Genomic DNA, 72,089 nt, shown 5'->3' with positions numbered 1-72,089 from the left:
ATGGCATGGCTGACCGTGTCGAACGCGGCCGACATGCAGAGCAGCACTAGAAAGGCTGCTCGACCAAGGTCGACACGCGAACAAAGGTCATCCAAAGCGGTCACCAGTGCAGACTCAGTGCCGTGGGCTGGTCTGAAACCAAACTGAGCCTCGTCCAAGCAGATGTTAGTCTCTAAGAAGCTGGACAGATGTTTTGCCGCCAATTTCTCCAAGATCTTAATTGACAGAGGAAGCAATGAAATAGGCCTGTAATTTGCTGAGCAGGTAGGGTCCAGTGTGTCCTTTTTCAGCAGTGGTGATACCACAGCCAACTTCCAGCAGTCCGGGACCTGAGCCGTACTGAAAGACTGACAGCAGATGGCGTGAAGAGGGGGGAAAAGCTCTTCTTGAAACAGTTTCCAGTATTTATATGGCAGCGGGTCAAGGGGGGAGCCCGACGAGATCCCGTTCACCACAGTGCAAAAATCCTCAAAGGACGGGAGGGGAAAGCTGTTTAACCGAGCTTGCCTAGCATCCGACTCCAAGATCTCAGGGGTGGTCCCTCTTGCCAGGTTAGAAATAGCATGAGGGGTAGCCGAGGCCAGGGGCCCAAGATTGCTCAGAATAAGTGTGTTCTTGTCCTCAAAGGCCTTTGCCAGAGAGTCACAGAGCAGTTGGGAGGCCGATATGTCGTTGGAGGCACATGCGGGGCGGGATAAATCCCTAACTATCTTAAACAGGGCCTGAGATTTATTTGCCGCTGTCAGTATATGTGTTAGTATATGTTTGAATAACTAATGTGTTATGTGTATAACTGTATAGTTGATGAAATGGAAATGTGATTGATTCTTTGCATGACTGACTAGATGTGTGAGTAACTCTATGGATGAGTGGCAGAGTGTGATGTCTGTATAGGTGTTTGAGTGCAGATGATCGTGTTCTATTGATGAGAGACTGTATGTATGAGTGATTCTATGGGTAAATGAGTGGATGTGTGTATAGACCTAGGAATCAGTGTGTGCATATGTAGTAACTGGTATTGGTGTCTCAATGGTTTCAAGAATGGTATGTGTGTGTTTAACACTGGGTGTATCAAAGGTTATATTAGAGTGTGAAGACGTGCATTGTATTATCACATGAATGATATCATCAGTGATGTGATCAGTGATGTCAATTGAGATGTCACCAGTGATGTCATCAGTGATGCCACTCACCATGTCATGAATGATGTAATATGTGACATCATCAGCAATGGATTGCGGGTGCGCAAAATATAGTTAGTCCAACTAACTATATAGGTGCAATTTCAAAGGTTTTTTAAATGCTAATTCCTAACTATATATGACCTGAAACCTATGTTTTTTTCAGTGAATTTGCAAGTTTTTTTAAATACTAATACCTAACTATATATGACCTGAAACCTCTGGTTTTTTCAGTGAATTTGCAAGGTTTTTTAAATGCTAATTCCTAACAATGTAAGGCTTGAAATCTATGGTTTTTTCAGTGAATATATATATTTAATATAATATATATATAATTTTTATTTTCAAGTTTTTTTAATATGATAACAGGGTCCGCGCACCGTGAGCGCTCCGTAAGCACGCTGTAAACGCTCTGTGCTCTTACCCCGACAAATTTTTAAACATTTTTAAAACATAATTTCTACGTTTTTAACGTAGATTTTAAAGGTAGACAATATCTGCTTTAATGTAGACATTTTAAAAAAAAAACTTTTAACAACAATATATTACTTTTTTATGTAGTAACAAGTCTCGCGAGGGTACGTCGCACATGCACGCAACGTAGGAGCTCCGTCCGCGCACCGTAAAAACTTCGAGCTCTTACCCCCGAAAGTTTTATAAACTTGAAATTGTTATATCTACATATTCATTGTACAATGTAAAGGTACACATTATCTGGGATAATAAAGAACATGTTTATTTTAAACTTTTAAAGACCATATATAACTTTATTTGAGCAATTATAAATCTCACGATGGTGCCTACCACGTAAACGCATCGTAAGATGACGTAAGCGCTCCGTAAATAAAACGTAAACGCAACGTAAGCTTACGTAAGCGCTCCGTAAATGCTCCGTAAGCTTACGTCCAACCATGTGACCTCATAACAAAAGATTTATTTGGTTTATAATACTTCCTACTCCAATTCTTGAAAGACCCCTCTCATCTTCATCATTCTTCTTTGGCTTTCGAGGAAGCAACACCTTTTTTCATCAGCACTTTGCTCTTGAAAAATCTACTGAAATGGCTGAACAGCAGGAACCTGAGCATTTTGAACACCAGGAACCTGAGCATTCTGAACACCAGGAACTTAATGATTCTTCTACTTCATCTTCAGAAGAGTTTGTTCCTGAAACCCCTAGATCACCAAAAGAGGCCATAGTTTGGTATTTTTTTTAATTCCCAGAAGGACAGAAAAAGGTAAATGCGCCTTTTGTCACATGTAAAATCTGTGACACAATATTTTCCAGAGGAGATCCACAGAAAAGTACAGCTTTGAAACTTTTAGCATGGAACGCCATGTCCGGAATATACATTGGAGTAAAGCTGTAATGAAAAGATCATCAGAGGAGCAGGGCTCTGCTCCCAGCACTTCTTCTCAAGCAACTGCACCACCAATGCAAGCATCAATGGTTGCAAATATCCAACCTGAACTTAAGAATTTGATGATATAATGCATTTGTTGCCAGAAACTAATAGCCTTTGGACAAGAGTCCATTCAAGTTATCCTGCAAAAATACAGGAAGCACAGATGCACCCCATAATTCTTTTCTTATTTTTCATAGTTTGTTCCGGTAGAACAATTATCTGCTCAAAAAGTTTATTTCTTTACATCGTTTCTCCAGCAAAAACAAAAACAAAACAAAAAAACAGTTCTTTTCAGAACTACCTCTACTGGTTAAAGAAAGAACTAGGGGCCCGATGTAGGTAAACGCGATTTTCCGATTTCAAAATACCGAGGCGGGCCGATTCGGTATTCTGAAATCGGAAAACGAGATGTAGGGAAAAAAAACCGAATGAATACCGAATCGGTCGGCATCGGTAATGAGAATCGGTACGTTCCGATTCGGCTCGGTCCGAATCGGAAAGTACCGAATCGGCCAACAACGAATCGGAAATCACCGAATCGGCTACCACCGAATCGGATATTCCCGATTCGGCGAATACCGATTCGGTAGAAGCCGATTCGGTAAAATCCGATTCGGCAATCATAGATTCGTAGCCATGAAAACACACCCATGGCGAAAAAGCCCATAGGAATGCATTGAATGAACCGATTCGGCTTTTACCGATTCGGATAATACCGATTCGGTTTTCACCGAATCGGATATTACCGAATCGGTAAAAGCCGATTCGGCAATAGGCGATTCAGCCAATGAGGTGGCTCCCCCTCCCCCACCCAAACAGGGAGTGGCAACCCTGGCAGGTGCAGCTAATTAAGAAGTTTCTGGAAAGCCAGCCTGAGCTCAACACTCACAGTTAGCAGCAGTGGGAGAAGGAGGTTGCCAACTGAACTGGAGAACATGGCAGAGCAGTCAGAAAGCCAGAAGTCCTCCCAGAAGAGGAAGCCCAAGTTCACCACCACCGAACTTCAGGTGCTGGTCGAGGAGGTGGTGAGGGTGCACCGCCAGCTGTTTGGCAAGCTGTCCCTCAACGTGCCAGACAGCACCAAGAGGAGAATCTGGGCCGACATCGCCCAGAAGGTGAATGCTGCGGGTGTCACCCCCAGGTCCATAGAAGAACTGAAAAAGAGGTTTTATGACATCCGCAGCCTCACTAAAAGGAAGATGGGTGAGTTCCAGAGGCAGGCTGGACACACTGGAGGAGGCACGAACCCGGCGCCACCCCTCACCGAGCTGGAGGAACTGGTCTCCAGCACCATTGAGAGGGAGAGTGTCGTTGGTATCGGGACCCTGGACAGCTCTGCGAGAGCTACAGCTACAGGTAAGAAGCATGCGCATCATGACACACCCTACCAGACACCTCCCCATTAGACACAATGCATAGGCAAACCCCAGCACTGTACTGTCACCAACATACAAGAGACAAGCATCATGGTACATGTAGTCAGCAGAAGTTAGCTAAATATGTCAGTGCAGAATCACAAGACAGGAAACAGTGTGACACAGTGTAAGGAGATGCAAGGACATGTGGAATGCCATAATTGTACTGACTGTAATACATCGGCACTCAGTTTACAAATGCTTCTTTGTACCTAGGGGCCCCATCAGGCGGAACAACTGTGACAGCAGAGGGAGCAGCACCGTCCAACACTGCAGTCGCAGGGCCGAGCACCAGCCAGGCTGGCCAGGAGGAGGATGAGGAAGGAGACACCCCAGGGCTAGGTATGGAGGGAGTCCTGGTCATTGACTTCCATGCAGTGCACTCCCCAGTACTGCCCAGCACACCCCCCTTGCAATTCTCCCCAGAAAACTCCCCTACAAGGCACACCATTCCGCCTACACCAGCTCCTGCCACAACCGTGGCCTTGCCACCTGTTCAACCTGTCCTGGGAGCAGGGGCTCAGGGACCGGCCAGCTTCACACCCCCACCAGTGGCACCCCAGCCCACTCAGCAGGCCGGAAGCAGCAGTGCCCGGCGCCGTGCCATCACCACCACTGCTGCACCAGCACGGGAGGGCAGTGTATTCCTGGGCCTGGAGGGACAGATGGTTAAAATCCAGAGGCAACAGGCAAGATCCACCATGGCCTGCCAACGCCAGCTCCTGCAGCACAACATGCAGATGGGAGAGTTGGTCAAGGGATTCCAGGCCGTCGTGGAATCCAACAAGGAGGTGGCAGCAGGGTTAGGCAGGCTGACCACTGCCATCACCCACTCATCTGCCAGACAGGAGGAGCATGAGCTGGTGCGCAGGCGGGATGCCCGGGTGCTGAACCGGGCCATGGGCCGCCTTGCAGCGGCGACGGCACAACTGTGCCATCGCAGCTCCAACCAGGAATCTGTCCTTAGTCAGCATACGGCTGAGCTCACTAGGGGGATGGCCAGGATCACCACGGCTATGGAGGCCATGATAATTTCAAACACCGCCTCCAATCCTGCCCTGGACCTGGGTGATGCTGGAGACAGCAGCAGCCGCAGCAGCCCGGCCAGCGCTGCGTCTGAGCCACGGAGGAGCACCAGGCGATCAGAGGGGGCTGAGGGACACCCCAGTGGGTCTGGCAAGCGGGCAAAAAAATAGCCTGGCAAGGGCGGATGAGGCAACCAGAACCCTGGACTTTATTTGATTTTACATACTCCATTTTTTGATGCACATCAGTGCTGTAACTGTGGTGCAACACTATTAAAATTTGTTTTTTGCAAGCAACATTTAGCTGTCTTTGCATCTGTACTCAGTCAGAAATAGTTCTCAGTGATCTCCTCACGTCTGTATCTGCCATCACTTGGCGTACACACCCCAGCTGGCTGTGTCAGTGGCACAGCTTCGTCGTCGTCATGGTCCTCGTAGTCAGACAACTCCACCTCAGTGCCCTTCTTGACCGCAAGGTTGTGTAACATTGCACATACAGCTATGATCTTGCAGCAGGTGATGGGGGTATACTGCCTTGCACCTCCACTCTTGTGCAGGCATCTGAATCTACTTTTCCAGATGCCAAAGGTCCGTTCAACAACATTCCTTGTGCGTATGTGGGCCCGGTTATACCTCCTTTGGCTGGGTGTGGAGGGGTTGAGGTAGGGGGTGAGTATGAATGAGCGGAGGGCATATGCACTGTCGCCTGGAAGAGAAAGGGGTCACATTAGACACATGCATACATGTATTCCACCTACCTACTATGTGTTATGGGGGTCTGATGATGCGTCTCACCTAGGAGGTATCCTTCTCCAAATTCGCCAGCCATCAGCAGTGCATATATGCCGCTCTGTTGGAATATATAGGAGTCATGGGTACTCCCTGGAAATTTTGCTACCAGGTCTGTGATGGTGCACTTGGCATTGCAGATCACCTGCACGTTGATGGTGTGTGTAGATTTCCGATTGCGGTATATGTATTCGGTGTCCGCTGGTGGGCAAATCAGAATGTGCGTGCCATCTATGCAACCGATGATTTGGGGAAATTGTGCCATCTGGTAGAAGTCAGCTTTAGTTTGTAGCAGTTCTGCGTGGGTTGCAGGGAAAGAGATGTATTGGTCCATCCTGTCTATCATGGCGTCAAGGAATATGTGGAAGAACCTTGACAGGCTGCTCTGGCTCACTCCTCCTGCTACTGCTACTCCACTTTGATAGCTGCCAGACGCTAGCAGGTGTAGGCTGCATAGCACCTGGACGTGCGCAGGGATGGCGTGTGCCCTTGGGGTGTGGTGGTCCAAGAATGGCTTAAGGTCCCTGATGAGCTCAAGTATGGTGTCAGAGTCCAGCCTGTATCTCTGTAGGATCTCAGCCTCAGTGAGCATGAACAGGGTTATCCTCTGTCTGTAGACCTGTTCATTTCTTAGCCATTCCCTCTGTCCTTCCTGCTGTAGCCGTAGCCGCCTCGCAATGACATAGAAAGCTGCCATCCTGCAAGTTGCAATGCATTTTGGGACTGTTTATATGGGTTGGAGTTGGTTACAACCTGATTGCAATCCATGGTAAATACCGAGTGAATTCTACCGATTTTGAGCCGATTTCGGTGTTTCTGTGCCTCCCTACATCTCCCCAACTGTCGGAATCGGGGAATTTCCCGATCGGAGATTCATACGAATCGGCATGTTTTCCGATTCGGCTCATGTCCGAATCGGTATTTGTACCGATTCGGTACATGGACCGAATCGGTGATTTTCCGAATCGGTGTCACTAACGATTCGGTACATGGACCGAATCGGTGATTTTCCGATTCGGTGTCACTAACGAATCGGTACATGGACCGAATCGGTGATTTTCCGAATCGGTGTCACTAACGAATCGGTACATGGACCGAATCGGTGATTTTCCGATTCGGTGTCACTAACGATTCGGTACATGGACCGATTCGGTCTTTGCATCCGAATCGGTGTTTTTCCGATTCGTTACATATCCGATTTTCGGTATGTACGTATCGGATTCTTTCCCATTCGGTACTCATTCCGAATCGGTTTTCTATCCGATTCTTTCTGTTTTTGGTTCCCTACATCTCGATGGCTGTTTACCGATCGGTAAGGGCCAAAAATCGGTATTTTCGGCCGTTACCGATCGGTAACGCTCTACCTACATCGGGCCCTAGGGGCCCGATGTAGGTAAACGCGATTTTCCGATTTCAAAATACCGAGGCGGGCCGATTCGGTATTCTGAAATCGGAAAACGAGATGTAGGGAAAAAAAACCGAATGAATACCGAATCGGTCGGCATCGGTAATGAGAATCGGTACGTTCCGATTCAGCTCGGTCCGAATCGGAAAGTACCGAATCGGCCAACAACGAATCGGAAATCACCGAATCGGCTACCACCGAATCGGATATTCCCGATTCGGCGAATACCGATTCGGTAAAAGCCGATTCGGTAAAATCCGATTCGGCAATCATAGATTCGTAGCCATGAAAACACACCCATGGCGAAAAAGCCCATAGGAATGCATTGAATGAACCGATTCGGCTTTTACCGATTCGGATAATACCGATTCGGTTTTCACCGAATCGGATATTACCGAATCGGTAAAAGCCGATTCGGCAATAGGCGATTCAGCCAATGAGGTGGCTCCCCCTCCCCCACCCAAACAGGGAGTGGCAACCCTGGCAGGTGCAGCTAATTAAGAAGTTTCTGGAAAGCCAGCCTGAGCTCAACACTCACAGTTAGCAGCAGTGGGAGAAGGAGGTTGCCAACTGAACTGGAGAACATGGCAGAGCAGTCAGAAAGCCAGAAGTCCTCCCAGAAGAGGAAGCCCAAGTTCACCACCACCGAACTTCAGGTGCTGGTCGAGGAGGTGGTGAGGGTGCACCGCCAGCTGTTTGGCAAGCTGTCCCTCAACGTGCCAGACAGCACCAAGAGGAGAATCTGGGCCGACATCGCCCAGAAGGTGAATGCTGCGGGTGTCACCCCCAGGTCCATAGAAGAACTGAAAAAGAGGTTTTATGACATCCGCAGCCTCACTAAAAGGAAGATGGGTGAGTTCCAGAGGCAGGCTGGACACACTGGAGGAGGCACGAACCCGGCGCCACCCCTCACCGAGCTGGAGGAACTGGTCTCCAGCACCATTGAGAGGGAGAGTGTCGTTGGTATCGGGACCCTGGACAGCTCTGCGAGAGCTACAGCTACAGGTAAGAAGCATGCGCATCATGACACCTCCCCATTAGACACAATGCATAGGCAAACCCCAGCACTGTACTGTCACCAACATACAAGAGACAAGCATCATGGTACATGTAGTCAGCAGAAGTTAGCTAAATATGTCAGTGCAGAATCACAAGACAGGAAACAGTGTGACACAGTGTAAGGAGATGCAAGGACATGTGGAATGCCATAATTGTACTGACTGTAATACATCGGCACTCAGTTTACAAATGCTTCTTTGTACCTAGGGGCCCCATCAGGCGGAACAACTGTGACAGCAGAGGGAGCAGCACCGTCCAACACTGCAGTCGCAGGGCCGAGCACCAGCCAGGCTGGCCAGGAGGAGGATGAGGAAGGAGACACCCCAGGGCTAGGTATGGAGGGAGTCCTGGTCATTGACTTCCATGCAGTGCACTCCCCAGTACTGCCCAGCACACCCCCCTTGCAATTCTCCCCAGAAAACTCCCCTACAAGGCACACCATTCCGCCTACACCAGCTCCTGCCACAACCGTGGCCTTGCCACCTGTTCAACCTGTCCTGGGAGCAGGGGCTCAGGGACCGGCCAGCTTCACACCCCCACCAGTGGCACCCCAGCCCACTCAGCAGGCCGGAAGCAGCAGTGCCCGGCACCGTGCCATCACCACCACTGCTGCACCAGCACGGGAGGGCAGTGTATTCCTGGGCCTGGAGGGACAGATGGTTAAAATCCAGAGGCAACAGGCAAGATCCACCATGGCCTGCCAACGCCAGCTCCTGCAGCACAACATGCAGATGGGAGAGTTGGTCAAGGGATTCCAGGCCGTCGTGGAATCCAACAAGGAGGTGGCAGCAGGGTTAGGCAGGCTGACCACTGCCATCACCCACTCATCTGCCAGACAGGAGGAGCATGAGCTGGTGCGCAGGCGGGATGCCCGGGTGCTGAACCGGGCCATGGGCCGCCTTGCAGCGGCGACGGCACAACTGTGCCATCGCAGCTCCAACCAGGAATCTGTCCTTAGTCAGCATACGGCTAAGCTCACTAGGGGGATGGCCAGGATCACCACGGCTATGGAGGCCATGATAATTTCAAACACCGCCTCCAATCCTGCCCTGGACCTGGGTGATGCTGGAGACAGCAGCAGCCGCAGCAGCCCGGCCAGCGCTGCGTCTGAGCCACGGAGGAGCACCAGGCGATCAGAGGGGGCTGAGGGACACCCCAGTGGGTCTGGCAAGCGGGCAAAAAAATAGCCTGGCAAGGGCGGATGAGGCAACCAGAAACCTGGACTTTATTTGATTTTACATACTCCATTTTTTGATGCACATCAGTGCTGTAACTGTGGTGCAACACTATTAAAATTTGTTTTTTGCAAGCAACATTTAGCTGTCTTTGCATCTGTACTCAGTCAGAAATAGTTCTCAGTGATCTCCTCACGTCTGTATCTGCCATCACTTGGCGTACACACCCCAGCTGGCTGTGTCAGTGGCACAGCTTCGTCGTCGTCATGGTCCTCGTAGTCAGACAACTCCACCTCAGTGCCCTTCTTGACCGCAAGGTTGTGTAACATTGCACATACAGCTATGATCTTGCAGCAGGTGATGGGGGTATACTGCCTTGCACCTCCACTCTTGTGCAGGCATCTGAATCTACTTTTCCAGATGCCAAAGGTCCGTTCAACAACATTCCTTGTTCGTATGTGGGCCCGGTTATACCTCCTTTGGCTGGGTGTGGAGGGGTTGAGGTAGGGGGTAAGTATGAATGAGCGGAGGGCATATGCACTGTCGCCTGGAAGAGAAAGGGGTCACATTAGACACATGCATACATGTATTCCACCTACCTACTATGTGTTATGGGGGTCTGATGATGCGTCTCACCTAGGAGGTATCCTTCTCCAAATTCGCCAGCCATCAGCCGTGCATATATGCCGCTCTGTTGGAATATATAGGAGTCATGGGTACTCCCTGGAAATTTTGCTACCAGGTCTGTGATGGTGCACTTGGCATTGCAGATCACCTGCACGTTGATGGTGTGTGTAGATTTCCGATTGCGGTATATGTATTCGGTGTCCGCTGGTGGGCAAATCAGAATGTGCGTGCCATCTATGCAACCGATGATTTGGGGAAATTGTGCCATCTGGTAGAAGTCAGCTTTAGTTTGTAGCAGTTCTGCGTGGGTTGCAGGGAAAGAGATGTATTGGTCCATCCTGTCTATCATGGCGTCAAGGAATATGTGGAAGAACCTTGACAGGCTGCTCTGGCTCACCCCTCCTGCTGCTGCTACTCCACTTTGATAGCTGCCAGACGCTAGCAGGTGTAGGCTGCATAGCACCTGGACGTGCGCAGGGATGGCGTGTGCCCTTGGGGTGTGGTGGTCCAAGAATGGCTTAAGGTCCCTGATGAGCTCAAGTATGGTGTCAGAGTCCAGCCTGTATCTCTGTAGGATCTCAGCCTCAGTGAGCATGAACAGGGTTATCCTCTGTCTGTAGACCTGTTCATTTCTTAGCCATTCCCTCTGTCCTTCCTGCTGTAGCCGTAGCCGCCTCGCAATGACATAGAAAGCTGCCATCCTGCAAGTTGCAATGCATTTTGGGACTGTTTATATGGGTTGGAGTTGGTTACCACCTGATTGCAATCCATGGTAAATACCGAGTGAATTCTACCGATTTTGAGCCGATTTCGGTGTTTCTGTGCCTCCCTACATCTCCCCAACTGTCGGAATCGGGGAATTTCCCGATCGGAGATTCATACGAATCGGCATGTTTTCCGATTCGGCTCATGTCCGAATCGGTATTTGTACCGATTCGGTACATGGACCGAATCGGTGATTTTCCGAATCGGTGTCACTAACGATTCGGTACATGGACCGAGTCGGTGATTTTCCGATTCGGTGTCACTAACGAATCGGTACATGGACCGAATCGGTGATTTTCCGAATCGGTGTCACTAACGAATCGGTACATGGTCCGAATCGGTGATTTTCCGATTCGGTGTCACTAACGATTCGGTACATGGACCGATTCGGTCTTTGCATCCGAATCGGTGTTTTTCCGATTCGTTACATATCCGATTTTCGGTATGTACGTATCGGATTCTTTCCCATTCGGTACTCATTCCGAATCGGTTTTCTATCCGATTCTTTCTGTTTTTGGTTCCCTACATCTCGATGGCTGTTTACCGATCGGTAACGGCCAAAAATCGGTATTTTCGGCCGTTACCGATCGGTAACGCCCTACCTACATCGGGCCCTAGGGGCCCGATGTAGGTAAACGCGATTTTCCGATTTCAAAATACCGAGGCGGGCCGATTCGGTATTCTGAAATCGGAAAACGAGATGTAGGGAAAAAAAACCGAATGAATACCGAATCGGTCGGCATCGGTAATGAGAATCGGTACGTTCCGATTCAGCTCGGTCCGAATCGGAAAGTACCGAATCGGCCAACAACGAATCGGAAATCACCGAATCGGCTACCACCGAATCGGATATTCCCGATTCGGCGAATACCGATTCGGTAAAATCCGATTCGGCAATCATAGATTCGTAGCCATGAAAACACACCCATGGCGAAAAAGCCCATAGGAATGCATTGAATGAACCGATTCGGCTTTTACCGATTCGGATAATACCGATTCGGTTTTCACCGAATCGGATATTACCGAATCGGTAAAAGCCGATTCGGCAATAGGCGATTCAGCCAATGAGGTGGCTCCCCCTCCCCCACCCAAACAGGGAGTGGCAACCCTGGCAGGTGCAGCTAATTAAGAAGTTTCTGGAAAGCCAGCCTGAGCTCAACACTCACAGTTAGCAGCAGTGGGAGAAGGAGGTTGCCAACTGAACTGGAGAACATGGCAGAGCAGTCAGAAAGCCAGAAGTCCTCCCAGAAGAGGAAGCCCAAGTTCACCACCACCGAACTTCAGGTGCTGGTCGAGGAGGTGGTGAGGGTGCACCGCCAGCTGTTTGGCAAGCTGTCCCTCAACGTGCCAGACAGCACCAAGAGGAGAATCTGGGCCGACATCGCCCAGAAGGTGAATGCTGCGGGTGTCACCCCCAGGTCCATAGAAGAACTGAAAAAGAGGTTTTATGACATCCGCAGCCTCACTAAAAGGAAGATGGGTGAGTTCCAGAGGCAGGCTGGACACACTGGAGGAGGCACGAACCCGGCGCCACCCCTCACCGAGCTGGAGGAACTGGTCTCCAGCACCATTGAGAGGGAGAGTGTCGTTGGTATCGGGACCCTGGACAGCTCTGCGAGAGCTACAGCTACAGGTAAGAAGCATGCGCATCATGACACACCCTACCAGACACCTCCCCATTAGACACAATGCATAGGCAAACCCCAGCACTGTACTGTCACCAACATACAAGAGACAAGCATCATGGTACATGTAGTCAGCAGAAGTTAGCTAAATATGTCAGTGCAGAATCACAAGACAGGAAACAGTGTGACACAGTGTAAGGAGATGCAAGGACATGTGGAATGCCATAATTGTACTGACTGTAATACATCGGCACTCAGTTTACAAATGCTTCTTTGTACCTAGGGGCCCCATCAGGCAGAACAACTGTGACAGCAGAGGGAGCAGCACCGTCCAACACTGCAGTCGCAGGGCCGAGCACCAGCCAGGCTGGCCAGGAGGAGGATGAGGAAGGAGACACCCCAAGGCTAGGTATGGAGGGAGTCCTGGTCATTGACTTCCATGCAGTGCACTCCCCAGTACTGCCCAGCACACCCCCCTTGCAATTCTCCCCAGAAAACTCCCCTACAAGGCACACCATTCCGCCTACACCAGCTCCTGCCACAACCGTGGCCTTGCCACCTGTTCAACCTGTCCTGGGAGCAGGGGCTCAGGGACCGGCCAGCTTCACACCCCCACCAGTGGCACCCCAGCCCACTCAGCAGGCCGGAAGCAGCAGTGCCCGGCGCCGTGCCATCACCACCACTGCTGCACCAGCACGGGAGGGCAGTGTATTCCTGGGCCTGGAGGGACAGATGGTTAAAATCCAGAGGCAACAGGCAAGATCCACCATGGCCTGCCAACGCCAGCTCCTGCAGCACAACATGCAGATGGGAGAGTTGGTCAAGGGATTCCAGGCCGTCGTGGAATCCAACAAGGAGGTGGCAGCAGGGTTAGGCAGGCTGACCACTGCCATCACCCACTCATCTGCCAGACAGGAGGAGCATGAGCTGGTGCGCAGGCGGGATGCCCGGGTGCTGAACCGGGCCATGGGCCGCCTTGCAGCGGCGACGGCACAACTGTGCCATCGCAGCTCCAACCAGGAATCTGTCCTTAGTCAGCATACGGCTGAGCTCACTAGGGGGATGGCCAGGATCACCACGGCTATGGAGGCCATGATAATTTCAAACACCGCCTCCAATCCTGCCCTGGACCTGGGTGATGCTGGAGACAGCAGCAGCCGCAGCAGCCCGGCCAGCGCTGCGTCTGAGCCACGGAGGAGCACCAGGCGATCCGCTGATGCTGCTGGGCATTCAGAGGGGGCTGAGGGACACCCCAGTGGGTCTGGCAAGCGGGCAAAAAAATAGCCTGGCAAGGGCGGATGAGGCAACCAGAACCCTGGACTTTATTTGATTTTACATACTCCATTTTTTGATGCACATCAGTGCTGTAACTGTGGTGCAACACTATTAAAATTTGTTTTTTGCAAGCAACATTTAGCTGTCTTTGCATCTGTACTCAGTCAGAAATAGTTCTCAGTGATCTCCTCACGTCTGTATCTGCCATCACTTGGCGTACACACCCCAGCTGGCTGTGTCAGTGGCACAGCTTCGTCGTCGTCATGGTCCTCGTAGTCAGACAACTCCACCTCAGTGCCCTTCTTGACCGCAAGGTTGTGTAACATTGCACATACAGCTATGATCTTGCAGCAGGTGATGGGGGTATACTGCCTTGCACCTCGACTCTTGTGCAGGCATCTGAATCTACTTTTCCAGATGCCAAAGGTCCGTTCAACAACATTCCTTGTGCGTATGTGGGCCCGGTTATACCTCCTTTGGCTGGGTGTGGAGGGGTTGAGGTAGGGGGTGAGTATGAATGAGCGGAGGGCATATGCACTGTCGCCTGGAAGAGAAAGGGGTCACATTAGACACATGCATACATGTATTCCACCTACCTACTATGTGTTATGGGGGTCTGATGATGTGTCTCACCTAGGAGGTATCCTTCTCCAAATTCGCCAGCCATCAGCCGTGCATATATGCCGCTCTGTTGGAATATATAGGAGTCATGGGTACTCCCTGGAAATTTTGCTACCAGGTCTGTGATGGTGCACTTGGCATTGCAGATCACCTGCCGTTGATGGTGTGTGTAGATTTCCGATTGCGGTATATGTATTCGGTGTCCGCTGGTGGGCAAATCGGAATGTGCGTGCCATCTATGCAACCGATGATTTGGGGAAATTGTGCCATCTGGTAGAAGTCAGCTTTAGTTTGTAGCAGTTCTGCGTGGGTTGCAGGGAAAGAGATGTATTGGTCCATCATGGCGTCAAGGAATATGTGGAAGAACCTTGACAGGCTGCTCTGGCTCACCCCTCCTGCTGCTGCTACTCCACTTTGATAGCTGCCAGACGCTAGCAGGTGTAGGCTGCATAGCACCTGGACGTGCGCAGGGATGGCGTGTGCCCTTGGGGTGTGGTGGTCCAAGAATGGCTTAAGGTCCCTGATGAGCTCAAGTATGGTGTCAGAGTCCAGCCTGTATCTCTGTAGGATCTCAGCCTCAGTGAGCATGAACAGGGTTATCCTCTGTCTGTAGACCTGTTCATTTCTTAGCCATTCCCTCTGTCCTTCCTGCTGTAGCCGTAGCCGCCTCGCAATGACATAGAAAGCTGCCATCCTGCAAGTTGCAATGCATTTTGGGACTGTTTATATGGGTTGGAGTTGGTTACCACCTGATTGCAATCCATGGTAAATACCGAGTGAATTCTACCGATTTTGAGCCGATTTCGGTGTTTCTGTGCCTCCCTACATCTCCCCAACTGTCGGAATTAGGGAATTTCCCGATCGGAGATTCATACGAATCGGCATGTTTTCCGATTCGGCTCATGTCCGAATCGGTATTTGTACCGATTCGGTACATGGACCGAATCGGTGATTTTCCGAATCGGTGTCACTAACGATTCGGTACATGGACCGAATCGGTGATTTTCCGATTCGGTGTCACTAACGAATCGGTACATGGACCGAATCGGTGATTTTCCGAATCGGTGTCACTAACGAATCGGTACATGGACCGAATCGGTGATTTTCCGATTCGGTGTCACTAACGATTCGGTACATGGACCAATTCGGTCTTTGCATCCGAATCGGTGTTTTTCCGATTCGTTACATATCCGATTTTCGGTATGTACGTATCGGATTCTTTCCCATTCGGTACTCATTCCGAATCGGTTTTCTATCCGATTCTTTCTGTTTTTGGTTCCCTACATCTCGATGGCTGTTTACCGATCGGTAAGGGCCAAAAATCGGTATTTTCGGCCGTTACCGATCGGTAACGCCCTACCTACATCGGGCCCTAGATTTCTATGTTTGTATGTAAAAGTTTGTCATAGTGAATGTCAAAGTGCAAACTATAAGGATGTGGTGCAGTATAAACCTATAAGGTGTTCACCTATAGTATACTGTAGTACTTCCAAAGCACTGAAATGTAACATATGTATATAAATATGTTACAACTCAATGGGCCAGATGTACGTAATCTCGATTTACCTACTCATAAATACCAAATCATACCACTTCAATATTTAAGAGTAGGTAAATGGGATGTAGGTAATTTCTCTTTTGAAATTACCGAATCTGTATAATTCAGTCATTTTACCGAATCGGTATTTACCGATTCGGTAATTGCCATTGATTCCTGTGGGTCTTAAGGCCAATAGGAATCAATGGCAATTACCGAATTAGTAAATACCGATTCGGTAAAATGACCGAATTGTCAAGGGGGACAGGTTGTCACTTTGACACCCTGTTGCACCCGTGATTCGGATTTGTGTGCCATGTCACACACATACATGGTCTTAGGGCATGTATGTGTGCCACATGGCACAAATGCATGTACACAGGAATTCATTATTTACCGCCGAATAGTATTTGGTGGTAACTAACAAATATTTAAGGGCCTGTGGCACTGTTTTCAACACAAAGAAGTGTAAACAAAAGTGAACACAAAAGGGAAGAGGTGTGAGAAACAGAGAGAAGGAAGTGCACTGGAGGAAGTGGAGTGCCAATAAATGAAGGTTTACTAACAGGTAAGAAATGGATAACAGAGTGAAGGCTGGCTGCCATTATGACAGGAAAGAGTACCGTAACTCGGAAAGACTATTGCGGTCAAAAGACGGGCGGAAGCGGAAGGAAGTGCGGGCAGAAGCCGTAGATCAGGGCACTGACACCACGGAGGTTAAGGCCAACCAGAACGTCAGTCCAGCCCAGGTTTTGCGGAGTGCGGAGAGTGTCTGAGCGCGCAAAAGGAAAAAGAACCTGCAGCGGGACGGTATCGGACGGCGAAGCTCACGCCGCGGACCACGAGGAAAAAAAGGGAGACCTGCAGCCACTAGCAGATTTACGAGCCGAATTCTAAACTCAATCCCGCCGTAGTGATCCGCGGGTGGTCCGTGGTGGGCCGCAGAGAGCCGCAGAGCCGAGGGAGCTGAGAGAGAGGCGGAGAGCACCCGCAGAGAGCACACAAGGACTCACGGAGAAGTGTGGAAAGAAGTGTGCGGTGAGCGGAGAGAGTGGGTGGGGCCACAGGGGGGTGCTAAAAAGTAGTCTGTTTGGTGCAGGCTGCAGACCCCTGTGTGCTGCAGTGCGCCCCCACTTGTGCCCCACTCCTGCCTTACACTTCCCCTGCTCCACATAGACGCATGCTCTGCCTAATCCGGGCTTCACCCCGGCAGCTACACAAATTGCCACACAAACTAGGATCTTAGGAATTAGAACAGAGCGCAGATCAGAGAGCAGCGAACAGCCCACAGTAAGCTGCAAGTAGTGAGCCGAGGTTCCAAGGACAGTACAAACATCAGCGGCACTGCTCAGGCATTGAAATACAAGCTGTGTAGTGGTGTAGTGGTACTTTTGTCAAGGACTGTGGCTCTAGGCACAAAACCACGAAGAGACAAAAGCGGAAAGCGGAAGAGGAGGGCAGAACCAGAGCCTTGCCAGAACCTGGTAAGTGGGAAATGACTAAGGGAAATTCAATTAAACAAAGGAGGCCGGGCTCTGATGAAGATACACCCAAAAATTATACAACTAGGGTTACAGGAAGCGCAGCCCAGCACTCTAGACAACCCCCCCCCATCAAGGGCTCATTACTCACTATTTCCAGACGCCGGGCGATTCACCACTGCCACTGCCAGGAATGCCAGTGAGGGGGGGGGCAGTAGAGTACCCTGAGACCACGGAGTGCACTCCTCGAACACCGTGGCATGATCAAGGGACAATATCAAAAACGGAGGGAGTAGAGTCCACGGGAATATTTAAAGACCAAATACACAGTTATAACCCCTTATAGCATCCTGTATCAACAAATAATAACTGTGGGTCTATGTGAAACTAAGGTCTCTGTACGCAATCAGTGTCAGTCTTGTTTTAATAAAACATAGGGACTAATCACTTTGATATATGTACCCATCTGTTACTCACTCTGAACCGCCCTGTTGTCATCATTTGGGCGATCTCACAAGGTGGTATGTCCACACTGTACACACCACTAGTAGACACACAGTGGTAACTGGAAGCAGTGCTCAAAATAATAAGTGTAAGTGAAAAGGTGAAGATAAAACTGTATAGTGGATACACAAATAATTTTAATGAGAAGTAACCACTTCCAGGATTAAGACCAAATAGGTGCAAAGTATCAGTAGTTTTAACAAATATCTACTGCATGATGCCAGGGGGTCAGGGAGGCCCCCCAAGCGGGTGCGAAGTGGGGGATGCTGGGGTGCACAGCAAAACACAAAATGAATGGATCAGCGACATCGACTCAAGGTGGGATTCTGCAGACAAACTAGAGCAGCACAGTGGAGTGGTGTGGCTCACTGGTTAGAGGCGGCAGACCCAGAAGCAGAGGATGGCCCAGGACCAGGGTTCAATTCCCGACGGGCAGGGTCGTGGACCAGGGTCAGGGGACTCGATAATTCTCGCCTCGGTGCCTACCCTAACCAGGGATCACACTCGGCAACTCTGGGCATTAACTTGCCTCATCTCCACAACGGCCCCTTACATACGCTGGGGATGCCTAGTTTCACCTTAGAGATACCCAGTTGGGACCATCTCACAGGGGAAGCCAGGACGGGTTCCCCAGCGGTCTACAGCGCGGAGATACCCCATGTGGGGTGATTCATACGCTTTACAAGACATTACATTACATTACATTACATTACATTACACAGCAGCGGTAGGGATCTTAAGGACGCCCGCTGCAGAGACACAAAGCCCACCTTCAACGAAAGCCCTGATCCACTGGCACCAGGAGGAGGAAACACCTGTCAAGCCAGAAGTCATCGAGGATAAATATGCGCACTGCACCAGCCAGCAACCCCTTCTAGGAACAAGTTTAACGGTCACTGCAAATGAGCGTCAGAAACTTGAGTCGCCAGAGACAGGAGACCTCACCGACTCATTCCTAGAAAAACTAGAGCGAACAATCGAAAGGACCTTGGACCTCACCCCCAATCTCATCGGCAGAGGGGTTGCGGCAAACACCTATGCCATAGATCGACCAGGAATACTCTCACCATCAGGCCAGAAGGACCTAGTTGAACAAGAAGACACCCCCCATTTGATAACCATCAGAGAAGCGCAAAAGTCAATCGCCAAGGCCCTGATATAGCAGGCAACTAAAATTGAGGTCCAAGTTGACCTACTTCAAACAATAGCCCAATGCTTGGTAAATCAGGGCCGCAAGTTGGAAGAACTGGAGGCAACCATCAAGCATAATCAGGCCATCACAGCTCGCACAAGCACATGTGCTGAGATAATAGAGAAGTGGGTAGAACTGCTGGTAATACTGGGGGACATAGTGGCCCTAACCAAAAGCAGAGGCACATCACCAAAGATTAAAAAAATGATTGAACCAACAGCAGAGGGTAATCATAAAGTGGAGACCAATGGAGAACGCAGCCAAAAGCGGGAATTGGAAATCAAAACCAGAGAAAATGAATCCAATAACCCAGAGTTTCCAGCCGCCCCGGCAAACAGGGAGGTAAAAGAAATCTCAGCAAGTCCAGCCACGAAGGGAATCGAAAAGCCGAAAGCGCCCATGGAAGGGAAAACTGGAGCTAGAACAGAAGCCCCATTAACACGAAGGGAGAAGAAAAAACTGAAGAAACAGCAGAAGAGAGCAAAGCTGATAAGCAGATCCATTCTGCCAATAATGCAGAATAGTCATAGAGCTAATGAGACAAGAAACTCATTGCCATCCTATCCGATTTTTTATTTCAAACGGAAGCCTAAGAATAAATGCTCATTGATAGGAAAAGAAATGGACAAAGAAAGGGTAAGGGACGGCGCGCCACAACAAGACTCCGTTCAAGAGGATCAGGAGAACCAGGCGGCTCAGGAGCTACCATCATACCCAGTAGGGCTACCATCAACCGCCGCACAGGTGATACCCAACAAGGTTGGAAGGGGCAAGGAGGACGCATCCACACAAATAAGGCCCGACGACCTTTTGGAGCAAGAGGACCACAAAGGCACCACGGAACAAATCACATCACGGCCATTGGAGCAAAAACGCCCAGCGAGCAGGCTTGGAACCAACAACAGGGCAGAAAACGAACAACATTGGCGATCACCGATTAACCCCCCCACAGCTTGAGAGCATGCAACCAGTGCAACGAAGGGCCCACACAAATGAAAAATCCAGAGGAAACACCCACATTGTATGAGGTCTTGCTAACTCCCAGGTACCACATGGAAGGCCCCCATGACATCCTAAACAGAAATAACATTCTCCGGCTTTTTGCCCACATCAATTCCTTGTGCCAGAAAACATAGAGTGGGTAAAGTTCAAAAGATCACCAGGTGACAGCCAGGGTGACTCAACGCTACTGGGCTTCAAGGATCAAGCACTCCAACGAGCTGTTCTGGGAGAAGCGCAACAACTCGCAAGTTGGGGTATTGATGCATCAGAACCTAAACAACCAAACTATCCCTTTGTGCTTAAACCTCAAAATGGGGGCCAGGGAGTTACATCAATTCTGAAAGGTACCAGCAATAATAGAAAACATGGTGAACACATCAATGAACGCCTTATTACTCCCACAAACATTTCTGTCCTTCAAAGCAACAATCTGCGTCGAGTACTAATTGGTCAACCAAAACAGGCCGCAAGTGGGGCCAATTGACTTCAGCAATCCTAGCCAAACTCTAGTACTCAACAACGAAGGAAGGGTAAAGTTGGTGCGGGCAGACCAATACAAAGGGCAAAAACCTAACTCCCCTCAAGAATTAACCCTCATATCAAGGAACATAGCAGGGTTAAACAAAAAAAGCAGGGAACAAGGAAGTACAAGACTACCTCGCTAAAGGGGATATAATATGCTGCCAAGAAACCTGGTCAATGACATCAGCCCCCCTAGAGGGCTTCCACGAACATCGGTAACATGCAATAAAAAAAAACATCTTTGGACTCCCATCTGGGGGCCTTTCCATCTTCATAAGTCATGCGCATAAACTTAGAACGACAGAAATAAGCGTAAATTCCTCAGACATGCAAGCAATGACGATCACTGGTTTAAGGGAAGGCCATCGACCGCTCAACTTTCTGCTCATAAACTGTTATATCAACCCAGCAATGACAGCCGCCAGCATTGAATCTTTCTCCAACATGCTGGAAGATATAATCCTCAGATATGAACATTTCCATTTAATCGTCGCAGGGGATTTCAATCTGAGAAGTCTGACAGGAGCTTCCAGTACACCAAAGAAAGGGCACAAGGCGTGCCCACTGCTCTGCCTTCTCAAAAATGTTAAATCTAAATCAACTCACCTCACAATGAAATCACGCTCACCCTCTTGGTGCCCAAAACCATCATTTCAAAACATATCTACCATTGACTACATCTTTACCAACGAGAAATTGGCTGACAAATTGAAAGAATTTCAGGTCGATGATAGAGGAGAAAGCGATCATAGGCCTTTACGTGCCACAATCGACATAGGAATGGAAACAGCAGAGCTCCAGAAATTAATGCGAGAAACCATATGGGAGGAACAATATAGAGCCATCAAAAGAATAAAATGGACAGTCAAACTTGAGGGGAAAATGCAGGAGTGGGCAGCAATGCAGGAAGTCAGAGGACCATGGGAGATTAACTACGACACTCTTGGGCACTGGGAAGCACTAACGGACGACCTGTGGCAGAAGCTGGGTAAAGAACAAGGCAGAAAAAGACCTTCCTGCAAGGAAAAACAGATACCAAAAAGCATAAGACATTGCAAAGGCGCCGTAAAGAAGGCACTAAGGAAAAATAAAAATAAAGGCTCACCGGAAGAGGGGGCCAACATTAGCACACTGAGAGCTGCCTACAGGAGGGAAGTAGGCGAACACAAGAGGATAGAAATGGAACAAAAATGGCTCACAGTATTTGCCCTGTTAAAGGAAAAGAACAACGCCAAATCATGGAGGTACATAAACCACCTGAGCTCTCAGCCCAGAGGCAAGGCGAACAACATTGGAAGCTATGAATGGGAAGTGTATGTAAGGGGCTTATATAACAAAGAAACACCAAATTCAGAGCAAGCCCCTCCTGAGAACACCTGGGAAACTAAGATCGACACAGATACTCTCCCTGAGAACATGGACGAAGCAGGAACAACGACACCTGGGGGCAAAGGCTTCACAGAATCTGAAATAACAAGGGAAATAAAGAATATGAGGAATGATGGGGCGCCAGGCCCAAACGGAATACCAGCCTTGGTATTTAAAACAGCTCAATCATTCTTTTCCTCAATTCTCACCCCTCTTTATAATTACACATACTTAACAGCATTAATCCCACAAACATGGAAAGGTTCAATCCTTTTTCCCATCCACAAGAAAGGTGACCACTCCAATCCTGCCAACTATAGGTTAGTGGCCCTGCTAGATGTTGAAGCCAAAGCCATTGCTAAACTATTATTGAGGGAATTAGAGGACTGGGTTAACAACAACGAAATACTACCATTCTATCAGACCGGCTTCAGGGCTAACAGTGCAACCATTGACAACATCATGACCCTGTCCTACCTTTCAAAACTTGCAGTGAAAGACAGGCATATGCCACTGTTTTGCTGTTTCATCGACTACAGCACAGCTTTTGATAGAGTGGACAGGGGTAAACTTTGGGGAAAACTGTCAGGTTGGGGAGTTCCATCAAAACTACTGAAAGCCATCATATCCCTTTATGAGGGGACCTGGGTACAAGTTAAGTTAAGCCCCACAGCGTTATCTGCAAGAGTGCAAACCAACAACGGTCTGAAGCAGGGCTGGGTTTTGGGCCTTCTACTATTCAATCTTTACACAGCCGACATGGGGGATCCCTGAAAGAGTCAAGTCTAGTTCCACCTAAAGTGGGAACGGTAACACTTGCAATTCTTCAGTACGCAGATGACACTGTAGTGATGGATCACACAAGGGTGGGCCTCCAAAGAGCACTAAAAGAGCTGGGGAAGTGCAACAAGGAAAATCATTTAACAGTCAACCAGAGCAAAACAAAGATAATGGTATTCAGCAGATATCCTCACAAAAAACAAGCGCGCTGGACCTTGGGTGATCTTTAAATTGGCACTACCACAGCTTATAACTATCTTGGGGTTTGGCTGCATGAGAGGGCAACGTCGGCAACTCAAGCAAAACATCTAACTGCCAAAACCAAGAGCGTACTCTTATCAATGAGACACCTCAGCCAACGCTTAACTAGCCCCACAGCGGAACCCATGCTGAAGGTCCTCAAGGCTAAACTAATCCCGGCCATCAATTACGGGCATCTGGCATTTCCAGGAGACCTTGACAAACTCATATCAGCAGCGCAGGTCAAAGCACACAAAATCGTGCTGCAAACACCTAGGTATGCAAGGAACATCAGGTTACGACTGGAACTAGGGCTCAGGAGAACAGAACTCGCACTTCAGGGGGATCTAATCAAATACTACATCAGAGTCCTGAAAGCACCCCAAGACTCTCTCAAACATCATCTGGTAACAATCTTTCGAGAAAAGGAATCCCCTGGCACATCAAGCTGGGTATAGCAATAGAGACCCTTAACATTGAACCACAAAGCCTGTGCCTAACAGAAATCCTGCACAAGACCCGGTCAAACATCATGAGACGGCAGGTCCGCTCAATTTCATTTGCACTGGATCTAAACGCTCTTCGCCAGAATACCCTTACCAAGGCACTGAATGAATCTTACATCATGGGGAAAGCCCAACCATATCTAAATGAAGCACTTGGGGCCCAGGCACGACGGAAAATTCTGTTTATGAGACTAGTGGCCTTAAGAACAGCGGACCTCAATCCTGAATGGGCACGCGCAGTTGGTGCTTCCTCTTGTCACCTTTGCAATCACCAAAAGGAATCCTGGCTCCACTTACTATGTTGCTGCCCAAAACTAATCAATGAGCGACAAAGGATGCTTCGCTCCATCTTTAGAAACCTTGGCATTAGAACATGCAGGGAGGCATCAGACTGGTGCTTCTCGGAAACAACAACCCACTCCTTCGCCAGAGCAGCAAAATGTATCCATCACATCAGACTGGCCCTAGGTGCAAGTGCTTTACCATAAGTATGCACAACATAGAGGCAGAAACAGGCAAACGATGTGCTTCAGTAACAATCCAAGGTCACTGAGGAGCCAGCCCGATTGATCTTCTGCCGAAGCAAAATCAAGTTCCAAGAGCTGACGGCAAAAAAGGTCCTGGCAACACAGGACTGGACTGGCCGAAATAGGGCTAGAAAGACACGCAGTTCGGCGGGGGTGGGGGGCTGCAGGGGAGGGTAATACATTTGGGGGGGCGGGTGTGATCCAACTTTTAGATTATTTTTATTGCTTTATTTATTATTTTTTTTTACTGTAATGATTTTAAATAATTCAACAGTCAACAATAAAAACTCAAACAGTGAAGGAAGGAGAATAAGATCAAACCTAAAAAAATAAAGAAAGATGGAAACTGACTGAGGTAAAGAGGAGGAGTGGTAGAAAGAGAGAACAAAGAAAATTAACAGTAAGGGAGAGACATGTAGAGGGAGGGGGAGCAAGGGACCGAGAAAGAGTGAGGCAGTTATTCTGTCACAATAAGAGAGTGATAACAAACTTATTTTTGATTCTCAAACTTACCTTATAAATAATGAAAACTAGACACTGAAAATACTTCCAGTGACTGTGTGTTTCTGTAAACTTTAAATATGTTTTACATATTGAAGAATGAGTGGATGTATACGTGTCTGGATGAAAGATTTAGTAGGTACATGACTGAATGTACGAGTGAGTGATTAAATGTGTCTTACTGAATGCATGGGTTAGAATATTAAAAAAAGAGGTGCATATTTACAAGCCCCTTGCGCAGACAAGAATATGAAATGGTGTGAGAGATGGGTAAATGATTTTATATTCTATCTCAAGTGATGCCATTTCATTTTCTTGTCTGTGTGCCAATTTTATCATTCTGCATGCATTAACTGCTTGCACCCATGTCAAACATTGCACAAGGGGCTTGTAAATATGCCCCTCTTTTTGTATATTCTATCTCAATTGATGTCATTAGTAAAATCCTTTACGCATCTCTCACACCATTTCATTTTCTTGTCTGTGTGCCATTTTTATTTATTTATTTACGAGTTTATATAACGCTGGAATCGACTCCAACTGGAGTATCTCTGCGCTTTTGGGCCGGTTTACATACACAGGGGAGTAAATAATGCTGGAGTTAGATCTCGTTTTTAAACAACAGGGTTTTAAGGTGATTTCTGAATTTAAGATGTTCAGTGCATAGTCTTAGAGTCAGAGGGAGTCTGTTCCACAATGTGGGTCCTACTACAGACAATGCTTTGCCTCCGTGCCTGGCTTTTTTGGCACGAGGTACTACCAGTAGGTGGCTTTTACTGGATCTAAGCGATCTGGAGGGGATGTAGGGAGTGAATTTCTGTTCCAGGTAGGTAGGGCCTTGTCCGTTTACGCTCTTGTGAATAATACAGCATATTTTGAATTTTGCCCTTTGTCGTATGGAAAGCCAATGTAGTTTGGTTAAGAGTGGTTTAGATGCTGTTCTTGAGGGGCATTAAGGACTAGGCGGGCCGCCGTGTTTTGGGCTACCTGGAGTCTAGCCAATACTCCCTCGTTAGCGGAGAGAAGCAAGCCATTACAGTAGTCGATTCGACTCAAAATAAGGGCCTGCACTAGAGTTTTCCTGAAGGAGTCCGGCAGCAAGGGAAAAATTTTGCGTAGCATGCTAATGATGTGAAAGCACAAGCCTGCAACGAAGTTACTATGTTGTTTGAGTGACAATTCCTGATCGAGGCGGATCCCTAGGTTTTTTACGACCTGTTTGGGTTCTGGGACCGTACCAAGATCAGATGGCCACCAATCCGGGGTCCATAGTAGTTTGGCCTCTCCGAATAGCATAACTTCAGTCTTGCTGATGTTGCACTGTGGATAGTTGGTAGACATCCACTGTGCAACCGCCTTCATGCCTGCGGAGAAGGAGCTCTTTAGTTCAGCGGTGAGAGCTTGCACCCATGTTAAACATTGCGCAAGTGGCTTGTAAATATGCCCATCTTTATCTTATATTCCATCTCAATTGATGCCATTAGTGAAATCTTTTGCGCATGTCTCACACCATTTGATATTGTTTTCTATCTGCTATTCCTAAGCCTCTCCATACATTCACTGCTTGCACCCATGTTAAAGGTTGCGCAAAGCGCTTGTAAAAAAAGAGCATATTTACAAGTCCAATGAAACCATTACTCTATCTCTATACCAGCATTGAATCCAAGCATGAAAAATACTTTAAAAAGAAGTCCACCCTATAAGCTAAAAGATACAAACAGAACTCTCTCTCTATTAAATGAACCATTACTCACCTTTAAAATCGCTTTTGAAAATATAGAATAGTGTCAAACACACAGCAGATTTTCTTAAGCAGAATCTCTGAAATGCAGCTCAGACACTAGAACCAGAAATGGCACAGTTTTCCATTCAGTCTTCCCACACTATTTCAAAACTAAACTAACATTTCAATTGGTTCTACATTTCCACACTTTCAAACTCACATAATATTCACCCATCCCCCTACTGCTCATTCAACCTGTTACCATGGTAACTCCCCCCTAAGGAAGAACACAGGTAAAAAGTTCATCATACTATGTTGTAAATGAATCCAGCAAGGGTGTTTGAGCTTTAAAAAAAACAGCTAATCATGTACAATGTTCCTTTCAATGACCTTTTCTGAACCCTTAGAATTGCTTCTTTTAAAAAACAAAACTATGCACCCTCATATGCTGTGTTGCATTTTCAGAAAGCACCAATCATTTCTTAAGTTTCAAGTGCAGTGAATGTCATCCTCTTTTTTTTCTAAACTGCAAGCTTTCCAACTACCATTTCATTTACATCCCTCATCTGAGTACAACCAGATCTGCCTTGAACATGACTTCAGTATGGATTGCAGGACACAGCTTCATTTTCTGGTCTGAAAGGTACGATACAAACGGAGGAATACACAACCTTGATTTACCAAATGTTGATATTTTATGGATTGGCCAGAGAGGATTGAGATGTCACCAATTGATACCATTGGTGAAATCCTTCATGCATCTCCCACACCCTGACCTCATAATTGTGCACCGTGGTGGAAATGACTTATGCACTTTGACTGGGGTTGGTCTGGAAATGCTATTGAAGGACATCTTTGGACAATTGATGTCACTTTTTCCTCAAACTATCTTTGCCTATTCCAATATATGCCAAAGGAAAAAATGGAATTGGTCCAAAAATGTTGTCCGCAGATTGAGAAAGCAAGGAAACATGTAAATAAATCTGTTTCTGCATACATGAGAGACTATGGAATGGGTTATATATACCACAACAACTTGCGTTACAACATGCAAGGCATCTATAGGAGAGATGGTGTACATTTCACTGATGAAGGGAACAGAGTCTTTCCTTGTAACATCAGACTCTACATTGGTACTTACTTGTAGGTCCCAAAAAAACCACAATGAACACAACGGCTCTTTTTAGAGTCAACTAACATGTAAACACTCAAATATGATTTCTACCTTTATTTTTCTTATTAATTTTTACTGAGGTCTGCGCACCAAGCACTCACCAGGCACTCCCCGTGCATGGACCTATGATATTTTTTGTTATTTTTTTTAAGATAAACATTATTTTTAACATTTGAAGTCCTTGAAGGACCCCCTGAGAAGGCATAAGGGGTCAGGGACACTCTACCCTACCCCCTTTCAACGTTTTCAACTTATATTTTTCACTCTCTTCTGAAACCACAAAATGGCGGCGATAGCGTTCGCTCACCGTGCTTTTACCGAGCACTCACTGTGCATGCACCGGACACTCATGGTGCGCGGATCTACAAGAATTTAAAAAAAAACAAAAAAAAAAAAACTCAATCTTCAGAATTTTCAAAATTTAAAAGAACATCTAACATTACCTGATCCGGAAAATTGTATCACTTTGCTACTACCTCATAAATTACATTTAAATAAGCATAATTTTCAAAACAATTTTTCTTTACTAAAATAAAATTTAAAAGAACTTGTAGCATTTCTTCGTCAGGAATTTCATCCGTCAAAGTGTCTGAAAAAGATTTGTCAAACTCAACAATGTCTACACATTCCATTAATTCCATATCTAGTGTTTCGTCGAAAAAATGTACCATGGTATCTCCTTCATGTTCTTCGTGATTTGTTTAATCTATAGGAACATTATAGACCACAGAATAAGTTGCCTCAGTAAACGTTGCTGTTATTTCAAAGAAGATGTTGTAGGCTCCTCATTTTCATTCATCATTTTATGTTAGTGTACTATTAAAAGAAAGAGAAACAGCGCTTACTGCATGGTTTCCTGCTCTGGTGAGACACACTGGCTGTTCTTTAAACTTACTTATGTTGCAATCTTGTGCATCAGAGACAGACAGTGAGAGAAAGGATGCAGGACATGAAGAAGAGATGTCAAATACACATTTAACCGCATCCGCGCTCAGAGAATTCTCCTCCTGTGCTCAGATTTTCAAAATCCCATGCTTCATGACGAGCTGGGCTCGGCATCAGCGTGCGAGGAGGCTACGCCATGACGAGCCCAAGGATTCATCATAGAAATCATCCATGCCATCTCCTTCATCATAAAGCTCTCCTTCAGGATTACTCTCATCAACAGGAACATCCTCAATAACAGTCACAAAAATTTCTATAACGATGTCAAATGACTATTCATTTTCAACCATTATTGATGTTAGTGTACTATTAAAAGAAAGAGACAGGCAGTGAGATGGTGCAGGGTAAGAGTGAGATAGGGCAGAGAAAAACTATTAAATTCTATAAGAAGAGTTACTACTGTGTAAATCTCACACCAGAAATTAAACACCAAAATTTCCTCACAAAAGTACCTCAGACACTATAGTCACAAAATGGCCGTGTTTCCCTGGACAGTGTATAGTATCAAGCAAGAATTAGAAATATAAAACACTGCATCTGATGTTGCCCTATTCAATCCATAAGTATAACAGAAAAACATTAAATAACTAACAGAAAACACTTTTCCTATAAACTTAAAGTGAACAACAGAACTCACCTTCTAGAAAACTGTTGAACAGTAAATTCTGTGTCAATCTCACACCTCAGAAGTATACCTCAAACACTAAAATCTCAAAATGGCTGTGTTTCCCTCTCATTTCTCATACATATTCAGATACTTAGCCAATCAAATTTTATCACACACAAAATCAAAACCAAAGTAACATTTTAATTGGTTCAAATTTTCAACACTTTCAAACTCACATAATCTTCAACCTACCCCAATGCTCTCTACCAATTACCATACTTACTCTCCACAAAACACCTACCTAAACCCAAAGATGAAAGAGTAATCACTCAATGTTGCACTCAACCAACATCTAAACACTGAAACTTATTATTTTAATGTATTTCTTTTTTGTCTTTTTGAGCCGAAGTCCGCGCATGGTGCGTGGACCCCGCGGTTTAAACATTTTTTTTCCATTTTTTTCAACCTTCAGGGTCCTTTACAGACCCCATGACAAAACCTAGGGGGCTCAGGAATATCTACCCTCCCTCCTTTTCAACTATTACAATTCTGTTTACAACTACTATCATCTGCCACAAAAACAAGATGGCGGACAACACTTCCTCATTTTGACTGACTGGAATGTTGACAGACGTCCAACAGCGAATCAGAATTCCGCGCATGCACGCTAAGGTCCGCGCACGTGCAAGGAACGTGCAAGGACCGTGCATAGACCGTGTTCGCACGGTGTCCCGCCTATAGATATATAATTTGAATAAATTCGATTTTCTCAACAATTACTAGAGGGATTTTCACCAAATATACAAAAGGCACTTCTGCATACCAGGATGTACCATTTTGCCAAGTTTGGAGTAATTCCATTCAGCCGTTCGGGCTGTAGCTGTGTCTAAAGGTCCTATTGAAAATTGCATTGGACTCAAATTGAAATTCAATTTTTCTCAAAAACTACTGGAGGGATTTACACCAAACTTACAAAAGGCACTTCTGCATACCAGTCCCTACCATTTTGCCAAATCTGGTGTGATTCCGTTCAGCCGTTCGAGCTGTAGCCGTGTGAGAATGTCCCTATGGAAATTAACATGGGGAAAACAGGTTTTGGGACCCCCCTTTTTTCTTGGCCCCCGCTTGACGAATCCCCCCGAAACTTTCTGGGAAGGAGCAGAGAGCAGCAAGGCAAATTTAAGGAAAATTACAGGCAGATCCCTCAATTGGTGCCAAAGTTATTCCCAATAGAATGTTCGGGATTTCCTATGGTAACTAGGTCCTAACTATATATACCTACTGGCGACCGCCAGTAGGTAATATGTATATATATATATATATATATATATATATATATATATATATATATATATCCAGCCAAACAAGTCGCTTAGAACCCTGCCGCTTTGAAAGGCGGGCCTCGGATGGGATCGCGAATCCCAATATATCAATCCAACATCTTCTCCATTCAAGAAAAGCAATCCCGGCCACTTTGAAGTGCAAAGGTGTTTATTTAATGGCTTTCTCGACGCGTTTCGCAGGTGAAACCTGCTTTCTCATGAGACAGAAACCAAACAAAAGTGCTCATTATATACAGTCACATGGTTTTCTCAATCATAATCATAATTTTTTGGTTTACATAGTCTGTTGGTGATCTTATTTGGGAATCTGTCCGACTTTTGGGAGCACCAGATCACATAAGAACTGTATGAAAAGACCAATAATTTGGGAATACTTGATGATTTATGCCCACTGGGGCTTTATCGAATTGCAGGGCGAAGCTTACCATGAGCTTTGAGTGCACTTTTGCAATACGCAATATTGAGTGACGCGCAACCATTACGGAAATAGGTGCCCACTTGGGCTTCATTTAGGTTTTGACTAACATTTAAACTTTTTGAATATAACCTATGGTTTAGCTATCATTAATGCAATTTAATTAATGATTGAATTTGTAAATATTTATGTTTATCACAGTAAATATTAGTGAGCACTGAATCGCCCCTGCATTATTTATTATTCACAAATTATCTCTCAAAACAAATTCAATTTTGGTTCTAGGTTAATTGCATTTTGCGTGTTATTTAACGTTTTTGCAATCTTTAAATTTGTGGCCTGGTAAGATCTAAAATGTTTCGTACTCAGCCCGTAGATATACCTATCAGTCTGTCTTCCATGATTATGATTGAGAAAACCATGTGACTGTATATAATGAGCACTTTTGTTTGGTTTCGGTCTCGTGAGAAAGCAGGTTTCACCTGCGAAACGCGTCGAGAAAGCCATTAAATAAACACCTTTGCACTTCAAAGTGGCCCGGATTGCTTTTCTTGAATGGAGAAGATGTTGGATTGATATATATATATATATATATATATATATATATATATATATATATATATATATATATATATATATATATATATATATATATATATATATATATATATATATATATATATATATATATATATATATATATATATATATATACGCAACCCAGCTCCGGTATGGAAGAAGCCGTCTGTCGGGCGGTCCGTGGTCAGGGCACCGGAAGCCCTGTAAACTAGCACACCAACACTTCCTCCCTCGAGAAAGATCACCACGGACACCTCACATGGATTGCAGAAAGTTTAATCATGATTAAACTTTCTGCAATCCATGTGAGGTGTCCGTGGTGATCTTTCTCGAGGGTGGAAGTGTTGGTGTGATATATATATATATATATATATATATATATATATATATATTACCTACTGGCGACCGCCAGTAGGTAATGTATATGTATATGTATATATATATTGATTGAAAAAAGCTTTATTCGAGTTATAGACTCATAAAAGCACAACCATACATTTTAAAATACATACATTTTAAAATACATTGTAATTAAAATTCATATTTCATACATAAAAATACATTTTGAGCAGTTGTGCAAGCTTTAACAAGCAGGATGATAAAAATTACTATAAAATTTCAATTCATATTGGGAGATAAAGCCCTCCGCCTAATGGACCATGCCCACCCCAAGTACTTTGCTGTTCCGAGCACAATGGGCATGTCAGTGGAGGTACAAATAATTCTCAACCCCTCAACACCACTAGATACCCCAAGGTTTCTACAAACTGGAGCCAACCATACTCTCCTTGGGTTTGCATAGGCCTCACACAAAAATAAGAAGTGGGCTATACTTTCGTTAGGAGCACCACACACCGGGCAGCATGAGGTATTCGAACTCCTCCACCTACCCGTCAATGACCTCAGGGGGAGGGAACCTGACCTTAGCTGGAAAAATAACTTCCTGTCTATCGGGACAGTAATACTGTCCCAATATTGTTCTAATACAGGTCTCGTTTTAATTTCCAGAAATCAACCCCCCATTGTTTCGGATTGTGTACTCCTCCAGAGCCTTTCTTCTACGTGATCCCAATAGATGGCCTTGATGGTATTTAATATATATATATACATATATATATATATATATATATATATATATATATATATATATATATATATATATTACCTACTGGCGGTCGCCAGTTGGTAGTTATAGTTAGGATTTTTTTCAATGCAAAATCTCAAAATTCTATTTGGAATAACTTTGGCGCCGGTTGACGAATCTGCCTGAAAACGTCCTCAAATTTGCCTCGTGGAACTCCGGTTCTTCCTTCAATGATGCGTACAAAAGAGCCAACTCCACACACAGGGAAGATCTGTTCAAAAGCAAAGATAAGAAAACATCAGTCAAGAGTGGGTTATAACCACTTTCTCCCAGGATGCCGCTTTTTTGAATAAAACCTTGAAGAAAAGCTGGCATATCTTACAGACAGATCACCTACTCAGGGACGACCTACCTACCAATCCCCTGATTACATATCGGAAGGCACGTTCTATCAAGAATGATTTGGTGCAGAGCCATTTGATTGAGTCCCCTAAGACTAACGCCTTTGGTGAAATCTGTGGTTTTTCCCCTTGTGGTAAGTGCAAAGCGTGCAAGTTCAGCAAAAGAGTACGATCTTACACAATCCCCAATACAGGGATACAACGTAGGATCAACAAATTTATAACCTGCTCAACACCATACTGCGTGTACTGCCTTACATGCCCTTGTGGGCTGCAGTACATCGGAAGCACTGTAAATCCACTGAAGATGCGTGTCTTAGAGCACATGCGCACTATTGCAAATTTCGATGAAGCGTACCCGGTGGCGCGCCATTTCGATTTGGCACATAAGCGCAATCGGGATCAATTGAGCTTCTTTGGCCTGGACCATGTACCACTGAACCCGAGAGGAGGGGACAGGCTTGTCCGACTCCGTAGACTTGAGTCCAGGTACATAATAGATCTGCAAACCAAGATGCCATTGGGTATGAATATACATGAAGAATTGTCATCGCATCTGGGGGAGTAGATGTCATCTGTCCACCTTAGTATGAATTTTGATATGTACCTATTTCATCTATCTATTTGTAGCTACATGGGTTTCGGACACAGAACTCTCTTAATTGTACATAGGTGATGATCTGGATTGTTGTTTTGTTGATATGCTCTGTATTCATCCATTTGCTTTTGTTACATTGTTTATTTTGGTTTTGCCGTATTTTCATTATTTATGAATCTAGGCAATTTACCATCTTGATGTGATTTATCTCAACGTAGAGGAGTTTGAATTGGATAGTAATTCTTCTTGCTGCATATGCCATTGATTATGATGCTAGGTATTGTGATTGTTGCTTTTGTTTTTGTTTTGATCTATTTATTCATTGTTTAGTATGCACAGAGTTACCGTATTTGGGTACTAGATGCATAGGAGTTAGGGTCCTCCTTAGCTCAAAGTTTGAACTATTAGCTTTTTTAGCCCATTCAGGGCTGGATGGCTTCATGAGTACTATTTTTCTGTAATTATATTTTTTCCGTGATTTTTTGGGGGGTTAAGGATACAGTACATGTAATTGTACCTTTTTGCACTTCGACCATATATAATGTTTTGGAGATGCATAGAACATTTATGTTTCATTATATATATGATGCTTTGTTCGATGGAATAGCCCATCCAGGGCTTAATCATTGTGTTCCAACTGAGTCATTGACTGTGATTTTATACACTCCAATATGGCGCTTTTGTTCCTTTCCCCTCCCCTGAGGCATGTCCTATGTTTATTTTTATGACCCTGTTTCATTTAAATGTCAACGCCTCTGCCGGTTCGGTAAACTTAGAGAAAGGTTCCGACCGAAACGCGTCAGTTTGCTGTGTAAATACATTCTGAAAACGTTCCTCCGTGAGTGCCTCCTTTCTTCCTGCGGGAGATTTCGCTTTTGGGGAGGTGGAGCAGTATTTGATTTGCGAGTGCACCCTCGCAATGGAGGCACCCGCCTGGGAGTGCGGCGCTTTGGTGCTTTTTGAACTGCAATATATATATAGACACTTTAAAGCAATCCACCAAAACAATCTAGCGGATTTAAAGTATTTTGTCATCGGAGCTGTGAAGGACAATCCGCGAGGTGGTGACCAATTTAGATCTATGAGGTTAGCCAGATATAAAATCAGGAATTTATTCCGTGATATATTTCTATTTTTATATTGTATTCTGTATATATGAAATGCTTATTTATTTGTCATTTTCTTATAAGAAGAATGATAGGTATATATTTTCAAAAAAATATATTTTTGTATGGCATATTTTATCAATGTATATATTTATTTATTTATACTCATTGAAAAAATATATACTGAAACTGGCAACCTATTTAAACAAAATGTGCATTTGAAATAATGTCACCATAACTGTGCATTACGCCATCTTCATTCTTACATGAAACTGCATTTATGCTGTAATGTCGTGCAAACTTAAAATGCTAAGTAATCAAATGAGTTTTTTTTTAAAACAGCTACAAGTCCCAGCATGCATACTTGTTTAGTATTTCCTCTATTTCTATATATCACATAGAGGAGGTGAAAGCATCACACAAAAAACTGTATAAAAACTAAAAGTGGACTACATGTTTGTTAATTGAGAAAGAATACAAAGGTATTCGAAACGCGTCTGACAAACTTGAATTAAAGACCTGCATTTTCCACAATATTTGGAGTCTGTATTTCGCCCTTTGGTTGTGTTCCGGCTGGGCACTGCAGAGAGGTTCGGATATATATATATATATATATATATATATATATATATATATATATATATATATATATATTACCTACTGGCGGTCGCCAGTAGGTAGTTATAGTTAGGATTTTTTTCAATGCGAAATCTCAAAATTCTATTTGGAATAACTTTAGCGCCGGTTGACGAATCTGCCTGAAAACTTCCTCAAATTTGCCTCGCGGAGCTCCGGTCCTTCCTTGAAAGTTTCGTGGGGATTCATCAAGCGGGGGTTGAGATAAAAGGGGGGTCCCAAAACGTGTTTTCCCCATGTTAATTTCCATAGGGTGGTCAAACTCATTTTTAGCCCGAACGGCTAAATGGATTTGCACCAAACTTGGCAAAATTGTAGGGACTGGTAGCCCGATGTGCCTTTGCTATGTCTCAAGATATGTGCTCCAGTGGTTTTTGAGTAATTTAGGTTCAAAAAAATATATATATCTATGGCAGCGCCCCGGTACGCGCACCGGGGAGCGCTCTGGGCGCGCCACGCAACGTGGGCACAGAAAGCTGATTGGCTCTCAGGTGTCTGTAAACATTCGAAACAGTCCGGAGCGTCCGCCATCTTGTGTCTCGGTAGGATCGAGACACAAGAGGTGGCCAAAACAAAGGGGGAAATGACCATAAGGGGGCAGGGTAGACCCACCCTGACCCCCTAGGTTTGATGTGGGGGCTATAAAAGGGCCCCGCGGGTCAAATTTTTTTTTTCCGATTTTCGCGGAAGGAGCGCCTGGTACGCGCACAAAAGAGGAAAAAGAATGCCAGAGTTTAAAAATGTTAGCAATATTTTATAAATGGGAGGTAGTTCTGAAAAGAACTTTGTTTTTAATTCTTTTTGTTGTTTTATATTTTTTTTATTATTTTTCTGAACATTTTTTTTTGTATTTTTGAACAATTTTATATATTTTTGTGTTTTTTAAGGGAACAAACAAAAAACAGGGAATTGGAAATGGCTCAACAGGACAAAAAAACGAAACGAATTACTGCTTCCTTTTCTTGCTGCATTGGTGGTTGTTCACAGCATTATTTATTAAGGTGACACTAAGTTCACCATAACATAATGTTTTGCCACAGAAAATGCAAACAATTTTGATGGTGCCAAATTTTTGTTGAATATTTGGCACCATTTGGCGTCCTTCAGGACCAGAAAGTGAGTGTTCAGTAGAGGAGGTGCTGGCCACAGTGGGTGGGTTGTTTCGAAGTTCCTGTACTTCAGCCTGGGCTAAGTTATTGGGATGCCACCTCTCCATGTGGCGGATCATGGTAAAATTACCAAAAGAATATTTCATTTTGGGATTGCCCCTGGAGAGGACTTTGCCACAAATAAGACCGGTGACTTTGGGGGCATTCACCTTTTTCTGGTCTTCAGGAAAAGAAAATAATTGCCAAATAAAGTGCACTTTAACGTGCCTTTGCCTTGGTACTTCAGGCAGGAAGTGCCTTGGTTGTTCCTACTCCTCCTCTTCTTCCTCCTCTTCTTCTTGTCCTCCAAGAAACTGTGGTGGTGGACCTTCTTTTCTTGGTGGTGGTGGTGGGGGTGCACCAGCTGCAGCTACAAGTGATACCATTGTTTGCTCAAAAATAGCTCTTGCTCTCTCAATGAAGAAAGTTAGAATGAAGAAAAAAGGAGGGGGCTTTCATTATTTGGAGAAAAAAAGGATGAGAACCAATGAAAAGTGTTATTTTCATGTCACATGACCCGATCCGCTTACGTTACGCGCTCCGGCGCACTTACGTTACGCGCACCGGGCCGCGGAGCGCTTCCGGGTGCATTTACGCAGCGCGTCATAAGACACATCGCGCGGCTACAAGATACGTCACGCTTACGCGACGCGTAACCATGTTGTTTTCGATCGCGACATTGGCGTGAACGGGACGCTCTCGGTTCGCGCACCGGGGCGCTTCAAAATACTACGCATTCCGGGGCGCTCACCGGGGCACGCACCGGGAGCGCTCCAGGGCAAAAAAAAAAATATACAAAAAAAAAATCGAAAAAATTGTAGGGACTGGTAGCCCGATGTGCCTTTGCTATGTCTCAAGATATATGCTCCTGTGGTTTTTAAGACAATTAACTTTGAAAAAATATATATTGGGCTACATTGGGCTATATATATGTTAGACAAAAAAATACAAATGTAGCCCAAATATCAGCCAGATGTAGCGCAACTATAGCCCAATGACAGAATGTACCAGAGTGTTCTAAAGAACAACTAGAGCGCTAACAGTCTTACTTATAAAGTGAGACTTATAGTTAGGAATTAGCATTAAAAAACCTTTGAAACTCACTGAAAAAACCATAGGTTTCACACTAGTTATAGTTAGGAATTAGCATTTAAAAAACCTAAGAAATTCACTGAAAAAACCATAGGTTTCACACCAGTTATAGTTAGGAATTAGCATTTAAAAAACCTATTAAATTCACTGAAAAAAACATAGGTTTCACACCAGTTATAGTTAACTGGAAATGTTATCTCCATTTTTTTGAAAATGTTAGTTTCCATTTTTCAATATGTGTTTCAAGGGTTACATTACACTGAAATGAGGTCTGTCACTCTGTCACAAGGATGGTGTCATCAGTGATGTCATGAGTGATGTCACTGACCATGTCATGAGTGATGTAATATGTGACGTCATCAGCAGTGCATTGCACGCGCAAGTTATAGTGAGTCCAACTAACTATAACGTGGAATTTCAATGGTTTTATGACAGTAAAATTTCCAGTTAACTATAACTGGTGTGAAACCTATGGTTTTTTCAGTGAATTTAATAGGTTTTTTAAATGCTAATTCCTAACTATAACTGGTGTGAAACCTATGTTTTTTTCAGTGAATATTAGTCATAATATGTACATTTCTTATGCAGACCTAAAGAATATCTACATATTTAAAAACATAATTATGCATATTTGTACAAAGGAATACACATATCTATATACATACATATATTCAAAATAAATGCTTCTATGCACAGGGATATGTTGTGCATTTGTGTTTGAGTATGGTGATTCGTAGGGAAGAGCCAACTCTTGACTAGTCTTCTGAAGATGACATAGTTATCCGTAGATCTTATGTTTGGGGGTAGGGAGTTTCATAATGTGGCTGCTTGAACAGAGGAGGATGGGCCCCCTATGTTTTTTTCTTGTATGGTGGGATTTTGAGGCAAGATGCAAATCTGGAGTGGAGGTTCTATTATTCAGTGTATTTGGTGATGTTTTTCCTGGTGAAAAGGGGTCATGTTCCATATATTGCTTTATGGATGGCACAAAGCAGTTTGCATGTGGATCTTCTTGCAACTGGCAACCAATGAAGGGGTCCTCAAGTCAGGGGAGATGTGGGCTTGTGGCTTTAGATGTAGAAGTCATCTGGCAGCAGAATTCTTAATCCATTGTAGTCTTTTCATAGTTGATAAAAAAGATCCATGATAGAGGCCATTGGGGCAATCAAGTTTAGACAGCACAAGAGAGATAGTAGCCTGGACCTTATGTCAAAATCCCAGATGCTGGTGTGGGGGGCGTCAGGGGAATGTGTTGAAGAGTGTTCATAGTAATGAAGCTTGATCTTGCTAATTTGTCCACCTGGGCATTCATTGATACCTTGAAGGCCATAGTAATTCCAAGGTGTCTTAGATACTTTATGCAGTGTTCCCAGTTCGTCAGGCCAGGCGACAAGTGGGTCATAATTTTTCCAGTTGCCACATGTGAGTATTTCCGCTATGGAAGCATTCATGTTGTGAAGTCTCCATGCCATTCACTGATCAACGGTTCTGAGGCAACTGAAAAAATTGTCAGTTTCCAATGTCGCTGGGGTTTTCCAGTTTAAGGAGTATTTGTGTGCCATCTGCATAGAGCTGAAATTCATTGATCATTGCTGGTATTGACTTCATGTAGATGTTGAACAGTATAGGTGAGATGAGAGAGCCTTGAGGAACTCCTGCTTTTGAGAAATAAGGTTAGGGTGAGAAAGGAGGAGAATGGATGACATTTGTTCTGTTTTGAAGCTAGGCTGTGATCCATTCAAGGGCAGTCCCCTCTATGCTGGCTTTGCAGAGTCTTTGTATTAGACCATTATGGCCAACTGTGTCAAAGGCAGCTGAAATGACCAAGAATTGTAGTGCAGCAACCCTGTCCTGATCAACTGTGTATTTAAGGTCATACCAGATGGCGATGAGGGCAGATTCTGTGTCTTGTCCTGGACAAAATTCTGTTTCTAGGTCGGAAAGTATGAAGTTATCTTTAATGAACTGTGACATCTGGGTAAATGCTGCTCTTTCTATCAGTTTTCCCCAGGAAAGGACCATTTGTAATCGGTTTGTAATTGTCGGGGTGAAGCGTGTCCAGGTTCGTTTTCTTTCATAATGGGCACATGTATTCCTTTTAAAGATCTTCTTGAAAGATTCCCGTTGTTAAGGAATTATCAATCATTCGTCTAAATGGTGTGTCAGCAGAGGTAGTTAAAAGAATGTTCTTAAAAAGTTGGGGTGTACAAAGGTCAAAAGGGCTGCCAGCAAGCCTGCTTGCTTTAACCAGATCCATAAATTCACTTTGTGATATTTGTTTGAAGAAATGCGAAGGCTAGGTTAGCCTACTCTTGGATGGGATTTTTGGAAATTGGTTGGTGCTGGTGGTTTTCCTTTGTTATAAATAGGAATACAATATGTCGGCTTTGGTTGTGTAATGATTTGCCAGTTTGTCCATGATTTCTTGAGAAATTAGATGAATTCCTTGTATGCATTTATGTTTAAGAAATTCAGTGATAATTTTATAAAATTCTTATGTTACACATTTAGCAACTGGCACAAAGACACATGGTGTACACACATATATACCACAATGTGTGTGCGTACATCCTGCAAACACACATTTAACCATATGGGTTGACTGCCATTGTGCACTGACACACGACCCAAATGGGGAAATGCATAGGGTGATGGGAGGACCTCTTCACTCTTTACACTGCACAGAGCTTCGTTTTCCTCCTCTTTCAATTGCAGCAAATCCAGGTCTGTCTCATGGTACCCAGTAGAAGTGTATATCAACCTCTGGTAAATGCAGCAGCAGAGTGGTGTTTCTGCACCCACCCTGGTGTCCCACTGGAAACGGGAGCAACACCACCCCGCACTCCACCCCTGACTGCCTTCAATAGGAAGCAATGCTTTTCTTGGGAAGAGCTCAGAATTCTCTCAGTCAGGCTGGGCATAGAGTCCAGTCTTACAATTGCTGGTCTTCACGTATTTTCCATGATGATGAGATCTGTCAAAGCAACTCTGATTAGCTGAGTGCTAGTGTGCCAGAGCTCTGTCCCTTTTAACGGTAAATGAATGCCGAGCTACCTGCTGGACAAACTGGGCATCATGTTACCAATGGCTAGCCATAGGGCTCGAGATTTTAATGAAATGAATACCCAGCACATGATATACAGATAGTCCACCCTCTGAATAAGATTTTTAATAATTAGTTTCTATTTTTAAAATTAAATAAAGGAGTGCTATATGGGTCTTGGGTGCCAGTTATCGGAGGCCCGCTATCCAGCACTGTTATACAGAAGGACAAAGCGCAACCATCGATGACATTTGATTAAAAAGTCTCTGAATCTATATAATAAAACTGCTTACTGCTGTGATTCTTATAATCACATTATTTAAGAGTAGATGCTAGTTGTATATGTCATATGTAACATTTTGAGCATGGAACCTGTACACTCTCAGTAACAAATGTTTTGTTCCCCATTCAACCAAGGAATACTGAAATTCATGATTAGGGTTGTTACCATGTAATTCCTCCAACCTACTGATCTCCTCTGACGTTGCTTTACATAGCTTAAGAACCTTCCGGGGTTGGCGGGAACCAGTTATAAAACATGAAAAAAGTATTTCAAATCCATCTCATAAGGATGTTGTTCTGTACAGTGAGCTGCCACAGAGTATTTTGGATCTAAATTTATGCTTGCCCTAATATGCTTCAGTGTTCTTTTAATGGCATTTTAGTACTCTCTACCTAGATGGTCAACGCACCTACCATTATACACGCTACACACCATCTAGACATTCCTCAATGCAATGATGTGATATTTCTTGTGTGTGTTGTATGAAAAGTCACCATTCATCCAACTTGTATTTACAAAAACAAAACTTTGTTTTCACTATACTTCCATGATGCTTTTCCACAGAGTTAAATCGATTCCCTTCATAGAAGGTGAGTTGAAGGTAAAGATTGACAACAGTTCTATATAATTTATTTCCAACCTTCTGGAGATGTTAAGGGGCATATTTACAATCCCCTATCTCCACAGGAACATCACTTTTTGCCACATTTCAGTGGTGATAGAGCCTTCACCATATTTACAAGGCAGTGTTAAGCCACTTAATGTGGCTTAACATCACCTTATAAATAAGGCACCCTTTCATGCTAGACTTAGCGTGAAAGGTGTGGGCAATGGGTGATGCGGTGGGCATTTCGCTGCAACAACCATTGATTTTGACCCTGCCCTCTATTTACAAGGGTGGTGTAATTAGGAGGCAGCGCCTAAATTACGTCCAGGGAAAACCTGGTCTTAAGATGGAGAAACGAGGAGAAGTGCTTTATTTCTCCTCGTTTTTGCCGTTTCTATATGTCCTGCATTGTACAGCACACATAGAAACAGCAAATTGCCCAATCTTACTACTGTGGCGTAGAAAGTATCTGCAAAATATTTTCAAATCAAAGGACCTCAGGACCAGCCAACAACCAGCACCGTTCTGTATAACATGTGTATTTGTAACATAACATAAGAATTTGTAAAGCGAATGTTAACCACTGCGTGTATCTTGGCGCTGAATAACAGATGTATGAAAGGGTATCTGCCACAATCTATAGCCTGCTTTGCTAAATTTCTCCTCAGAGTCGATCAGTTATTAAAACAGAATAACACAGATCTTGCGGGAAACTAACCACCTCTGGAATAAGGTCAAAGCCTTTATTAAGAACGCTGACCGTTGTCAAAGCCTCTTCATCAAAATTGAGTGAATTGGACCACTGGATGAATTGCACTCACATTTCCACAAACTGGTTTACCACTGCTGATTGGCTAGACTACATAAGAAGACCGCCTAAACGTCTATGCTGATAAATACTCTCTCCCGGCCACATGTTTGCATAGTTTTAGTTGTGACTAATGCAACATGCAGCACCACGATTCCTTCTAAAAGTGCCAAAATTCGAATCGGCAAAAGGAGCCATGAGTACACTCCATTGGCTACCAGTCAGGCAGTGTACCATCTTCAAGGCGTTATGCATGGCCAACAGGACCCTCTATGGGCAAGGACCTGCCTATTTCAAGAAACATTTTAGGTGGTACAATCCCAACAGGACCCTCCACTCAAGCTTTGCCAAGAAGCTGGCAGTCCCTCCTTTTAGAAGGACCACCAGGGGTGGGAGAAGCTTCTTCACATCCACAGCTGTACTCTGGAACACCCTGCCCTCTGAATCTATAACCGCCCCTTCCCTACAGATCTTTAGGAAATCTTTGAAATCCTGGCTCTTCGTACACAACTAGTATTACACTCCTTGTCCCTCTGAACAGCGCCAAGATGCCTCCAGGCACACGTTCACGCTTAATACATATTTTCATTAATTAATTCATTCATTCATTCATTCTCTAATGATTTTCCGAATGGAATGTTTACGCTGTACTAGTCTGGACTGGCTTTGTTGAAGTCAATCATGCGAATTTGCACAAATCGCCAAGTCACTGCCGATTAACCCGACGATAAGAGAGGCTAATTTAATCTTCTGTACTGATAAGCACTTATTCCCTTTTACATTTTTAATAGTTTCAGCTGCTGCAATTCAAGGGAGAGTTATTTTCAGATCTAATGTTTATGCTGCACTAGTCTGGATTGGCTCTGATCAAGTTTATTTTTAATTAGGGAGGGTAACAGATGAAAGCAATCTGCAATCACAGTTGAACGTATTTTTACTGCGTAATAATGTTTCCGTTGTTGTCATGCACTTTACAATTCTAATTCTTATTTGCTTTAGAGCTCCAACCAAAGTCTGGGTGAATTGGAGACAAAGTGTTACCCTTTTCATCTATTTTAGAATTGAAAACCTTTTAATTAACTATGCAAATAAAGATTTGATTGGTGTACTGTTAACACTGGTGACCCAGCACCGTGCACTACGTACTTACTGCACCTACAGTACTAGGAGTATCTTCAGGGAGGCATCTGTGCTATTCTTCCTATCAGTGCTTCAATATGGAAAATTATTCACAGCAAATCACGTTTATCAGTACATATTATAATAGATAAATCTGTTTAAGGCGCGCCAATCGAAAAAATACACTAAAGTATACTATGTATGAACTGCCCAAGCCCTTGATAAGGCCAGATTACTCTAGTCAGGATAAAATGTGTGCCAGCTTTCAATTATTTCTCGAATTTGGGAAATTAAAAAAACAAACACAGATCCAAATTCTACCTCGATATTTATTAAATTAAAGAGATCAAGATACGTGATTCTGATGAGTTGTGTGGAGCTATACTGTTAAATATGAATGTATGGGCCAATCTGGGGCAGGGTCTTAGTAAATAAACTTGTCAGATGCAGGATTCTGCACCAACACTTGTAACGATCTGTGGCATCGGTCTTCAGCAAAGGACTTTTTTCTAACAGCTTTATTTAAAAATGAACAGGTAACAGGGCACCAACCAAAATTTTAGACAAAATAAATCTCTTCACATCGACGCAATGGCAGTCCAGTGTATCTAGTAAGTCCATTGTTGTATTGTTCATGCAGCCATGTACATAGAGAAAGTGTAACAGTCTTTTGGGCCCATGGAGAACTGTAGTGGAAACCTGAGAGAAGGGTAGGAGAAAAAGAGGAGTAGAAATCCTGTCAAACCCTGGAAAAAACCTGGCGCCACGAGCGAACTACAGAGAACATGACAGCCCTCAAGAACGCCACCCGCGAACACCACCAGCTTATGCGCACCACCAAAAGGACATTATTCAAAGAGCGACTAGACAACAACACGTGCAACAACAAGGAACTCTTCAACATCGTCAAAGAGCTCTCCAACCCCAACGCCAGCAACAACGACGTCACACCGTCACAAGAACTCTGCAACTCCCTCGCCGCGTTCTTCCACCGCAAGATCGCAGATATACACGACAGCTTTGGACCCCAGACTCCGCCTGCAGCCATCAAACCAGCGACCCCCACCTCCACCCTCAGCGCCTGGACCCCCATCAGCACTGAAGACACCACCAACGTCATGAACTCCATCCACTCCGGCTCCCCCTCTGACCCTTGCCCCCATCATATCTTCAACAAAGCCGACACCATCATCGCACCCCTTCTCCGGAACGTCATAAACAGCTCGTTCACATCAGCTGCCTTCCCCGAGAGCTGGAAACATGCAGAAATCAACGCCCTTCTGAAGAAACCCACGGCGGACCCCAAAGACCTCAAGAACTTCCTCCCCATCTCTCTTCTTCCCTTCCCTGCCAAAGTCATCGAGAAGACCGTAAACAAACAGCTGACTGCTTTTCTCGAGGCAAACAACCTGCTCGACCCGTCCCAGTCCGGATTTCAAGCCAACCACAGCACCAAGACTGCCCTCATCTCAGCCACCGACGACATCAGGACCATGATAGACAACGGAGAAACAACCGCCCTCATCCTCTTGGACCTCTCGGCAGCCTTCGATACCGTGCCACTACACCCTAATATCCCGCCTCTCCAACACCAGGATCCAAGGAAAGGCCCTGGACTGGATCACCTCATTCCTCTCCGACAGGACCCAGAGAGTCCGCCTCCCTCCTTTCCGTTCAGATGCCACTGAGATCATCTGTGGCGTACCCCAGGGCTCCTCGCTCAGCCCAACTTTCTTCAAAATCTACATGAGCCCCCTCGCCGCCATCGCAAGCAAACACAACATCAACATCATCTCGTACGCCGACAACACCCAGCTGATACTCTCTCTCACCAAATACCCAACAACCATCAAAATCAACCTCCAGGAAGGTATGAAAGACGTCGCAGAATGGACGAAACTCAGTCGCCTGAGGGTAAACTCAGACAAAACGGAGGTACTCATCCTCGGACAATCCCCCTCCGCCTGGGATGACTCCTGGTGGCCCACAGCACTGGGCTCCGCCCCAACACCCGCGGACCACGCACGCAACCTGGGATTCATCCTGGACACATCCTTCACGATGACCAAGCAAGTCAACGCCGTCTCATCCTCCTGTTTCAACACCCTGCGCATGCTCCGAAAAATCTTCAGGTGGATCCCCACCGAAACCAGAAAGATCGTCACCCAGGCCCTCGTCACCAGCCGACTGGACTACGGAAACGCCCTATACACAGGAACCACCACCAAACTTCAAAACCGACTACAACACATACAAAACACCTACGCACGACTCATCCTCGACATCCCTCGCCACAGCCACATATCCGCCCACCTGAGAAACCTGCACTGGCTCCCCGTCAACAAGAGGATCACGTTTAGGCTCCTCACCCACGCACACAAAGCACTCCACTACATAGGACCCGAATACCTCAACAACCGCCTCTCGTTCTACACTCCCACCCGCCAACTCCACTCCTCCAGCCTCGCCCTCGCCACCATCACACGGATTCGCAGAACCACCACCGGAGGAAGATCATTCTCCTACCTAGCAGCCATAACATGGAACTCCCTCCCCCCCACACACCTACGAACGACCCAGGACCATCTCACCTTCAGGAAACACCTCAAGACCTGGCACCGAGCAGTAGCAGCAGCTAGACCTTGCTCTCGAACAGTAGCAGCCCCCCCCCCCTTCAGCGCCTTGAGACCCTTCAAGGGTGAGTAGTGCCCTCTACAAATGCTTTTGATTGATTGATTGATTGATTGAAGAGAGGAGCAGTGAATTTACACAGTTATGAGGCAGGTCAGCAGGGGGCAGTGGATAAGCTCGGAGGTAGTCCCAAATGTCTTTAGATCGAGAATGCGGGGGCATGAGTTTCCAGTAATTAGTCAGCTGGCCTTGAACAAAATGTTGCGTCACCCAACCAGTCAGTTAGGCGGGGGAAATGCCTCCCATCCCAGCTCATGGCGATCCACCTTTTGCAAATAACAGAAGCAGAGCCATGAGCTTCTGGCGGCGAGTCGGACATGCCGCACATAGTCCAAAAGTGCAGTTGAAGGGGAACACCCAAGCCGGTTTTCAAGCATTTCTTTTGAAGCGTCAAAGATACAAGCCCAGAAACTGGCGATATCCAGGCAGACCAAGACAAATGCAGGAAATCTGCCTCAGGCCTCTGGTAGTGTTGGCGCACCTCGCATCATCTCTCAAACCTACTCTATGCAGTCACGTGGGAGCTCGTAGATGCAGTGGAGGAACTTAAAATGAATGAGCCTCAACTGGTAGTTGGGGGATGAGTCCTTGGCTAGCGCGCAGCAGTAGGCCATTGCTCATCCTCTAAGGGGATCCCCAATATCCCCTTCCAGCCGTTACGGGCAGCCGGTACACAGTTAGGCGCTGCATGCAGGCATACAGGCTAGTGATTAACTTACACCACAACAGGTTGGTTAAAAAATATTCCAGTACTTGAAACATGGGGGTGCAGAGGGGAATGTGTCATAACTTGACCGCAGCTTCGCACAGAGCTGGAATGACGTCATTTTATCGAGAAGGCTGCAGCCCTCCGAAGCAAGCTCGTCCGTCATGTCAGCGAAAACCCCACCGGGAAACAAATCTCTCATGGTGCGGATGCCAAGCATGTCAAGCCTTTGGCAGGCTCCCGAATCTTGAAGAAATGGGAGATCCAGGTGGTGCGGCAGGGGTACCGAAGAAGCATACATCTCCCTCAGGCAAGCCCTGCGACACAGTTCTCTCTGGGCCCAGAGTGTGCAGCCAACGGTGTCGACCACCGCTCGAGGTCTGGGCTGCCGCTTATGTAATATCATGCTCAACGGTATGGGGGCTACAAGGTCATGCTCAGGTACCAAATTTGCCATGAACAGGGTGGGACAAATCCAGTGGTAGCTGAACTGGGCCTGAGCGCAATTATAGTAGAGTTCCATGTCAGGTGCCCGCAAGCCTCCCTGCGCGAAGGCAGAGTGAGAACCTCCCATGAAATCCGGGGCTGCTTGCTCATCCAGGTGAGTGTGATTAGGTTGGAGTGCAGTCGTCGTTTAAAAGCCAAGGTGAGGGGGAGAGGAAGATTGGTAAATACATACAAAAACTTGGGGAGTACAACCATTTTGGTGATGGTCAATCATCCGGCAAGAGAGAGCAGAAGTGAAATCCAGAACCCAATCCGACTCTCATAGTTACACTACCATAGCTCATCAATCTTTTGACTCAGCCAGATCCTGAGGTACTTCACTGGCCCAAGGGTCCAGCTAAGGGCGCTTAACGTATAGGGTAACGTCATCCGCATAGAGGGATACAAGGATCACCCTGGATTCGAACACAGGACCAACATGGGCATGGTGCTACCGCAGCCAGGCGGCGAACGGCTCCATCGCAATAGCGAAGAGCAAAGGTGACAGTGGGCACCCCTGCTGGGTGCCCTGGAAGACAGGGAAGGGGGGAGATATAATGCCGTTAAGACATAGGCGCATTGTCGGAGGGGAGTATAAAAGGGTAATCAGTTTCATGTATTTAGTACTGAGACCTAGTCGGCGCAGAAGAGAAAATATATAGGCCCATTCTAGAGAAAAGGAGTTTTAATCACTTTAACCTGAGGAAGGGATAGCCATTGCTTGTATGCCACTGCTGCTTGCTTCTTTCTGTTATTTATAAACACATTGCCCACGTCATACTCGGTCATTCATGAGCCCTACCATCAACGAGTTGAAAACAGCAAAGCAAACATATTACAAATACTGCCAGTTGAGAAACTGAACATCAGCTTACTAACCTGTATCGGGAGGACTTTCACAGTTACATATGCTTTCATTAGCTGCACGTTCCAGATCCAGCCAAAGCGCTCACAGGATTTTATCCCTAGTAACTGCAGGAAGTTAAAGCCAACCATACGAAAGGTAGAAGTAGTCCCAGGTCCTCACAAGGACTGACACAGACACTCACACATACACACACACTTACATACACACTCACATATAGCCATTCACTGGATTGTTCATCCACTCAACCACACACAGATTCTCAAAGTAGCCCATTATGAAACAAATGCATTTACACAAAAAGTCAGTCATACGTAGTGGCTTTGTCAGTGCTTGTTTCTTCATTTCTTTAGCATCCATTCAAACACTTGTGATTGGTTGTGTTGTGTTTGTCCCGCCTCATTACTTGTATCTTTCCACTGTTCTCTTTTCAAGGGTACTTTTTAGGTCGAGCATCAGCGCATGTGCTGTCTGCAAGACCTGCTGTAATTATTCATACTGAGTGTAATCCCGCCTGCTGCTGCCATTGGTTCACTCGTGGGTCACTTTTATTTTCTGCCTCCTTATTAGTTGGCACTGCTGTTACATCATTTCCATTTTCGACTCAGGAGCAACGGTCAACAACAGTTACCTTTCGCTCTAGCTGCTAATTTGTTCCATTGGGGACTACTTCTGACTTACAAACATACATTGCTCGAAGATGCAAGCTGTGTGTCACTTTCTCGGTCTTGAATTGCAATGAATGCTTTCACTTTTAAAAAGGCGGCGCAATAAACGCTTTCACTTCTAAAAAGGTGCTGCAATGCGCGCTTTCACTTTTAAAAAGGCAGCGTGACGAACACTTTCACTTTTAAAAAGGCAACGCAATGAACGCTTTCTCTTTTAAAAAGGCAGCGCGATGAACACTTTCACTTTTAAAAAGGCGACACACACCTTGTTTTTCTGCACTCTGCACTGCTGTGACCTAGTGTGCTGTGAACGCCACTGTTTTAAAAAAATCTTTTTATTGGCATTTCTTAACGTACATGTCATCTTACAAACTGCTACTTGTCATTAGTAACAATAACAATGATACCAGGTCAAATACATTCCAATATTGTACAATATCCACTTTTTATGCTAGAGCCATCTCATGCAACCGTTTTTAATTATAGACCTGCCACCTCAGTATTGGTTTAACTAGGCCCATGGGACAATATGGGAACTCGGAGGCGCACAATTATGGGCAAGTCAAAGATTAGACAACTAAGCACCACTCTCTGAAGTTGGAGGGTCAGCCATGCCAGGTTGATTGAGTCTAAGCCACTCAGACACCGGACTCCGTATGTCTTTAGGTCTAGAGGCCATAGACTTTAATTCCTAAAAAAGAGATAGCTTCGTTTGACTGAAGACAACATCCTCCATCCATGCTTTGATCGCATGCGCGGCCTGTCTGCCCCAATGTATATCCACCCTACGCTTGGCCAACAGTAGCATCATGGCATGCAGTTTGCGGATATTAGTCAGAGTCTTTTTAACAAATCCCAGTATTCCCACCTGGGTGAGGGAGCGCCTGAGATCCCATGGATCGATCCGATTTGAGCAAAAATTTCTACCCAGTATGCCGCGATGGGAGGGGATGGGGGGGGGGGGGGCAGGAGCATGCTAAGTGAATCAATGATGCCGATGCTTCACCACACCTCCAACAGTTAGTGGCAGGCCGCAGGCCTATTCGATGTAACTGTGAAGGGGTTCTATAGAATCTGTGGAGGAATTTAAAATGAATGAGCTTTAGCTTATAGTTGGGTGATAACATGCGAAGTTGACTACAGTAGAAGGGTGATTGCTCCTCTGATAAGGGGGTGGGGTCAATTTCAGTGTTCCACTCGCCCAGCACCTATGGAACCGTTAGCGGGGATGATGTTTGCAAACTGTTATATAATCCAGTAATGAGCATACGAGGCGAAGGGTTGGTCAATAGTGCCCACACCGCCATTCACTCCCGCCCGCTTGTACATATACACACTTCTTCCCCAATAAAACTCTGGAGACATATTTATGGGAAAGAACGGCTGCAGGTTTATTTCATACAACACACGTATGACGTTTTAAGGTGGGTCATCTTACGGGCGATCCAAAGCAGGCAGCCCCTCCCTGTCCCGCATGCCTAAGGAGCCATCTTGCACGGCGAGTCGATGCTCTGACGGTGCAGCACATTAACAACTTCGTTATACTCCTGCCCCCCCTGTCGGGGCGGAGCGGTGTGGCACACCCCCGGTCGGTTCAGGCCCCCCAACCGCCCGAAGGACTAACGGGGCGCCGTCGCGGTTTCCCAGAACCTCCTTCAGCTCCTGGTCCTTGGCTCAGGCAGCCTTACTGTGCCAGGCAGAGGTAACCTTACTGTACCCTTCTGCCGCAGAGGTACCCTTACTGTACCCGTCTGCTTCCAGATCGCCCTGTAACTCCGCCTGCAACACAAAGAAGAGCATTACAACATTCTATTACTTCGCGCCTCCGCTCAAGCTGCTGGGTCAGGGCTCAGGGTGGGAACAGCGCTTGAGCCGCGGGAAGGCTGTGATGAAGAGAGGCCGAGCCTTGGCCACCGCGATAGATATAGGGGGTTCGCCCCTCCCACATGTAGGCCCTCCCCTGGCCTGTGATGGTGGACGCGGGGCGGGGCGCCCCACCAGTGTCGGCTGGAGTTTTGCAGGGTGGGACTAAAGCGCTGCCCCGCCCATGTTCCCCTGCGGGTCACACGGTCAGCGGCATATGTGTTCCAGTGCCTGTTATTTGGGCGGTTGATTTGAGTATGTAGCGTGGGTACCTGCCGACAAGAAGCCCGGATCTGAAAGTATAGAAGCTTTTCAGAGAAGCTTGGTTGTGTATCATTTTGTTGTGGAGGAGGGGGGCGGAAAGTGCCCTCGGGGTAGAGATCTGACAGTGTGATGGTGCACATCTTGCACGCCAGCAACACACTACCCTTATCTGATAGAGGGGGTAATTGTGGATTATACGCCAGAGGCATTGAGGGAGCACACAGTAAACTCTAATTTGGATCTCTTTCTAAGCTCCTCCCAACCCCAAAGTAGCGATTCCACTGGGTTGATTTCATTACGAGGGCGCATATATGGTTGGTAAATTGCAGCCTGAAGTGGGAGTGGTGCTACCCTGTCGATTTCCACAGCCACGTGTGACTGAAATGGTATGGGGAAAATCCAATAGTGTGGAAACTGTGCCTGGGAGTAGAGAGCATATAACTATATTCGGAGCTCCCAGGCCACCCTGTTCAAGTGAAAGTGTGAACAGTTCCCAGAACACCCTAGGCTGTTTTCCTGCCCATACTAGGGAAATCAGCAAGGACTGCATTGAATTAAAGAAGGCTTACATGAGTGGAAGCAGGAGGTTAACAAATAGTTAAAGAAATTTGGGTAGTACAATCATTTTTGCAAGTGCAATTCTTCCCACTAACGGTAATTTAGTCAATACCTTGAACTTTCCCTCCGGCCACAACACAGCCCTCCCATAATTGGCATCCCATAGGTCTTGTATATCACGACTTAGCCAAATTCCCAAATAGCGAACTGGGCCATCAGCCCATGTGAGAGGGTAGTCTACCAAACAAGGAACAGTATTTTCTGTTAGTGGGAACAGGACAGACTTAGTCCAGTTCATCTGGATACCAGACAGGCCCCCAAATGTGATAAGCATGGAGATTAGATTTACAGCGGGATTGTTAATGTACACCGTTATGTCATCTGCACACGTGAACTCCACTGTTGATGTGTATGTGACGACTGCTTCCATCTTCAGAGTTTAGCCCGACCCAGTTACTCCAAAGTAAGGGCTGGGGACTCTCTTGAGTGAGGGAGAGCAGGAGCATAAACGAGAGCAGGGGATCGGAATGGGGACAGCAAGAGGTTTTTGCTCCATTTCATTTCAGAGAAATATGGAGGATTAGCTTGGTTTTGCACCGCTCAGCTCAGAGCGTGAAAGTATCTTGTTTCTTGAGGCAGCAAACGAAAGCAGCCATTGAGCACCATGCCACGCCCACTGGATTAATTATCTCAGCCATACCTTGTTAATGTGAGGGGATAATCACAATGGTGGTCCATCCGGATTTGTTTCCTCCCTCGTTCTGGAATCTAACAGGGCGAGTGTTCATCTATTGTGGTTATGATAGGAGGGACTCCTCCAGATAATATTAGCTTTAGGTCACAGTGGTGCACTATTCACATCTATCTCTAGGCCCTAATTCCGACCTGTGATTAAGAATTTATTTTCTCATGACCACGCCACAGTTTTCTGCTGGTGTATTTATGTAGAAAATGCCTGCCAAAGTTTAACTGGGTGAAAAACACAAAGTGGGATGCGATACATGCAGAGGCACTAAATTCTGCATTTAATACTTTATTGTTCAGAGGAAAACTAAGGGGGATATTCTCAAGAACGTGTGATAACCATTGCAAAATTAACTTAATGCAACTTTCAACATCGCAGTCTATCGTAGGAAAATAAGGCTGTGTTAATTAAGTATTCACAACACAGAGGAACATGCGATAGGCCCCCGACAATGCGTCAAATGTCCGCAATAAATTCAACATGAAGCCTCAAAAATGCAAGACAAGAACGCAAAAAAAACTTGCGATGAGGCAAATCGCGATACAAAAAGCAGCGAAGACCAGCGGCAGGCCTGCAAATCCCACGCGCCTGGCAGTAAAATGCACTATAAAAGCAACCACAAATACACACCAAAACCATTTCAAAGTACGTAGCAACATGGATGCACCCTGACCGAGTGCAGAGGTGAACGTGAACCCCACAATCCCCACAGACCACCAGCAAGGAACAACGGGGCCGAAGGCCAAGGAGAAGAGGGAGAGGAAGATGGGATGCAGTCCGCAGGAAAACCAGATCAGCATCACGGAGGTGACAGGACACTACCATCAACTGACCCACAATTGGACTACCGTGAATGGAGTTGGAGTGTCGAGGAGGTCAAGAGGCACTGGCATGATGAGAAAACCAAACCAGGACAAACCCCCTGCCAACACAAAGGCAGCAACCGCAACAAGAGGTGGGAGTCCTGTGCCACAGGAGGACCTGGAGGAAACCGAGTCCACAGTCATCAGTGTGGAGACGGTGCAAGGAGCCGGGCATCCGGACACAGCTTTAGGACCTGACACAACATCAAAAGGGTGAGTAACGACCAGGGACTGGGGGATGGGGGAGATGGTCACAACTGTACACATACACAATGATGTGTAGCACACTGCACACCTACAATGTCCCTGGATCATGTCCCTGATCTCCGTGGCACACTGCAGCACACACACATAGCAAGAACAGCACATCCACATTGACGACAATGTGGTACAATGTGCAACCCGACACTGCAGAACAGAGGACACAACTGGCTCCGTACATGTGCAGAAACAGGCCAACTACATCTAACCAAGCAGGAAACTGTGCGATGGGAATGTATGCGTACGACCTCACATCGGTCATTTAGTCCAAATGTCCACTGTCCACCATCAAAATCCAGCCCCTCCCAAACAGTCACAATGTACATTGCCATACAGTCTGCATGTAAACAAGAACAATACACCAACATACATATCAACACAATGTCAACATGCATCTCCCTTCACATTGGAGAGGGACACACAACACCTTGAGCAGAGCAGTCCACACAACTCATCAGTGATGCTGGAGACGACCACCACACCTTCTACACCCCCTCAACAGCTCATGGACATCTTAGGCAACCTACCTCCAGGAGCAGGGCAGCCAAACTACATAGAGGAGACCCTAGCACAGCACAGACCCCAAAGCAGGAAGCACCTGCCACCACGGCTGGCTCCCAACACCTCACCGAGGCACACATCGCATTCCAATGCCAGGTGCCAGAATGCCAAAAGAAGGTGTCCAAAGAAGTGCGGGTAGGGTAAGAGGAAGCCAAACTACATAACATACCGGGTGTCTAAGTCTCATCAGTGACCACCTACACCCCACAAAGTGGATCACACTGCTACAGAGACGCATGCTTTTACACATTTCCAGTACAGAACTACACCCAGAGGAACACAATTATCATTCACACACCCAAGTTGGCTCTGTGTACAACGGCCCAGTCCACCCTTCTTACATATTGAGTGGGTGGCGACAAAGCTACATGTCCAAGCTCTAACGGCGCTGCGGTGAAATGCTTGCTTCTGCTGTACACAGCACAATGTAATGTCGTAGGGCCCAGGGCCCTCATGCATACAACTTGACCACAGGGATACACGTAGATAGTATGTGGAACTGGCTACAGGCACATGCGCCCCGCCTCTTTATTGGCAGGGCCACATGTACAGTGATGCCTATGCCGGATGGGTGTGGGGTGAGTGTAAGCCAGCCTGCATGGAGTAGTTGGTGCTGGCAACAACTTCAACAGTGAACACCATTAAAATGGACACTGGAAACACAAGCATAACAGGGACAACTGCTGAGCAACATGGAGGTAGCCCGAGCAAGTACAGAGGTCACCCAACTTACAAACAAAAGTGTCTGTGAGTTTCAGTGCAATGGGGTTGGGGCACTAGAGCTGGGCGCACTCGTGAAGAAAATGTCTAGGATTGTGTCCCTTCGGGATATACCTGATGCAGCTTCAGTGGGGTGTGTTACACCTGCATCATCTTCCTCATCATCGTCCCAGATCTCCCACACTGCCTGAGGTGCATACAGCCAGGTTCTGAAATTGGGATGGTGCAGTGAGCTAAAAAACGGTGTTGGATCTAGCCCTGATCTCTTAACTGGGTGAGAGCTTTCTGCTTAATTCAGAGACTCTGTCCCTCACCACCCCTTTTTGTAAATATTTTTGTCCACCCTAAGCGTGGAAGGGTATTCTCAGATGTGAGACCTTTGCTCATTGCACCATCAGGATTCAAGCAAACCGGGCCGAAGACGGCTGTAATGCCAGAAACCGGTCCCCGGGAGCTTGTTTCCTTCCCAGTGTAAGAATTGGCTTTTGTAGTTTGGTTTGCCCTGTTCCCATCATGCACTGGGACAGGAACAGACTAATTTGCATACAGCCAGGTTCTGAAACTGGGATGGTGCAGTGAGCTAAAAAACGGTGGTGGATCTAGCCCTGATCTCTTGACTGGGTGAGAGCTTTCTGCTTAATTCAGAGACTCTGTCCCTCACCACCCCTTTTTGTAAATAGAGCAGGGTATTAGGCAGATGATAGCATCCACGACAGGTGTGAGCAACTCCTGACTTAGTCTGCCAGTACCACTGTTTCGACTCTGGCAGATGACGTTTGGAGTTGGTCTTGGCGATGGTGGCATGTGCCTCCTGTGGTGATGCAATGTCTGAGCCGGTCAGGACTCGATGTGATGTGTGAGTCCTGGTAGACCGCAGTTGAGGCAGCGGACAGCGCAGAGCCACAGACACATGGCATTGACGACCCCAAGGCCATGGTCACAGAGGCCATCAAATATTCTATCAGACAAGGTCCATCATTTGAGCTGCACAGAGTTAGTGGCCCCAGATGCACAGCAGCCAGCACAGGCACACCGCCACGTGAAAATGACTTTCGGTCCACTGAGGTGGGGCCACGCAGACTGAGCGGGTCCTCGACAATGTCAAAGGGGAATGGGGCGGAGGGTTGCGGGGGACAGAGGAAGGTGTCCTCCAGGGCATGATACAGAGGACACTAGCCATCCAGAAGCAGCAAATGGAGGAGTGGAATTCTACAGCCTAGTTTCTACCACCAATTCAGATCAGCTACATGAGGATGAAGACTACCCCATAGTCCATAGACCAGACGCCGCTAAGTTCAACCAGAGAGTGTCCATGACTGCTGGGGAACAGACTTAGTGGCACCGGAGCTGAGAGGGGATGCAGTCAGTGTTGATGCGGGTACAATGATATGGACTTCGCCATTGCTAAATCAAGACTCAGTCCCAACTGTGTGACCTACTCAACCGCAGTGTAGGCCGGAGGAAGCGGTCAGCAGTGGCCCACAGCCATGAATCGTTGGCACACGATGCACAGAGTTACTGACACCAGGGAAGTTGTCTGTAGTGTTCGATCACCTCCATAACAATGATCCTTTTTACCTCCTGACTGCAACGTGTCATCCTCTCCTTGCGTGCAATGATTTGTACTATGCCGTTAAAAAATCGATTCTCAGTTCCAATTGTACGACCAACTCGACCGCAGTGTAGGGGTAGGCGTTTCCAGCAAGGGGCCACATAAATGTGTGGTTGTGATGCTACACATAGACTTGATGTCACCACATCGAAGGGAATATAGTGATTTAAAGTCTGCATTGCCTTGTGTACTCGGCCATTGCATGATCAAGTCTCAGTTCCAAATATGTGACCTACTCGAGCGTAGTGTGGCCCGGGAGCAGTAGTCTGTGTGGGCACACAGACATGTGTGGTTGTAATGCTTTGCACAGACTTGGTGGCTCCAAATCGAAGGGAGTATAGTGACTTCAACTCAGCCATAAACATTGTCCTCTACCATAGTGTAATCAAGACTCAGTTCCAAATGTGTGACCCACTAGTATTCTGTGTATGCCGGTAGAGTACATAAACGAGAAAGGAGCACTGTGGACCTTGCTCGCGGAGGACGTGATGGTCGTAGCAGGTTGCCAGGGTCACGGGCCTCAGGCCTGGAGCTTGCACCGGCACAAAGTGGGCCCTCTTCGACACACACCGGTGTTGGCAAGTGAGCAGTGAGGCCTGGGTGGCAGGGGTGGGCAAGACGGGTTTGGGGACCAGCGGTCTGGGGTGCAGTAGGCGCACAGGATCGCAGGCAACACCGCTCACAGTGTCGGCTTCGTGGCAGGGTGAGAGGCGCAGCCCTGGCAGAGACTTTGGGCATTCTGGAATAGAACCACGCCCTGAGCTATGTGCTTTTTATTCACACCCCTAGGCTGGCCTAATGTAGGCCAGGCCAGCCCACTCTGCTCATGCTTACGGGGGGAACGTAACAATCTACATTTCCGCGATCTTCCCCACTGGCTGGGGTGACATTGTTGCGTCCACTGTCCACTACACTCCATACACCAGGGGTGTATGTTGACATGGACATGTGTGTTGTCTGCATACTCCAGTCTGCCCATCACATCCACGCCACAGTTGGCAATGGGTACATTCTCATTCATGGGCCACTTGCCTCCTTTGCACATGCCTGGCTCCCATCTCTAACTACATTCTGCTATTGTGTGGCTGAGGTGATGGCTCATGCACATGGCTAGCCCAGGTTACCACAGTAACTTGTGCTGTCGTGTCTGGTGGGTGGGCATGCTGTTTGGCATGTTATATGTGAGTTTGTAACAGGTGCATTCCCAGTATTGTGAGTTGCATTATTGTGGAGTTGAGATGTGTGGTGTGTTCATTTGGTACTTGCCAATGAGCAGTGCATTTCCGTAGGTGCCATCCTGGAAGCGCTGGTTGATGATGGAATGTCGGTAGATGTAGTAATCATGCACATAGCCTGGGTTGTTGGTGTCGACGTTGGTGGAGATTCCCGGGTGGTCCACTATTGCCTGCACATTGATGGAATGTGTGTGCTTTCTGTTGCGGTTATTGTGTGCAGTGTTGCCAGTAAGCACAAGTAGGATATGTGTGCAGTCAATTGCCCCCTGACACATGCGGGAAGTCAGCTATGGCATAGCCGCCTTGCTTGGTCTCCGGCTGTTCCTGCGCAGTGGGGGGGGGGAGTATAGATAGTGGGGTACCAAGATGATGATGTCATCCACGACCGTTGTGAGGTACTTGGATTGGGCTGGCTGTGAGACTCCGCGGACTCTGGCAGTTGTTGGCTGGAGGGTAACAGGGGCCAACACGTGCAGCACGGCCAGCAGCATTGTCTGAGGTGTGATGTTGGTTGTCCCTTTGAGCCTGTGGTGGGCAATGTCATTCTCTGGTGTTGGGTCTGTGAGGTTGGTGTGTTTTCAGGGAGTCGCTGTCTTTTCCTGCGCTGCTTCAGTGTTGGTCTGGGGGGGCAGTGAGGGTCCGGGTGGTGGGGTGTGGTCCTGGGGATGTGGCGGTGGGTGTTGTGGCCTTGTTGGGGCTCTGAGCTGCATGCTCTGTGGCTCCATGGCATCTGTTGCCCTTCAGGTGTGGCTCTGGTCTTGGCTCCCTTCTCTGTTGCATGCTGTGGTCCGACTTTACACCAGGTCAGAGCAGGTATTAATTTCCTGCAGCTAACGCGCCTTGTCACCTGTTTTGTGGTCTTATCGCCGATCTGGCTGGTCGTTGAGAATGTTGCGGAGTGGTGCTGTCGCGGCTTTTTGCACGGGAACGCCTACTTTTTTGAAGATACTATCTCAGGTTAACTGGTGATATGGGCTGTTAGCAGAAGCTTGTAAATGGGGCGTCAGTTTTATCGCAACTTTGGGTGCGATAAAGTGCAGATAACACGGCGATAGTTCCTTGAAAATATCCCCCTAAAACTAGCAGGTATATATAGTAGTAGTAGTAGTATAATCTTTATTCGGTAAAAATTTCACCATAAAAGAATACATTTTCAACAATTATACATTACTTTCCGATAAAGAAAAAGATAAGAACATTAGATAAAATCTGGCATGATAAAATTCCGGATTAAAATGAAACCTTACATATTTACAGTACATTGGGTGTTTACTATGGGCGCGGTTCAAACCTGCTCATCAATACATTATTATCTAATTAATAGGGTGACATCAAGCTATACTAAACTCAGTTATTACATACAACCAGTGGGTGCCGACTATCAGCTTGTCAAGGGCGAGGTTTACTGCTTTAACCTCCTAATACGAGTCAGCCATGCACTGCCCAGAAATTTGTCCACCCCGCATACCATGACAGTGGAAGTTGAGTCAGTGGTGAGGACTCGTAAAGCCATTCTATGGCACCTCAAACCCAGCTCCTTACATACTGGTTTCAACCATACCCTCCTGGCTGTTTTATATGCGGGGCAGGCAAACAATAAGTGTGCCACAGACTCCTTCGGGGCCGCGCACCCAGGGCATGGGCGCGGTGGGCCATCAGCATTAGACCACCCCGAGGTAAACTCATGTACCGGAAGGGTCCCATACCTCAACTTTAAATAAAGGGTCCTGTCTAGAGGCTTGGTTATAAGGTCGAGGAAGGGTTCCAGCTTCCTGGACCACTTAACCTTTAAGAACCTCTCTGTAAGTGAGCCCCCTAACCCACTGCGTATTGCCTCTGCCTCCACCCAATCCCAGTATAACTTCTTAATCACTGGTTTGGGAGGTGGCATTTGGCTCTCCCACACATCCCTTAGGCCCAATTGCATCACCAGCTGCCTCACATTGTGCAGCCACCTGATCTTATTACGGTTGTCTAGCAATATTAATTCATCCAATACGGCGGCATAGTTAGCGAGCTCCTCGGACCTTCGCAGCCTCACCCAAAACAGTAAGGAGCGCAGCCGCACTAGCTCTTTAATGGATCGCCTGCCCAGGTCAAGCCGCAGGGAAATTAGCGGAGTGGAAACGGGAAGAGCCACCAAGTCCCTAAAAAACTTGTTTTCCGCTGCTACTAGCTCTGACACATTTTCAAACCTCCACAGCTCGGAGCCATATAGTGCAGCCGGGAGTATCTGGCCCTCATAAATTGCCATAACTGGAGCCACGGGTTTGCTCGTTGATTCCCGATGCTCTCTCAAAGTCACCCCTGCCCTGACACTCTTTTATGGCTAAGTAGCATTTTAGCCAGGTGGTCCTTCCAATTCATCCGACTATTTACCCGTACCCCCAAACAGTCGAATGATTCTACCAGCTCCAAGGGATCCCCATTGAGTGTGAGATTGTTTCTCAATCTTTTGGAGGGTGAGAAAGCCATAAGCTTAGTTTTCGAGGTATTGATGGTGAGTCCTCTATCCGTACAGAAGGTGCTGAAGCGATTTAAAAGCCTTTGGAGTCCCACCGGGGATTTGGAGATCAGTAAGGTGTCATCCGCGAAGAGTAGAGTGGGGATTCGTTCCACCGCCAGGGATGGGGCGTCCACCTCTTCCCCTCTCAGATGATCCACCACACCATTCACAAACAGGGAGAAGAGGGTCGGTGCCATGACACATCCCTGGCGCACTCCCCTCCTCACGGGCACCCTTTCTGTTAACTGGCCCTGAGTGCCCCATCTGATCCTCGCATAATTTCCCTCGTGGAGCCTTACAATGAAACTCAAGAGGGGCCCTGGGAAGCCCATCTTCTCTAGTGTCTCCCACAGCCTTGCTCGAGGGACCAGGTCGAAAGCCATCCTGAGATCTATGAAAGCCATATAGAGGCTCCTCTATTGATGGTAACTGACTTCCAATAGATCCCAAAAAAGCGGAAGACCTGGTCCATCGTCCCCACCCTCTAACGGAATCCTGCTTGGAGGTGAGAGAGGATTTGTTCCTCTTCCATCCAGGCTCCAACCCTTGAGATAATGACCCTGCCAACCACTTTCTGAATCACATATATCAGACTGATGGGTCTGTAATTGGCAGGGTCCTCTCTAGCCCGTTTTTTAAACACCGTAACCACCTCAGCGCCCTTCCAAGAGTCAGGCATGGGGTGCCCCCTGGCGATGTAATTCATTATGAGGGCGATTAATTCTGCCCAAGCCTTTGGTTCCTTTATCAGAAGGTCCCCCGGTATCCCATCTGGGCCAGCCTCCTTCTTCGGGGTCAGATGTCTAATTGCCCCTAGTACTTCCAAGGGCAGGAAAGGTTCCGCGAGCTCCCTTGTGTGTCCCCCTTCTCTACCCATGGCTACCGTTAAAGGAGGATCCACTTCATTTCCGCCATATACTACAGAAAAAATGGTCAACCCATTGCTGGCTTGTTATATGAGTGGCTAGTGGTTGTGTACTCTGTTGCCTAGCTTTGTTAATTAGGTCCTAGAATAGCCTTGAGTTCCTCATGCCAACCGCACCATTTAGATCCTGCCAATATTTTCCCTCCCACTCTCGTTTGGCAGCTGCCACGACCCTCAAATAATCCTTCCTAGCCGCTCTAACTAGTGAGGGATCTTTTTTGAGCAGGGCAGCTGTTAACTCTTTCCTTTTACCCTTGCACTGGGCTGTATACCAGGGATTAGTGGAGATGGGAGGTGTATTATTAGCTTTAAAGCTTTTCCCTTTAAATAAGAAATATTGGCTCACCTGCTCTATTGTGTTCTTATAGGCTATATCTAAGGCGATTGGTGACTCCGGTGCGCTTCTCACTCCCTGTTCCCGTGCTGCCAGGTCCAAGGTCAGATTTACCACAAGGGATTTTATACTCCTCAGTTGATCTTCCTTTAATAGGGCCTTGTCCCATTTCAACCTACGGTTACTATTATAGGTGACAACCTCTTTAGTCAACCTCAAGGGAGCACTCGACCCCACATCCTTTGGGTTACCCCACCTGAGCTTGGTACAAAGGAGGTTGTGGTCACTATCCTGTGAAGCCACCACCTCCATATCTAAAAGGTCTTTCCAGAGTCTAACGTCCAATAAGATATAATCTATTCTAGACGGGCCGCTGAGCCTATTGAATGTCATTGCACCATCCCTATCTGAATTGGTCCTACCATTGAGTGCTCTTAAGTTGTGCTCCCTGGTTAGGGCGTTGATTTGGATTGCCCTTGCTGACCATTTTCGAATAGGGGGTAACGACAAGGCTGGGATAGACCATTTAGAATCTTCCCCCTCAATGCCCAAGAGATCGTCCCCACTCAGAGGTTCAAATGTACAATTAAAATCCCCACCCACTTAAATTTTTGCAGAATGTGGACACCTCGCTAATGCGGTATCCACACTCGTTAATGTTGCTGATGATGTGTCCCCCGGTGCCCCTCTAGCATAAACATTAAATAGTTCCAGCCTACTCCCCTCAGCAAATCCCCTACAAGAAAGGTGTAGGACATCCCTACACACGGGGTCAAGAATAGCAACGTCCCAATTCAGATCAATTTTGATCCAAACCAGTAGGCCTCCCGCTGGTCTACCCTTCCCACTACTTACTGCGGGAGAAAACTATGTGGTATATTCTGATTTGTATAGAGGGAGCAGGCTCCAAGTTTCCTGGAATAGGCAGACATCGAACTTCTCGATAAATGTATGCCATTCCGGGAGCACCAACTTCCTTTTTAACCCTGCCACGTTCCAAGATAACAAGTGAATGTCTCTGTGGTCTATAGGGGTCAATCCCGGGGCCCCCTTACTCCCGCTCCTTTCCCCCTCTTTGGGGATGGGGAAGGCATCCACAAAGGTAGATGGTATCGATGGTAGGATACTATCACCTGCCTGTCTATTTTCGTTGCCTCTTACCTCCCTTAGTTCCTCAAGCTCAGTACCCTTTGGGATGACACTACTTGGACGGCCACCCCTCTCCCCCATCGACTGTAGACATCAGTCACAGTCTTCCAAACCCGATAGCAATGAGAACCTGTTACCCATCTCCAGAGGGGTGAAGGGCCTCAGGTGCTCCATTCTGTTATTGGTATTTCTGCTGTTTCTCTGGGGTACCGAAATCCAGCCCAAAGGGTCAGCCACCTGGACGGGATATTGGCCGTAAGGGGCATACCTATTGCTATATGGGGGCGGGGGGTTAGGATGGGGAGGGTACAGCCCGTTTGTGAAAGATGGGGGAAGCACCACAGATCTAGGGTAAAAGTATGTCAGAGCCCGCGGGGTGATACAGTTATCTCCGCTTCCAGTGGGCCTGTTTAATATATAATCCACTGCGCGCGGGTCTCTAAAATTGACCACCACCAGATCACCCTCAATATCTTTGCGTCTGTTACCCAACCAATTGAGCCGCCTGACGTGCACTATTTCCCTATTGATGTTGTGTGAAATGGGCCTGTAAGTACGCAGCCAGTGCATTATTTTATTTTTCAATTGTGCGTAACCTTCTCTCTTGTTATCGGATAATGGCGGGACCCCAGTTAAGACGACCACTAAAGGCACCGCTTGTGGAGGTATCTCCACTTTTGGCCTTTTGGTCACTGGAGCTCTGGTGTGTCTGGCGCTACCCTGATCCTCCCGTATATTTTCTGTGGGAGCCCTTATCGGTCCCTTCTGTGGGTCACCCACTAGACCTGATACTGGGATATTTTGAGGCTTTGGGAGAGGCGGTCTTTAAAGTTCAAGGTCAGCCCTACCGGGGAGCTGTGGCTTAGGTTTGGGGGGCTGGGTTGGAGCTGTAGAAACTTTGTTAAAAGATTGCTTAGCTGATGTTGCTGGTTGAGCGACCTTAGTCGCCTGAGCCTTGGCTAGGGTAACCATACTACTTATGGCCGTCTCCAAGATGGTGAGCCTAATCTCTACTTTCTTTATGCTCTCACTAATGGGCAGGAGCAGGGATCTAAGTAGGAATTCCAGATTCCCCAGTGAAGTAACGGGAGGTAATACATTCGGTTGCGGGGCCCCAGAAGTGTTATCGTGGTCTATGGTGTTTGTACCCGTAACAGAGGGAACCACTGCTTGCGATAATGTCAAGGATGGATGAATTTCTGGAGCTTCCAATCAATCAATCAATCAATCAAAGACATTTATAGAGCGCACTACCTACCCGTAGGGTCTCAAGGCGCTTAGGGGGGGGGGGGGTGCCGTTACTGCTCGAACAGCCAGGTCTTGAGCTTCTTCCTGAAGGAGAGGTGGTCTTGGGTCAGGCGCAGGTCGGCCGGGAGGGAGTTCCAGGTCTTGGCGGCCAGGTAGGAGAAGGACCTTCCTCCTGTTGTGGCTCTGCGGATGCGTGGAACGGCGGCGAGGGCGTGGCTGGCAGATCGGAGTTGGCAGGGGGCTTTGCAACTTTCCCAAAGTCGGAATGGGGGATATTGGCTTTACCCTGCCCACCCCTCAATTTCCTTCTCTTCTTGCATGGGGGTGGACCCTGCGTCTCTACCACAGCTATTTGTTTCGGCCTGGTCTTCCTAGGTTTAGCTACAGTGGGGGTCTGAGTTATTAAATCCACGGCAGTACAGCTAGAACTGGGGAGGGGGGAGGCACTTGCAGCTTGGTCGAGGGGCAAAGATGGAGTGGGGGTACAATCCCGCAGTAAAAGCGGGACGCCATCCTGTGATAATAGATCCTCGCTGATGTTTAATGAGCCACCCTCCTGGGTGACAAGAGTAGGAGTGGTATCGATAAGAGGCCTGTTTTTCAAGTTCTCAATGGAGCGGCGGCGTTCTGCCCTACGCTCCGCCAAGGAGGTTTCCTTATCACCATCAACCAGTGCCCGTGAGAAAAAATTATCCAGAGTCCGGTTTTAGCTCCCACCACCTTCGCAGTACAACCCTCTACAGCCAATGATGCCATGTCCGTCGCCTGTATCACAGATCACAGACCCAAAGTAGAATAGACGGAAGAGAGTAGGCCCAGCCCGGCCTACGAGGGCCTCAGAGGGCCCGCACTTTGCCCGGGCTTCGCCCCGAGCTTCGTCCCGCACGCGTCCCGCTGCGCGAGACGATTAGACTGATTATATCCTCCCAGGCGGAGGGGGCGTGGCCGCTGCGGGAAGAGGCTGCAGGTGTGGAAAGCGTCTCAGTCCCCCAGCGGTGTGGGCAGTGAGGGCGGGTCCGGGGTTCAGCAGCAGCAGCTGAATAGTGGGAGCCGGGATAAGGGGACAAAAGTTCCAATCCAGCGGCGTTCGAGTTTTCCAGCCAAAAAAAGCAGAAACAGCGCCCAGTCAGGTCAGCCCCGTGACACTGAGTAGCACCCGCGAAGCGGGTGCTGCGAAAGTTTATGCAGATTCCAGGCGGGGGCGTGGCCGCTGCGGAAGAGGCTGCAGGTGTGGAAAGCGCCTCGCAGTCCCGCAGCGGTGTGGGCGGTGAGGGCGGGTCCGGGGTTCAGCAGCAGCAGCTGAATAGTGGGAGCCGTGACCAGGGGACAAAAGTTCCAATCCAACGGCGTTCGAGTTTTCCAGCCAACAAAAGCAGAAACAGCGCCCAGTCAGGTCAGCCCTGTGACACTGAGTAGCCCCCGCGCAGCGGGTGCTGCGAAAGTTTATGCAGATTCCAGGCAGGGGGGCGTGGCCGCTGCGGGAAGAGGCTGCAGGTGTGGAAAGCGCCTCGCAGTCCCGCAGCGGTGTGGGCGGTGAGGGCGGGTCCGGGGTTCAGCAGCAGCAGCTGAATAGTGGGAGCCGCGACCAGGGGACAAAAGTTCCATTCCAGCGGCGTTCGAGTTTTCCAGCCAACAAAAGCAGAAACAGCGCCCAGTCAGGCCAGCCCCGTGACACTGAGTAGCACCCGCGCAGCGGGTGCTGTGAAAGTTTATGCATATTCCAGGTGGGGGGGCGTGGCCGCTGCGGGAAGAGGCTGCAGGTGTGGAAAGCGCCTCGCAGTCCCGCAGCGGTGTGGGCAGTGAGGGCGGGTCCGGGGTTCAGCAGCAGCAGCTGAATAGTGGGTGCCGCGACCAGGGGACAAAAGTTCCAATCCAGCGGCGTTCGAGTTTTCCAGCCAACAAAAGCAGAAACAGCGTCCAGTCAGGTCAGCCCCGTGACACTGAGTAGCGTGATATCTATATTTTATTGGGAGGGAAATACCTGAAAATCCTCCGGCCTACTCGTAATTGAGTTCTTTGTGGTAACTTGAATCTTGTCCTCCATGTGCTCCATCTACCACGTGATTCCATATCATATCTTTCACATACCTAAGTGTATTTGATGGATGGGAAAAATTGGGAGACCTTGATGTCAGGATCTAAAAGATTGTGGATAATCTTTATTTTGCCAAAAATAAAATGTAGGTTTGAAAAGATGGGTTTGTGTGCAACGGTTAAGAGTTAATAGTATTCGTTAAAAGGTCTAGCGTTAGCCAAAATCTTTAGATTTGAATACACCTATATGGATCATGTACTCAGCTATAGGTGCTGTCGGTAGCTCTCTTCACCCATTGGTCAGTCAGTGTCTGATTGACATTTTTGTTCCACTCACATGCATATAGCATGGAAAACCGGATCAGCCCACTTCAGTCGTCAGCTTACATCTCTGAGTGACAACATTCTTTTCTTGCACAATGTGCACCTACTCACAATATGTATTTTTACAAATAACATCACAAACATTGGCAAATCCCAAAGTTGGCAGCCAACAATACCATAAATATTGACTTTACTAATGCTTGTGTAGTGTAGTGCACTAAGAGTGTTTGATACATGATCCAATGCAGCCAGAAATCGTGCTCTTACATTTTTCATTACTTGTAGGTGGGCCACATTTTTGTTAATCTCTAACAGAGAGATCAGGGCTGTTACAAAGAGAGGTCTGGAGACAGCCAGGGCAGTTTGCCCCAGGCATAGCTCTTTACAGAGCTAGATACTGCTACTGCCAAATCTAGGTATTTATTCCAAATGTAGGCTTCACGTGTTTTCAGTTCGAGCCTGGGCAGCACATGCGCTAGTCTCCTGCCATTAACTTACCCTGCCACCACCCTACTCTGCCATCACCATTGTCGGTGATCATAACTCTGTCAACTGCTTGCTCTGGTATTCTTCTCCTCTGCTACCATTCTCCTGGTATTCGCTTTGTTTGTCAACAGTATTATGTCACCACTCCCTGAAGATCGAATCACTGGGGAGTGGAGTTGGGTGAGACACCAAAAGCGCCCAACTCATTTCCAGCTTTCCTTTTAACTAACATGTTAGAGACAGAGGCAGGCATTACTCTTGATGAAAGAGAAGTATGGAGTCTCTTCAGTGGCTGGTATGAGTGATCTCTTTTATGCTAAATTAACACACAAAGAAAGAAAGATTAACAGAAAGGTATCTGGGTATGCTAAGCAAGTGGCAAAATAAAGAAGTTAGGGAATGGCAGAAAAGGGAAGTGGGAAGTAAGGGGGCAGAAACAATATTTTTATCACCCACAGCCAGCCAACAGAAAACTCCTATTTCTCAAACCCCGTGTGATAGCTTCTCTGATTCTTCTTATAAGATGGTGGCTGACATCTATGCCTCTTTTGATAATCAGAAGAAGGCTGCCACTTCGGATTCTAGAGAATGGAGGAAGCTGAATGTTCCTCGACTCTCTGAATTTAAGTCTACTTCCCTCGCTAACTCTAAAACAGCCATCCAGGAAGGAACTTCTGGATCTCCACTGCACCCTTGTCCTCCTCATGTGTTAAAACTAGTGGTTTCAACTGTGAACTCGGTAATCAACTACTTATTTAACCAGTCACTAGAAACATGCATTTTCCCCCTCATACTAGAATAAAGCTCAGGTGTTGTCGATTCATGAAGGAACCAAATGCCAATCAGGCAAATGTGAGCAGTTTTAGACCGATTGCATCGCTTCCAGCACTAGGCAAAAGGATGGAAAAGTGATAAACAGCTCTCAGAAATGTATTGAAAACGATACCATCTTGCACGCCATTCAGGTATGCTTCCATCCTTGATACAGTATGGAGACAACCCTGCTGGAGCTTTCAGTGTTTATTAAAAACAACATTGATCAAGGGAAGAAAGCTGTTGTGATTTTTCTAGATCTCTCGGTGGTTTTCGACACTGTTTCTTATGACATCATGTTAGGTCACCTCAGCTAACTCAGCTTATATACTTGGTAAAGCCAAACAATGACTTAAGTCTCATTTGACCAATAGATCAGGCTGTCTTTCTCCCACCTTTCAGTTCGTTACAGCCGCCACACCCATCTATGTTTTGTCCTTACGACGCACCACACGAACGCACGCAATCACCTATACGTTCAATGTTAATAGTTTTTGACCACTCGTAGAAATGCGGGGCAGATACAAATATAAATCTTGTATGGTCCCTGGCCTGCCCATATAACTGTCTATTTGTTACGTGTCACAATGTTTCTTTTACATTTATGTATTGTGAAAATACCAAAAAAAAATATATTAAAAAAAATAAAAAATAAAGAACTGAAATATGGGGTTCCTCAAGGTTCAACTCATAGCCAGATTTAATATCTACTTGGCCTCTTCGGCCAAAGTAGCCGAGCACAGGGGCTATAGTTTAGTGCCCAAAGCTGATAGCACCCAATTAATGCTCTCTTTTGAGAAAACTGATGTGGCCCTGACTGACAGCTTTCAGGTCAGCCTTTCTGTGATGGCGGATTGGATGAAAGATCACTGTGTTTGGGGCGAGGAGACCAGCTTCACTGATTAATATTTATAATTCAAAGAATGGGTCATTACCCGCCTAAGATTTACCTGTCACGTGCACAGAGCTATGGAAGCATTCTCTGCTGGTAATAAACATCCCCAGGCATTTTCCATGGGGATTGTGTCTGAGGCGCTGCAGTAACTATCTGGACTTTGGTCCACCTAATACAGCTCAGTGGGTTAATGCACCTGCAGTTGAAATCTATGTACATCACAGCTTCCAAGCCTTTCAACATTCAGTAATTGATGAAAACATGGCCTTCCGACTGGAAAAAGAAAACGCAGTATATTGGCCTCGCTTCAAAGGTACAACAACATCTAACGAAACAACAATAATTGGCCAGGACTGGTCCAATGAGTAACCAGTTTTGAGTCAGTGAACTCCTGCACTATTCTCTCTAAACATGACTTCCGAAATAAAAAAAAGGCTTTGTTTTCTGTAAGCAGAAAACTTCACATGATTTACTCACCGTGCGCTCTGAGTTTAGTTTCCCTACATGGGGTTCAGCTGCCTCGTTGCTGTCATGTCGGGTTTCAAGGGTTTGGGCACTTTTAGCATGACGTTCGTAGCAGCCAATTTTACAGTACCCATCATTAATTTGCCCTCACTGAAGATGCATGATGTATTTGTGTACGTATGGGTTCAATTGCACATGAAGATACAGACTGTCATTTCTCAACTTCGGAGCACTTGCCGCAAGTTAAAAATCCCTTTTTTTAATGATGGGGCAAAAGCATGACAAGAAGCAACCATAAATAGGCAGGAAAGAGTCGCTCATGAGGAGAGGGAGGTATGTCCTCAGTGTAAGAGGGATTTGTTGGATAGCAGAATGTTTACTTCTTTCCTGAAGATGGATGTGGATGGGTTGCATCTGATCTCAGGAGGGATATATGGAGTTCCAGAAATAGGGGACAATTCCACAGTAGGATCGGCGGAAGATTTTCTTTTTGATGAATTTTTGTGGCTTAAATAGTAAGGACCTTGTGCTTCTGAAAGATCTGTTTCCACCCGATATGGTAAGTTTCGGGGCCAGGTAAGAGGGGGTATTGTGGTGCAGCGCTTTATGGGTCATACATAAAATTTTGAGATGAATACTAGCCTCTTAGGGTACCCATTTTAGTGATTGGAGGTCAGGGGTGATATGACCTCTTTTTTTTCGTGCTGAGCCTAGCTGTCATATTCAAAATAGCCTTGAGCAGTGCAGGTGTGATTTCGGGAGGCCCACAAGTGTAGCCCTACCATAGTCTAATTTCCATAACACAAGAGCTTAAACCGCTGTTTTGAGGTCTACTAAGGGGATGAGAGGTTTTAGATTCCTTAGAGTATGCAGTTGATGGTTATCTCCTCTGGTAGCAACACTGATGTGCTTTTGCATGGAGAAGGCATTGTCCAAGATTATATCTATGGATTTATCAGAGTCAATGGTTTTTGGGATACCGTTCAAGGCAGTAGTGGTGAGATCACTAATAATTCTGTTTTAAGGGCATTGAGTTTGAGGTGGTTACGAGTCAGACAATGTTGTGTTTTTTCAATGTGTTATTGGGGGTATTGATGTCATCGGGAGTGGCCATTTTCATGTAGAGTTGAGTGTCAACCGCATACATGTGGTAGGAGATGTATGCGGTTGTGTGGTAGGACAGTGTGTATGATGTCTGTTGCAAGATGTATTGTTGTCTTAGAAGGGGCTTAGAGCCTGCCCACTGCTTATCATTGGTTGCCTTAATCGTCATTGTTATTTACTTGCTTCTTATTCATTATCCTTTGCAGGCTGTTTATCCTCTTCTTGTGTTTGTCCTTCACTTGGAGAATAGATGCATGTCTTTAAACTGCTCGCTTTTTCAGGTGCTAATTTTTTTTTATTTTTTGTTTAGGCAGTATTTGAGATTGCATGTTTTTTGCAGCTGTCTCCTCTTGTGTACTTCTCACCCTCCGCCATGCTTGTGTTGCTCTCCCCATTACCCTTCTGTGAGCTGCTCACCCTTGTGTACTTCTCACCATTCCAGCATTGCTTCCTGCCCATTCCCCCCCCCCCTAATCCTTACAGTTGCGCTCTTTCTTGTTTGTTTTCTTACACCGGGGATGGCTAAAACCAAAGCCAATAGGTGCGAAAAGTAAGAACTACTGGCTTTGCTAGTGCTCGCCTGTGTATCTTGTAGATGGTCGTCAGAATGATCCCTGAATGCGTTTATAGGCAATGTCAATTTCTGGGGCTATAATATGAAAACTATTCAGAAACAGCAAAAGCTTCTTCCTGCTTGGGCCTACACATCTGAAAAACAACCCTCTTAGGTACTACCTTAGGGACTAAAGCAAGGCCCAGATTTGTAAATGCCTTGACTTCCTCCAAAGACTTGCCTCCTACATGGACTGACATAAATAGAGTGTCCTTAATAGTGCTTGGAAAAATATTGTCCCCTTGTGCGCAGATTTTTAATTCTTAACTCCAATGGGATGATATTTTTGTAAACGATATTTAGTGTCCGATAAAGATGTCATTCAGTAATCCAACAGAGATGCTCTGGCAGCACGCCAGGGTGGTATTAACTCTCGGTGTTTTATATTGCAAGGCACAGATCGTTATTCGCATTAGAGTGAGTCCCAAGGCTAGAGGCGAGCTCACACGTCTCCCCGTGTGTGCGCTGGGAATGCGAGCTCTCCGCGTCCATTAGCAGTGGGGCAGGCGGGACCCGGGTCGAAGGCGCATTGTCTGCGCCTCCGAGGGAGGGGGCTACCAATTGTTTATGGGAATGGGGTCGCGGAATTTAGGACAGCCGCTTACTTGCTTGTGCCCTTAAGTTCAACATCGGTGGATAAGAGAGTATTTGACTTGAATCCCATCTGTCCAAGTGCACATCCGTAACACCAAGTGCTCTGGAAAGGAATGAATGTACTAGTAGTGATTGCGGTCTATGTTTACTCTTCAGCCTAAATTGTTTTCAGAGCTTGACATGACCAGGACCAAGTCACAAGGCATGCGTGTTACCAATAATGTGTCACTGCAGATAAAAGCGCCCAGGGCTCTTTGCAGTTCACACTGTGAACGCTGAATTTATGTTGAATTGTCAAACAAAAGCATGTGTTTTATGTGCCACTAAAAAGTACAGTTCTAACATAACATTGATACAGTTTGCGGTGGCGAATGACACAGCGCCAGAAGTCTAATTACAAGAGGATGTTCTCTGATGAATGGCGGTATTACACAGCACGGAATGAACTGAAGACCTGCTAAGAAGTGTGTCCTGTAAAGCGAAAGACAGACTCCAGGGGGTTCCATCAGAAAGTCGCAGAAGCATTTCTTAAGCAGTGATTAACATCCGAGTCAATGCTTAGTGTGCTCTGATGTCTGCTTCACAGGATCGGCTGGTGATAAAGCTATTGTGACACAAACACATCTGATCTTGCTCTGAATGGACTGGTACGAAAGCCTCTTTAAAAGGAATTACACAACATAATGGCAGGGGGAGAAACGCGAATATAGAGGTCCCTTAAATCTCCATCTCGGAGGCAAATGTAGCGTAGAATTTTTTAGAAATAAATTGAAGTGCTTCGTCAATGGGTAACAGTTAAAATAATGAAAATAAATGACCACGCGGTACTACTCCGATATGCAGGGCCGGACTGGCCGTAGTGGGCACCGGGCATTTCCCTGATGGGCCTCAAGGGTGGGGGCCGATTTGGGCCCCTGGGGGACGTTTTTGTTACCAGGGACCGGCAATATCAGCCCCTGTAACAAAAACTGTCCCTAGCAAACAGCTTGGCTGCACCCCCTTCGCCCCCCCAGAGGGGCTGGCCGAGCAGTTTGCCAGGGCCAGTTTCGGTTCCCAGGCCCCTGCCGATATGTACGGATAAGGAAGGCACAACTGGCGGTAACAGTGTTGATGCATCTCAGCACTTTTATTTGCACTTAAGTTGGTTAACTCCAGCCAATTGCGGGTGGTAATAAGTCACACAATTTTCGCAGTCTGATGCGATATCACAGTGATCTAACTGGGTCTGGTTGTTTATTGGCCTAATGCGCCCACTGTAGGCA

The sequence above is a fragment of the Lissotriton vulgaris genome, unplaced genomic scaffold (genome assembly GCF_964263255.1).
Source record: "Lissotriton vulgaris unplaced genomic scaffold, aLisVul1.2 SCAFFOLD_1680, whole genome shotgun sequence".
Classification (NCBI taxonomy): domain Eukaryota; kingdom Metazoa; phylum Chordata; class Amphibia; order Caudata; family Salamandridae; genus Lissotriton; species Lissotriton vulgaris.
This window is presented reverse-complemented; position numbering follows the sequence as displayed.